This window comes from Macaca nemestrina, chromosome 12, assembly GCF_043159975.1.
Source record: "Macaca nemestrina isolate mMacNem1 chromosome 12, mMacNem.hap1, whole genome shotgun sequence".
Classification (NCBI taxonomy): Eukaryota; Metazoa; Chordata; class Mammalia; order Primates; family Cercopithecidae; genus Macaca; species Macaca nemestrina.
This window is the reverse complement of record NC_092136.1, coordinates 6,708,187-6,774,097: the sequence shown is the minus strand read 5'-3', so window position 1 is coordinate 6,774,097 and position 65,911 is coordinate 6,708,187. Positions and strand designations below refer to the sequence as shown.

At 54.2% G+C, this 65,911-nt stretch overlaps 6 protein-coding genes, 2 long non-coding RNA genes and 1 pseudogene across 12 annotated transcripts; 3 read left to right on the top strand and 6 right to left on the bottom strand.

The window, feature by feature from the left end:
- Positions 1-5,064: 5,064 nt before the first annotated feature.
- On the bottom strand, positions 5,065-5,827 carry LOC105469691 (uncharacterized protein NDUFV1-DT-like; annotated as a pseudogene).
- Positions 5,828-8,682: 2,855 nt separating this feature from the next.
- LOC105469694 (NADH:ubiquinone oxidoreductase core subunit V1) lies at positions 8,683-14,595 on the top strand. Its single transcript, XM_011721085.2, has 10 exons — positions 8,683-8,851; positions 10,155-10,237; positions 10,311-10,481; positions 11,207-11,390; positions 12,447-12,636; positions 13,062-13,274; positions 13,457-13,623; positions 13,951-14,032; positions 14,174-14,319; positions 14,426-14,595. Exons 1-10 carry the CDS (start codon positions 8,780-8,782, stop codon positions 14,510-14,512), a joined length of 1,395 nt encoding a protein of 464 aa, XP_011719387.1. The 5' UTR covers positions 8,683-8,779; the 3' UTR covers positions 14,513-14,595.
- Positions 14,596-14,703: 108 nt separating this feature from the next.
- On the bottom strand, positions 14,704-21,955 carry LOC105469693 (double C2-like domain-containing protein gamma). 2 transcript variants are annotated; one of them, XM_011721083.2, is made up of 10 exons: positions 18,080-21,955; positions 17,833-17,912; positions 17,685-17,756; positions 17,358-17,467; positions 17,140-17,275; positions 16,960-17,010; positions 15,513-15,670; positions 15,335-15,416; positions 15,103-15,199; positions 14,704-15,027 (listed from the first exon to the last, which is right to left on the bottom strand). In XM_011721083.2, the coding sequence occupies exons 1-10, from the start codon at positions 18,324-18,326 to the stop codon at positions 14,897-14,899; spliced, it is 1,164 nt and encodes a 387-aa protein (XP_011719385.1). In that variant the 5' UTR covers positions 18,327-21,955; the 3' UTR covers positions 14,704-14,896. The 2 variants fall into 2 exon arrangements, with proteins under 2 accessions (XP_011719385.1, XP_070930259.1); XM_071074158.1 differs by having other exon boundaries at positions 14,704-15,199; positions 18,080-18,795; positions 19,090-21,955.
- A 94-nt stretch (positions 21,956-22,049) lies between these two features.
- Positions 22,050-24,162, bottom strand: LOC105469692 (nudix hydrolase 8). 2 transcript variants are annotated; one of them, XM_011721082.2, is made up of 4 exons: positions 23,824-24,162; positions 23,032-23,164; positions 22,434-22,511; positions 22,050-22,363 (listed from the first exon to the last, which is right to left on the bottom strand). In XM_011721082.2, exons 1-4 carry the CDS (start codon positions 24,015-24,017, stop codon positions 22,058-22,060), a joined length of 711 nt encoding a protein of 236 aa, XP_011719384.1. In that variant the 5' UTR covers positions 24,018-24,162; the 3' UTR covers positions 22,050-22,057. The 2 variants fall into 2 exon arrangements, with proteins under 2 accessions (XP_011719384.1, XP_024644842.1); XM_024789074.2 differs by lacking the exon at positions 22,434-22,511.
- On the top strand, positions 24,103-30,466 carry LOC112424567 (uncharacterized). Of its 3 annotated transcripts, none has more exons than XR_011610453.1 (5): positions 24,103-24,206; positions 27,450-27,514; positions 28,190-28,257; positions 29,070-29,434; positions 30,301-30,466. It is a non-coding gene; the product is annotated as an uncharacterized lncRNA (long non-coding RNA). The 3 variants fall into 3 exon arrangements; XR_003015355.2 differs by having other exon boundaries at positions 24,120-24,216; XR_011610452.1 differs by lacking the exon at positions 24,103-24,206 and adding an exon at positions 24,457-24,671.
- LOC105469823 (T-box transcription factor 10) lies at positions 25,205-37,056 on the bottom strand. Its single transcript, XM_024789075.2, has 9 exons — positions 36,858-37,056; positions 34,011-34,337; positions 29,014-29,281; positions 28,834-28,935; positions 28,172-28,343; positions 26,959-27,114; positions 26,636-26,703; positions 26,347-26,441; positions 25,205-25,922 (listed from the first exon to the last, which is right to left on the bottom strand). The coding sequence occupies exons 2-9, from the start codon at positions 34,015-34,017 to the stop codon at positions 25,633-25,635; spliced, it is 1,158 nt and encodes a 385-aa protein (XP_024644843.2). The 5' UTR covers positions 34,018-34,337; positions 36,858-37,056; the 3' UTR covers positions 25,205-25,632.
- A 109-nt stretch (positions 37,057-37,165) lies between these two features.
- On the bottom strand, positions 37,166-42,215 carry LOC105469695 (aminoacylase 3). Its single transcript, XM_071074160.1, has 7 exons — positions 42,080-42,215; positions 41,373-41,628; positions 40,281-40,476; positions 39,884-39,977; positions 39,642-39,749; positions 39,360-39,466; positions 37,166-37,552 (listed from the first exon to the last, which is right to left on the bottom strand). The coding sequence occupies exons 2-7, from the start codon at positions 41,606-41,608 to the stop codon at positions 37,334-37,336; spliced, it is 960 nt and encodes a 319-aa protein (XP_070930261.1). The 5' UTR covers positions 41,609-41,628; positions 42,080-42,215; the 3' UTR covers positions 37,166-37,333.
- Positions 42,216-46,728: 4,513 nt separating this feature from the next.
- LOC139357415 (uncharacterized) lies at positions 46,729-59,915 on the top strand. Its single transcript, XR_011610451.1, has 4 exons — positions 46,729-47,214; positions 56,313-56,433; positions 56,776-56,887; positions 59,448-59,915. It is a non-coding gene; the product is annotated as an uncharacterized lncRNA (long non-coding RNA).
- Positions 56,963-61,146, bottom strand: LOC105469696 (aldehyde dehydrogenase 3 family member B2). The gene is made up of 9 exons (XM_024789076.2): positions 61,057-61,146; positions 60,500-60,610; positions 60,168-60,288; positions 59,909-59,994; positions 59,703-59,784; positions 58,867-59,253; positions 58,151-58,317; positions 57,411-57,510; positions 56,963-57,147 (listed from the first exon to the last, which is right to left on the bottom strand). Exons 2-9 carry the CDS (start codon positions 60,527-60,529, stop codon positions 56,963-56,965), a joined length of 1,158 nt encoding a protein of 385 aa, XP_024644844.2. The 5' UTR covers positions 60,530-60,610; positions 61,057-61,146.
- Positions 61,147-65,911: the final 4,765 nt, after the last annotated feature.

Below are 65,911 nucleotides of genomic sequence, written 5' to 3'. Positions count from 1 at the left end.
CTGGGATTACAGGCATGAGCCACCACACCCAGCCTACACACCCAGTTTTTAAGCAAGCCATTTGGAAGCTAAAGGTACTTTCTTAAGAATGCAGTGGGTGGCCGGGCGCGGTGGCTCACGCCTGTAATCCCAGCACTTTGGGAGGCCGAGACGGGCGGATCACGAGGTCAGGAGATCGAGACCATCCTGGCTAACACGGTGAAACCCCGTCTCTACTAAAAAATACAAAAAACTAGCCGGGCGAGGTGGCGGGCGGTTATAGTCCCAGCTACTCGGGAGGCTGAGGCAGGAGAATGGCGTAAACCCGGGAGGTGGAGTTTGCAGTGAGCTGAGATCCGGCCACTGCACTCCAGCCTGGGCGACAGAGCAACACTCTGTCTCAAAAAAAAAAAAAAAAAAAGAATGCAGTGGGTGCCATGAAAGAAACCTCTGGGTGACTGGGGGAGAAAACATATAGCAGAAGAGGACAATAAAAGATGTCAGAGGCCAGGTATGGTGGCTCATGCCTGTAATTCCAACACTTTGGGAGGCCAAGGCAGGTGGATCACCTGAGGTCAGGAATTCGAGACCAGCCTGACCAATATGGTGAAACCCTGTCTCTACTAAAAATACAAAATTAGTTGGATGTGGTGGCATGCACCTGTAATCCCAGCTACTTGGGAGGGTGAAAAAAAAAAAAAAAAAAAGATGTCAGAGAAGAGAATAAACCAGAGACTGGTGAATGTTTCCAGCTGCCAGCTTTATCTAAGAAGGTTTAAGGTGTTATTGTTGAGAATGTCTTCTCCCTTTGCACCTGGATTGACAGTTCTTTTCTGCAGTCACTCTGTCTTTATTTTATTTTTCACAAATGGCTACTACTAATTAGCAGGAATATAATCAGAAACCCACTCACAGGAATTCTGTTTATGAGCATCCAGTGAAAAACTTCTGGCCTAAGGCATTTGATATGAAAAGATAAAAAAAAATTTAAAAATAGAACTGAGGACCTTAATATTGTCAACAAAAAGAGTCAAACTCTGTACAATATTTGAAGAGATGTATTTTTTTTTTTTTTTTTTGGAGACAGAGTTTTGCTCTGTTGCCCAGGCTGGAGTGCAATGGCACGATCTCGGCTCACTGCAACCTCCGCCTCCAAGTTCAAACAATTGTCCTGCCTCAGCCTCCCCAGTAGCTGAGATTACAGGCATGTACCACCACGCCTGGCTAATTTTTTGTATTTTTAGTAGAGACAAGGTTTCACCATGTTGGCCAGCCTGGTCTTGAACTCCTGACCTCAAGAGATCTGCCTGCCTCAGCTTCCCAAAGTGCTGGGATTACAGGCGTGAGCCGCTGTGCCCAGCCGATATTTATTCTAAGTTGAATGTGAGTGACTGGTGGTCTGTGACACAGCCCTCAGGAGATCCTGAGAACATGTGCCCAAGGTGGTTAGGCCACAACTTAATTTTATACATTTTAGGGAGACATAAGACATCAATCAATACATGTAAGATTCCAAACATAGGAAGCAGGTTGGGGGCTGCTTCCAGGTACTAGGTGGATTCGAAGGTTTTTCTGATTGGCAATCAGTTGAAAGAGTGATCAACAGAAAGGAATGTCTAGGTTACAAAGGGGTTGTGGAGACCAAGGTTTTGTCATGCAGATAAAGCCCCTAGGTAGCAGGCTTCGGAGAGAATAGATCATCAATGTTCCTTGTCAGACATAAGAGTCTGTTCTATCAGTAATTCCCAAAGACAGGAGGGTATAATGAGGCATGTCCAGCTCCCCTTTTCATCATGGCCTGAACTAGCTTTTCAGGTTAACTTTGGAAAGTGCTTGCTGAGAGGAGAGGTCCACTCGGATGGGTGAGGGGCTTAGAATTTTCCTTTTGGTTTATAATGTCAAACCTTTACACATTCCCATTAAAGTCACACCCCAGATAAGGAAGCTTGCTACCACCACTATTCAGCCTTATTCTGAAGTTTTTAGTTGTTGTAATAATGAAAGGAAACGAGATACCTGATATTAGAAAGGAAGAGACACCATCCTTACTATTTCTCAACAGTGGCTTACGCCTGTAATTCCAGCACTTTGGGAGGCCAACGCAGGTGGATCACCTGAGGTCAGGAATTCAAGACCAGCCTGATGAGACTCTGATCACCAGCAGAGAAAACAGAAAAGCAGGCCGGGCGCAGTGGCTCACACCTGTAATCCCAGCACTTTGGGAGGCCAAGGCGGGCGGATCACGAGGTCAGGAGATGGAGACCACCCTGGCTAACACGGTGAAACTCTGTCTCTACTAAAAATACAAAAAAAAAATTAGCCAGGCGTGGTGGCGGGCGCCTGTAGTCCCAGCTACTCGGGCAAGCCGAGATCGCGCCACTGCACTCCAGCCTGGGCGACACAGCGAGACTCCGTCCCCACCTCCCCCAAAAAATAAAGATAAAAAATAAATAAATAAAATAAAATCCTTTATTTAGTTTTTTTGTTTTGTTTTGTTTTGGTTTTGAGACAGGGTCTTGCTGTCTCATCGAAGCTGGAGCACAGTGGTGCTGTCATGGCTTACTGCAGTCTCACCTTCCCAGCCTCAAACCATCTTCCTGCCTTAGCATCCCAAGGAGCTGGGATTATAGGTGTGCACCACCACAGCCAGAGAAGTTTTCACTTCTTTTTTTTTTTTTTTTTTTTTTTGTAGAGATGGGATCTCACTCTGTTGCCAGGGCTGGTCTTGTACTCCTGGGTTCAAGCAATCCTCCTGCCTCAGCCTCCCAAAGTGCTAGGGTTACAGGCGTGAGCTGCCACACCTGGCCTGGATAAACTTTTGTAATAGCAGAGTCCATGAAGTCATCTAGATACAATATCAAAAAGGTAAATCGATAGTATTCCATTCACAAGCAACAACCAATTAGAAATGTAATCAGAAAAGGGATTACAAAAACATAAAACCACAAAAATATCACAGAAAATTCCTGCACTAAAAAAGTACAGAATTTAAAAATAATTCTAAATCTTTAGTGAAGGAGCTAAAAGATCTGAATCAATGGGAGTGACCATTCCCTGGGTGGGAAGATGCGTGATTGTAAAGACATGGTTCTTCTCTGAATTCATTTAGAATTCTGTGCACGGAGTTAAACACTCTTGGGACATTTGCTGTGTGTCAGGCATGGCTCTGAGCACTTTACAAGCACCTCGTTCACTTTCTCAGTAACTCTAACCATCACTCCTTTAGGGTATATGTTATCTTCATTTTCCACTTGAGGAAACTGAGGCAGGGGTCATAAAATCTCACTGGTAGGAAGTGACAGAAGGAGGATTTTGAATCCAAGCCCTTAACCTTGAAGCTTTGATGTCACTTGCAGATAATCATGTTTCTAAATCTATTTGTGCCAGCGTGGACTAATCTCAAAAACATTGTGTTGAATGAAAAAAGCAAGGTGTAGACTCATTACGTCGAAATACTAGGCTGGTGCAGCTGCTCATGCCTGTATTCCCAGTACTTTGGGAAGCAAAGACCTGAGGATCACTTAAACCCAGGAGTTCGAGACCAGCCTGGGCAACATAGAGAGTCCGTGTATATACAAATTTTAAAAAATAGCCCGGTATGGTGACGCACATCTTTGGCTCCAGCTACTCAGGAAGGTGAGGCAGGAGGATCACTTGAGGCTGGGGGGTCAAGGCTGCAGTGAGCCATGATCTTGCCACTGCACTCCAGCCTGGGTGACAGAGTGAGACCCGTCTCAAATCAAACGTACAAAATGCCATTACTGCAAATAAAAATCACCAAACACTCATATTTTTCTGTGGGTAAATATAAGTAAAGTAAAAGCACAAGTAAAGTAATTTTTTTAAAGGATTGGAAGATGATATCAGATTCAACAGCATTTGGCTCCAAGATGGCAGGAGGGGACTTTATAGTTTTTTGGTAAAGGTCTAAACTTTTAAGAACCAGTATATTAATATGCTACTGTGAAGTGTTTTAAAATCACCTAGAAAACCAGCCGGGCACAGTGGCTCATGCCTATAATCCCAGCACTTTGGGAGGCTGTGGTGGGTGGATCACCTGAGGTCAGGAGTTCAAGACCAGCCTGGTCAACATGGTGAAACCCTGTCTCTACTAAAAATACAAAAATTAGCCTGTGTGGTGGTGTGCACCTGTAATCCCAGCTACTTGGGAGGCTGAGGCAGGAGAATCGCTTGAACCCAGGAGGCAGAGGTTGCAGCAAGCTGATTGTACCACTGCACTCTGGCCTGGGTGGCAAGAGCGAGACTCCATCTCAATAAATAAATATTTTTTTTAAGAAATCACGTAGAAACAGTAACCAGTATTGTTAGGATGGTCATAATATGTTATTACTTTTTTCTTGCTTTTTTGGTATTCAATTTCAAATGCAGGAAAAAAATTGATGTTTTTCATTTTCCAAATATAATATTTGATTACAATATTGAGTAAGTCCTTCCCTTGAGAAGCTCTGTGCTGGAGGTTGGGGAAGATCTGATCATGACTTCCTCACACTGGGCCTGACAATAGATGCTCAAAATAGTTGCATGGGGTTGTTGTAGGACTAGCAGGTTTGTATGCCCATATGTATGCAGTAACAGACCAATTACACTGAGATAGCAGGGTTTGCAGCAGAGAAAGAGTTTAATGATTGCAGGGCATCAAGTTTGGAGATGGGAAGAGACCTTCAAATCCATCTCCCCAAGGAGTTTTGGGCTGGGTTTTTTAAGGAGATTGTGGAGGGCAAAGGGCTGGATATTTGGGATTGCTGATTATCCGAGCAAGGGGCATGAAATAATTGGGATTGGAAATCGCATCCTTAGGTGAGCCAGCTCCTCATGGGGACCAGCTGAGTCAGTAGTTTTATCAACATGCAGGACCTGGAGGAATATTTCAAAAGGAAAATTTAACATTTCATATTCAAGTTGTTATTTATACAGCAGTTAAGGACAGCTATAATCTAGGGTCTTTGTGACTCCGGGACAACAGGCACCAAACAGCCACGAGGAAGTAGGTTAGAGAGCAGCTGACCTCATGATGAATGCCGAGTGTGCTGAAGGCTTGGTTTATTTTCATCTTTCCCCCCTACTTCTTCCCTAATTGGTTTTATGAAGTTTATAGGGATGGTTGTAGGGTGGTTGCAGAAAACTTCCTGGGCGAGGTGATGTCCAAAGGGCTCCTAGGAGGAGTAGGGCCAAGTCGGGAGGAAGACAGAGCCTCTGGTGCAGATCCAGCTTGCATAGGCGAAACCAAAGGAGCTGGAACTGGGGAGGTCGACAGGTGGCAGCCACAAAGGACCTGGAATGGCAGGCCAAAGGGTCTTCAGCTTTGTTCTGAGGGCAGTGGGGAACCACAAAAACTCTCAGGCAGGAAAGGGGCAAAACGGGTCTGAGATTTATAATAATCCCACTGTTCCATGTTTGCAGAGAAGGGGCTGGAGAAGCCAAAATGTGAGGGTGGGAGACCCCAAGGACACATTGTTAATTTCAGGTGAGAGATGACAGGGCCACAGCCATCTCTCACTGTGCTGGGAATGTTTGGAAGGTAAAGTTGACCAGCTAGACACAGTGGATGTGGGATCAGTGGAACAGGAACAAGCCCTTGATAGCCCGTGGCTTGTGGTCTGGAGGCTGGTGGGGGAGGCTGATACACAGAGTGACACAGGATGGGATGGGTGCTGAGGAGGTGAGAGCCAGGACCTGAGATGCTGCAGAGGAGGCTCCTGGGAGACGACATCAGAGTGGATCTCCTTCTTCACTTGAGAAGCCTGGCAAGCAGGTGCTCCAGTGGGTGGGGACCAGTGGGGGATTTGTCATTAGGAGACCTCAGGCCGAGTTCTGGCAGTTGTGTCATCCTAGGCAGGCCACTCAGCCATGCTGACACTCTGCTTCTGAAAACAGGGCTCATCATTCCTGAGAATGGAGTTTTGGAGGATTAAGGAGGTAACACATGGCAAGTGCTTGGCACAGAGCCTGCCACTGAATGAACAGAGGCTCCTGCCCCTCACTCTCCATTTCCCAACCCTCCATGCCCAGCATCTCCTGTCCCCAGCATCCCCAACCTGCCTCTCCTTCAGCCTGTATTCCTTTGACCCAGTTAGAGAGAGATGAGGAAGGAATCCACCCATGGCTCCAACCCGCCCCCCTTCTTCTGCCCCAAAGGGAGGGATCCGAGGACTCAGGTCTGAGCCCGGATTAGCTGTGTAATCCCCAGCTTTGCCTAGGCAACCTCTTTCCTTGCCCAAGAGAGGGGGCCTGGGGCTGGCAGCCAGGACTCCTGGGCTCTGGGCCTGATACTACCCTACCTGTCTGGGCAACCTCAGACAGGGGAGAGATGCTCTTGGTGCCTCTCTTGGGAATGTCACTGACGTCCACAGTGACTGTCACATGCGCGTCAGTTGTTCTGTAGGTTTTTCTGTGCGGGGCACTGTGGGAGGGAAGAAAGGCCTAGATTCCAGTCCAGCTCTACCACTCAGCAGCTTCATGCCCACAGACAAAGGACAAAATCCCCCTGAGCCTCAGTTTTTTCATGGACAAAATGGAGTGAACACCGTGTGGGGCTGCTGTGGGGTATGTGAGAAAAATAGCTGCAAAGGAGTTTTGTGAATAGCACATTTTAGAGAGATCAGAAAGGATGATTATAGCACAAAAGAACAGAGATGGTTCCTTCCCAGGAGGACTGGAAAACAGCTGGGGAGAGCAGGCCAGAAAGGTCACTCTCATCACGAGGACCAGAGCAGAGGGTTCCAGGAAACTGAAAAAGATGAGTTCATCAGGCTTCCAAGTCCTCCTGGGAAGGCAAAGGACAGAGGGACCTCCCCAGGTCAGGGGAAAACCGAGGGAAGGGGACAGCGACACAAACGCCCTAAAGTCTAATGATGGCAGGGGTCTTGGGGGACGGGGGTGGGGTTCACAGCAGTGGCCTGGGCGTGATGACCCTGGTGAAGGACGGGGTTGCAAAGCCCTTAAATCCTGGACCAGTGGCTGATTCCAAAGGCAGCAGGGACCATGCCAGGATTTTGGGCAGAAGCACAAAGTGCTGGACTCTCCTGAAAAGGGCTGAGAGAACTCAGCGGTGTAGGGACCAGCCCCACAGGGTTGGTGGGTTTTTCTCTCCATGTGTGGAGACGAGATGTTGTAGAAATGAAGACACAAGATAAAGAGATGAAAGAAAAGACAGCTGGGCCCAAGGGACAACTACCACCAAGATGCGGAGACTGGTAGTGGCCCTGAATGCCAGGCTGTGCTGATATTTATTGGATACAAGACAAAGGGGCAGGGTAAGGAGTGGAGTGTGAGCCATCTCCAATGATAGGTGAGGTCACGTGGGTCACGTGTCCACTGTACAGGGGGCCCCTCCCTGCCTGGCAGGCAAGGCAGAGAGAGAGAGAGAGAGAGAGAAACAGCTTATGTCATTATTTCTGCATATTAGAGACTTTTAGTACTTTCGTTAATTTTGCTACTGCTATCTAAAAGGCCTCTGGAACATGAAGGCGGACCATGAGTGTGACCACTGAAGCACAGCATCACAGGGAGACGGTTAGGCCTCCGGATAACTGCGGGCGGGAGCAGGCCCTCCACAAGAGGTGGAGGAGTAGTTTTCTGTAAACTCCCCTGGGGGAAAGGGAGACTCCCTTTCCTGGTCGGTCTCCCTTTCCCGTTCTGCTAACCAGCGGGTGTTTTTCCTTGGCACTGATGCTACTTCTAGACCACGGTCCACTTGGCAATGGGCGTCTTCCCAGACGCTGGCATTACTGCTAGACCAAAGAGAGCTCTAGTGGCCCTGTCTGGGCGTGACAGAGGGCTCACACTCGTCTTCTGGTCACTTTTATGTTCCTTCAGCTCCTATCTCTGTATGGCCTGGTTTTTTCTAGGTTATGATTGTAGAGCGAGGATTATTATAATATTGGAATAAAGAGTAATTATAACAAACTAATGATTAATGATATTCATACATAATAATATCTATGATCTATATCTAGTCTAACGATTCTTATTTTATATATTTCATTATGCTGGAACAGTTCGTGCGTGCCCTGGGTCTCTTGCCTCGGCACCTGGGTGGCTTGCTGCCCACACAGCTGCGCCAGCAAAAGGATGTGCCATGCACTGACCATCTGCATCCTCTCTGCCTCACTCCAGCCTAGGACTCCGTGAGAGGCCCTCCGGGGAGACCTCTGCGAACAACCCCCTGCCTTGGAGTCTGCAGTCCTTCCTCAAGCACACGGACGCCCAGGGTGGGGAAATCCACAGTCTGGCAGGGCTCAGACTGGGCAGAATAACTGCAACGTAGTCGTGAGGATCGGGCTGTGGCCTGCCTGACTTCTCCCTCCTCCCATGATACACCGATGCATACAGCAGGTGCACACTAAACGCCAAATCCATAGAAAGTGGAACACATCAGGACCCAGCAGAAGGCGACATGCGAGTTTTGTTTACTCGTGGCATGAAAGGCTGGGAGCCAGCAGGCGTAGTCCACGAAGTGAAGCGGGCTAAGGAGGGCGCGAAAGAGCAGTGGGGACAGCCGCCACTAAATGCCAGCCGGGCAGAGGGAGTAAGGCGGGCCCTAGGCCGGCGGGACCACATCTCCCAGAAGTCCCAGCGCCAAGGCATTGGCCTCTCCGCCCTCCCCCAAGGAGGCGGGGCCGCAGGCGAAGCGGAAGGGGTGCAGCGATGCCAGTGCGCGGCGCCGGCGTCGGGAGCGTGACGTCTTTCCTGTGCGCCACCTAGCGTTTCTATCGCGCCAGTTCCTCAGCCTGAGTGCTGTGAAGGTGACAGCCTGAGGTGACCCAGCTGGCCCCCCGCGATGCTGGCAGCACGGCGGCTGCTTGGCGGGTCGCTCCCCTCTCGGGTATCTGTGCGTTTCAGCGGCGACACGGTGAGGCCCGGCCTGGCTGGGGCCAGGGGTTTTCGGGGCCCGGTGTCGCGGCCGCGCCTGTGCACGAGCAGTCCCTGGGGTCTGTAGTGGCCTCTGGAGAGCCCTTCTCCCCAGGCCAGGCGGGAAGACTCCCGCTCCGGCCTGGTTGAAGTAGGGGAACGGGTCCCATCGCGGGGCCGACTCCCTTGGCCCGCCGGCTTGCTAGCTTCCCTTGTTTCACAGTCCTCGGCCTGGCGGAAGTTTTGCAGGTTATGAAGCGCCCTTGTTTTCGTTCCTTCTTTGTTAACAGCCTTGTAGGGCGTGAAGGGGTCATTGCCCCATTTAGGGATGCGCACCTCCTGATTTCCTGTCCACTGCTCTGCACCCTGAAGTGGCTGAAAAGTGCTCTTACACGGATGGGAATCCCATCGCCCTTAGCTGGGGCGCTCTCCACTGGGTCGTGGGGCTCCTCATTTTCATCCTAAGTGAGCCGCTCCATCATGTGTGTGTTAGGGAGGCATTTCTTTCCCATCAGTAAACACATTTCGCCTCTTCGGCCGAGTTAGGAATATAAAAGGCCCCTGGCCTACCCAAAGCCAGGCCAGGAAAGGGCCATGCCCACACTCGGCTTGTGGGGCGGTGTGGTGCTGTGATGCAGGTGTGGGCTTTGGCCACCGACAGACCTGGGCTCAAATTCGACCTGCTGCTTTTGACTGTGAGACGTTCCATAAGTTCCTTTTGCTCCGAGCCTCAGTTTTCTCCTCTGTGAAATAGAGAAAATCGTTCCTATCAGAGTTGTTATGAGGATGAAATGGGATTTTGAATGTAAAATGCTTCCATCCAGTATCTGCTAAACAAAATGCTTACTAATGGCCGGGCGCGGTGGCTCATGCCTGTAATCCCAGCACTTTGGGAGGCTGAGGCGGGTGGATCGCTTGAGGTCAGGAGTTCGAGACCAGCCTGGCCAATATGGTGAAACCCCGTCTCTACTAAAAATGCAAAAATTACCCTGGCGTGGTGGTGAAAGCCTGTGATCCCAGCTATCCGGAGGCTGAGGCACAAGAATCACTTGAACTTGGGAGGTGGAGGTTGCAGTGAGCTGAGATTATGCCACTGCACTCCAGCCTGGGCAACAGAGCAAGAGTCTGTTTCAAAAAAAAAAAAAAAGGTTACTAAGTGGCAGTGGTAGCTGTGATGCTATAGATGCTCCCCTAGCCCTAGCCCAGCCCCTCCTAAATAGGGAGACCCAAGATTCTGTAGCTTCTGGCCCAATCCCTCATGGCCCCAGAGCGCTGCTGGGCCTCCTGACCCTCTGTCTCCCCAGACAGCACCCAGGAAAACCTCATTTGGCTCGCTGAAGGATGAAGACCGGATCTTCACCAACCTGTACGGCCGCCATGACTGGAGGTGAGACAGTGCCCTTCGTGTGTTGGGTCCCGGAGCAAGGCGTCCCCTTCACTGCCTTCCCTACTCTGTCCAGGCTGAAAGGTGCCCTGAGTCGAGGTGACTGGTACAAGACAAAAGAGATCCTGCTGAAGGGGCCCGATTGGATCCTGGGTGAGATCAAGACATCGGGTTTGCGGGGCCGTGGAGGCGCTGGCTTCCCCACTGGCCTCAAGTGGAGCTTCATGAATAAGCCCTCAGATGGCAGGTGTGTGCTGGGGAGTGGGGCAGATGTGACTGTGGGAGAGACCTTAGGGGTGGCTGGGGCTTCCCTGGACCTTTGGGCTCTTTAATTAAAAACAGCATGAATGAGGTGGGCACATGTTCCCAGGCCTTAAATGGATGGGACTTACTCTGTGGACTTCCACAGGGGAGACTTACGTAGCAGAATCAACACATGATTTTGACTCAGGCAGACTTTGTTCAAATCCTAGTTCTGCCTCCTAATCATAGAGCTTTGGGCAATTTCCCGGCCTTTGTGAACCTTAGCTTTTTTGTAAATAGGTACAGTGATACCATGCAAGGATTAAAGAGATAATGTTCATACAGCTTTTGGCCTGTATGCTGGTTGGCACATAAAGCAAATGATAAATGTCACCTGCTTTACCTCCTTTTGGTGGTAGAGCTTGAGGAATGCTCTTTGTCACCAAGAGCAGAATCTGGCTCTCAGGGGCAGACACAAGGAGAGATGTTTGGATGAGCCGAATGAAGACCTTTCTTGTGGTTATAGCTGCCCAAAGATAGAATAGGCAGTAAGCTCCCTGTCATTTGGTGGTGAGCAAGCAGAGCCCCTGGGACATGTTGGGAGGGCAGTGAAGGATTGGCTGTCTGAGGAGACATCTTTGAGGCCTCCCTGGGTGGAGTGGGGTAGCATGGAGTTGAAGACCCAGCCCTGGTGGCCCTGTAGCCTGTCTGACCTGTGGGCCCCTGCAGGCCCAAGTATCTGGTGGTGAACGCAGACGAGGGGGAGCCAGGCACCTGCAAGGACCGGGAGATCATACGCCATGATCCTCACAAGCTGGTGGAAGGCTGCCTGGTTGGGGGCCGGGCCATGGGCGCCCGCGCCGCCTATATCTACATCCGAGGGGAATTCTACAATGAGGCCTCCAATCTGCAGGTGGGCAGGGAGAGACGTGGGCAGATGAGAAGGTGCTCAGTGTGCACTTACACACCCCTCACCCAGCACAGTTGTTCTGAGGTGTTAGCACCTGGTCTCTCAATGGTTGAACTGGGGGAGTGGTGGCCAGTCTTGCATGCATCCCTAATGGGACTTGGCTCCCAAAGCCACCTTCCAGGGCTCCTAATGCTGCTGGTATGATTTTTTTTTTTTTGCTTCAAAAATAATAGTATTTATTATAACAACAAGTAGCAAGAAGAACATAAGTGGAACTATGTGTTTAGCAAGAGAGCTGAATAATTATGAATATAAATAATTCCTATTTGGGGAAAATACATTATGTTCATTGCTTGGAACTATGAATAATACTTATATCTGTAGGAAATACAGAAAAATAAAATAGGTTAAGGCAATAAGGATATAGGCAATTACATTTTTATTTTAATTTTTTTTTTTTTTTTTTTTTTTTGAGACGGAGTCTCGCGCTGTCACCCAGGCTGGAGTGCAGTGGCCGGATCTCAGCTCACTGCAAGCTCCGCCTCCCGGGTTCACGCCATTCTCCTGCCTCAGCCTCCCGAGTAGCTGGGACTACAGGCGTCCGCCACCTCGCCCGGCTAGTTTTTTGTATTTTTTTTTTTTTAGTAGAGACGGGGTTTCACCATGTTAACCAGGATGGTCTCGATCTCCTGACCTCGTGATCCGCCCGTCTCGGCCTCCCAAAGTGCTGGGATTACAGGCTTGAGCCACCGCGCCCGGCCTTTATTTTAATTTTATAAAGACTTTTATTTTTCCTTACAAACTGGGGTAGTTAGGAGACCTGATAATAGCTACTTCACTTTTATTTTCCTGGCAGCAAAGCAGCTTACTTACGTGTTTCTTCTTGCATATCTGTTGCAGATTATAGTCAAGTTTTCCAATTTGTCTAGCAAAATTTTTTATACCAGGAGCATTAGGATCCTCACTGTAGGAGGCCTTCAAGGGCTTCATGACTCCTGAAGTTATAGGCTGACCCCTGGGCTGGGGGTCAGCTGGGAAAGTCACACCTTTGTCCTGCAGGTGGCCATCCGAGAGGCCTATGAGGCAGGTCTGATTGGCAAGAATGCCTGTGGATCTGGCTATGATTTTGACGTGTTTGTGGTGCGCGGGGCTGGGGCCTACATCTGTGGAGAGGAGACAGCGCTCATCGAGTCCATCGAGGGCAAGCAGGGCAAGCCCCGCCTGAAGCCCCCCTTCCCTGCAGACGTGGGTAAGGCCTGGCGTAACCCTGGGTCAGACTGTGTCCTGTGACACCCGGGATCTGGCTAGGTTCCCTTCGAATTGTTCTTATGGATTTCTGAGTGCCTTCCCGGCTGGGGTCAGATAAAGAGTAGGCTGGCAACAATACACAGGCTCCCCCAGGGCTGCCTGCAGTCCCTCCTCCTGCCTCGGTCCCCCCACACCCATGCTGCTCTGTGGCTCCACCTTCACAGTGCCTGTTCTGAGGCTAAGGGCATGGTGGTGAACAAGGCAATGAGGCATCTCTGGAGTTTGGGGTCCAGCAGGGATAAGAATGATAAGGGGATATTAGAGCAGGGGTTCTGCCATGGGAGCAGGACCCTGGGACACACCTCCCTGCCAGGAAACTTGCCCCACCCACTAGCAGCCACCAGTTGTCTTCCCATTTTCCTGAAGGAGTGTTTGGCTGCCCCACAACTGTGGCCAACGTGGAGACAGTGGCAGTGTCCCCCACCATCTGCCGCCGTGGGGGCACCTGGTTTGCTGGCTTTGGCAGAGAGCGCAACTCAGGCACCAAACTATTCAACATCTCTGGCCATGTCAACCACCCTTGCACTGTGGAGGAGGAGATGTCTGTGCCCTTGAAAGAACTGATTGAGAAGCATGCTGGTAAGGCCTGGGACCAGCCAGGATGTGGGTGGACAGGTGTCCATGAAGAGAGCCTGAGCGGGAGGGCTCAGGAGACGGGGCTGGGTCTAGGGGCTGACTAAGGGCCTGGGGTCAGGACTAGGCAGGTGTGCCGGCCCCAGCCCTGACCATGCATCCCTTTGGGGACTGACTTGGGGCCCCAGGGGGTGTCACGGGCGGCTGGGACAACCTCCTTGCTGTGATTCCTGGCGGCTCGTCTACTCCACTGATCCCCAAGTCTGTGTGTGAGACGGTGCTGATGGACTTCGACGCGCTGGTGCAGGCACAGACAGGCTTGGGCACAGCTGCGGTGATCGTCATGGACCGCTCGGTAAGGGTTCACACACCAGCCCCAGTCCCTGCCCTCCTGGTTGCTGTCTTCCTCCCTGGGCCTCCCAGAAAACCCTCTTGCCAGCACTCAGGTCTTAGTTCCTGCAGCCTGAGGTAAAGCAAGGTGGAAGAGGAGGGAGGAAGGCCGCTCTGAGGAGAATACCCCGGAGTCTGGGCAGCACAGGGGGCCCAGGGAGGCTGGAGGAGGCCAGTATGCTGGGTGGGCTGGGAAGAGCTTCTGGAACTGGGGGAGGGGCTGTCACTAGGGGGTTGAGGCCCAGGCTTCTGTCTGGCCATGGGTGCCTGCTGATTGCCCCTTGTCACCCAGACGGACATCGTGAAAGCCATCGCCCGCCTCATTGAGTTCTATAAGCACGAGAGCTGTGGCCAGTGCACCCCATGCCGCGAGGGTGAGCAGCGGGCAGGCTGGGGGTTTGCTTGCCGTGGCTTCACTTAACCTCCACCCCACCATGTGGCCTGCACCCCTCAAGCACCATCCCACATCCTGGCTGGGGAGATCATCAGGCCCTCTCTTGTGGCTGTGGCTGCAGGTGTGGACTGGATGAACAAGGTGATGGCTCGTTTCGTGAGGGGGGACGCCCAGCCGGCCGAGATTGACTCCCTGTGGGAGATCAGCAAGCAGATAGAAGGCCACACCATTTGTGCTCTGGGTGACGGGGCTGCCTGGCCTGTGCAGGTATTCACCGCCCTTCTGCATAGCGCGGAGGGTGGGTGGCATCAAGGGCCCAGGGTGTTGGGGGATTTTTGGACTCTGTTTCACACAGTCCCCCCACCAACCCCAGGGTCTGATCCGCCACTTTCGGCCGGAGCTTGAGGAACGGATGCAGCGGTTTGCCCAGCAGCATCAGGCCCGGCAGGCTGCCTCTTAGCCCACCACCCTGGCCTGCTGTCCTGTGTCTGTCCGTCTGGAATGCTGGACAATAAAGCGAGTGCTGCCCACCCTCCCGCTGCAGCTGCTGTGACTGTGCTCTTTACCCTTTACCCAGCACCGGATCCTCAAGGGTGGGAGGGGAGAACAGGGCCCAGTCTGCCTCGTGGCCAGAGGAAGGACAGGGTCTCATCTGGCTTGAAAGAGATGTTTATTTCGGCTCCATGATTTGGGGGGGGGGGTGAATGTGAAAGCGGGGAGAGAGGAAACACCTCTGTGACTTGGGACTGGGGGGCGTGATGGGTGAGGCAGCCCCAACCTCCATCATTTTTGTGGGGACACTTTAGGCAGCTGTAGTGGAGGGGCGGCAGGCAGGGCCCCTGGGCTAGTTGCTGAGCTGGACAGGCTTGCTGTCCAGTGGGTGCCACAGCTCCAGGCGGTGGTCACTGTGGCCCAGGCACTCAAGCCAGTGCCGCAGGCGCTCCCCACTGGCATGGCTGCCCAGCTGCACCCCGCCTGCCATGGGGGATGGGTCAGGAACTGCCAGTAGCCTACTGGGCCCCCACCCCAGCTCCTCATGTTCCCACTCACCAATGAAGTCATCAGCCGTGCCCAGGTCATAGTCCCACACAGACACTAGCAGCGTCTTCTGGGCCAGCTCCTCCCGTGGGCCTGAGTAGAAGAATTCCTGCAGGGAGAAGGGCAGAGAGGCGGGAAGGAGGCAGCCTTGGCTCTCCCAAAGTTTAAGAAGCAGGCCTCAGCAGGGGAGTGGCTCAGCATGTCAAGGCCAGGGTTGGCTGGGACCTGCCTGGTCCTGGCTCACCTCATTGAACTCGGGGTTCAGGGTCTTCCTGCGAACACTGGTCTTGAATTTAGATTTCTTCCCTGCATTTGGATGCAGGAAACTGATCGGGGAGGATTGGCAGGTTAGGTGTGGCCCTGGAGAGGTGAGGAGCCACCGTCTTGTCCTCACCTCCCACCTGCCCACCCCATTCACTCACAGGCGCACAAAGGGGTCCGAGTAACCATTGGCATCCATGGGGGCCAGGTGGACGCAGCGCAGCACACCCACCAGCAAGCCACCCCGCTGAGAGCTGTAGCACAGTGACAGCAGGACGCGCCCATGTTCCTCCCAGGCCACCTCTGTCTCCACCTCCTCCTGCAGGTGTAGGCTGAGGTCAGCCCCCATCCAGCCCAAAGCCCAGCCCCTTTAGCCTCCGTGCTCTGGGCAGGAAAGCTCAACCTGGCCCCAAAGAAATCAGGGGCAATGGCTTCATTTCCCAATACAGCCACTCGCACAGTGCCGTGGAAGCGGTCCTATGGGTCAGCTGTACCCTCCAGGGCCTGATCAAAGGTGAGGCTTGCTGACCACATGACCAGTCAGATACGTCTGTCATGGAGGGGAAGGGAACTGGCTGACATGCCAGGAGCTCCCTAAGTGGTCTCTCATCCGGTGCCCGTAGCCATCCCTGTAGGCAAGTGGCTCTGAGAGGATGTTCACTTCCCAAGGAGAAGCAGATCTCTTCAAAACCCCACCCTCTTCACCCCTTACTTCTCTGGGGACCAGATTCTGAGTGTTCTTTGCCACACTCTGGGCCCTGGTGCTTCTGAACAGGCTCAGGGAGGAAGCCCCAGGAGGATGTGCTGCTCTCACCCGCAGGGTAGGTTTCCCTTTGCAGAAAGCCCCACCACCTTGTTCACAGGCGGCTCTCAGGAATGCGGGAGTGCTCTGTGAGCACCCACCATGCTCTGGGCGCTGTTGTGCTTGGGATCTGGGGCAGAGGGTACACAGGGCTGGGGCTGGGAGAAGTGGCCTGTTCGTGCCACCTTGGTGGGCCTCAGCCACTTGGGCTTAGCTAATCAACAGCTGCAGCAACTTGTGGTTCCACCAGAGGGCAGGGCATCCGGCACTTTGGGGAGGAGCTGGTAGGGGGCCCTGCTGTCAGCATCCCAGCTGCCTCCCCCACTGACCACAGGGGTTCTAGCTAGGTCTTTGGTCTCCAGTGGCGTCAAAGAAACCTCTGCAGTCACCCTCACTGCCTCCTGACAAGGGCCTGTCTAGGACGGCCTGCACCAGGAGTGGTCCCCACACTCCCCTCAGGGCCAGACCCCACCCAGTGAGCCCCGCCCGTCTGTCTTCTCTTCCACCTTGCCCAGCCTCCCATCTCAGGCCACGGATAAATGCCGCCAGTTGCAGCCTCTGCCTCAAGGCAGGTGTCGGCCCGGCTGTGCCCCCAAGGGCTCTGCTTGTCCCAGTGCCCCACATCTCCTCTGGGCTGCCCTGGCAAGGGAGTCACCCTCACTTTGCCATTGGGGACCTGGCTGTCCCCTGGGACAATGAGGGCTCACAGGGCCTGTGAGAGCTGGCCTCAGGTTCCTCCAAGCCCCCTACGCCCCTGCCACCAGGCTTGCCCCCTCATCCCTGTTCAGCCCAGCCGTCCTACCCACCTCATAGAGGGACATGCCGCGGGCTGTGTCCAGGCTCTTGGGCCTCTTGGCCTGAAAGGGAAGAGAGCCTGGTCATCCTGGCCAGATGCTGCCCAGGTCCCCCTCCCTATTCCTCCCCTCTAGCTCCCATCACAAGATTCCTGGCCCCTGTGCCCCACCCTGTGCTCCAGCCCCACTTACCAGCCTCCGCTTCTCCAGATAGATGTTGAAGCTCCTGGCTCGGTTTGGCACCAGCTTCCTCAGGGGCACCTGCAGCTCCCCTAGGGGCGGTGCCCGCCGCCGTCGCCGCAGCCATGGGTCCTCGCACACACACAGCCTGGTGGCCGCCCAGGTCAGACCTGGCCAGGCCAGCCCCATCCCTCTGCTCCACCCCCAGGTGGCCCAGGCTGGATCCTCACCTAAGGGTCTTGCACGCAGCATCCTGGCGGGTGAAGCCGTGATAGGTGAGTGTCTCCTCCCAGACAGGTACCCTCGTACCTCGAATGGTGCGTGTCCGAAGCTGGCTGGCCTAGGGCCCAAGCAGGGTGGGTCAGGGCCTCCTAGGGTTAAGACCATCCTCCAACCCCCTACCCTGCCTCCCTGGTAGGACCTCCCACTATTTGCACATCCCAGCAACTGGGACCCAGGCCTTGGGGGGTGGGGAGGAGCCAAGCAGAGCCAGGTGGGTGCCGCAGGCTGGATGTTCCACCAGAGGGCAGCAGTGGGGGCCTGGGGCTTGCCCTCACCTTGCTGTTCCCTGGCAGCAGATTCGCTTTGACATAGGTGTCCACGGAACCTGAGGCCAACGGCTTGAGGCCCTGGGAACAGACAGTGGGTATGAGATAGGCCTGTGGCCCAGCCCTCTGTCCCAGGGACGCCCACCCCCATCCTCACCTTGGCACGATGAGCTGTGCAGTGCAAGGCACTGTTGTCCGCATCAAAAAGAAGTGTGAACTCCAGGGTGGCCAGGGCAGCTAAAGGCAGGTGGCAGGCAGGGTCACCTCCTACCTCAGCTCAATCTGCCCCCACCCATGGCACATACCTCCTGCCTTGCCCCTCCACGGCCAGATGGCAGGGACACCCCAATGCCTCTCCTGGCTGGACTGAGCTCAGGGTGTCCCCTCCTCCCGCCCCTACTCACTGCTGTCGTCTGAGTCTCTCTCTGGCTCTGGGTCGGGCTGCGGCTGGGGTGCAGAGCGGATGGTAGACGCCGCCGCGGGGCGCTGGTCCGGAGGGTGCAGGGTAGGCTCCGTCAAAGGGTAAAAGTGCGGGAAGTAGTGGGAGATGAGGCGGATGGGCCGGATGGGGCCCGGGCTCACATCGATGGCCATGTGCTCCTGCATGCTCACCCGGGGAGGCCGCCCACCTGCTGCCGCCGTGCCCGCCATGGGGACCCCGACGGGGGGCGGGGACTCAGAGAAATGCCTGAGGACTGGGGCGGGGGGGAAGCATCGCTGATACCATGCAGGGGACCTGAGGACAGAGCGCAGGGTTGGGGGAGGGGCCGGGGGAGTCCCCAGCCTGGAGGGTCGTGGCAGGCTTTGGAGGGGACTGGGTGTGTCGGGAGTCAGTCCAGCTCCCAGTCCTTACCGCTTTGGGAGCTACTTCACCCAGTGTGAGTCACTGCTGCTGGCAATGGGTGTGCACTCTCGGGGGTAGAGCCCGTGACTGCTGTGTCCCCAGTGAGTGAGGGTGACCCAGAGCTCAGAACCCTCCCAGAGCTCTTTCCTAGCGCTGGGGCTCAGCTTCCCTCCTTCCTCTGCCCCCTTCACACTTTGTCAAAGGGAGTTATTTTTACCACCATCATGTGGCTCTGCTCCCAGGTGAGAAGGCTGGAGGCCCGGAGGTGACAGAGGGCTGTGGAGGTGATAAGTGGTTAGTGGGAAGGAGGGAGCGCATAGGAGGAGGGGAGGGGGTGCATGGGAAAGTGGGAGGGGAGCCACAGGAAGGGGCCCCTGTGATTGAGCCCTGCGGGGGTGGCCAGTTTATACTCTGAAACATGAACCAGATCATCCCACCTCCACCCCTGCTTGGAATAAAATCCGAACCCTTTGATGAGGCGCAACCCCTTTTCACCTCACCAAGGAGTGTCCCCTTGGCATCTCACAGTGAGGGCCCACTCCCCTCCCAAACTGGGCCACTCCTACTCACCTTTGGTTTCTGTGTCACCCCCTGCAGGGGATCTTGGCTGGTTTTAATCATCCAGCATTCCCTCTCCTCTCTTCTCCCCAGTTATTCTTTTAATTTTTAATCAACATAACCATAGATATTTATGGGGTACAATATGATGTTCTGATGTGATATATGTAGAAATGTGATTTCTACAATATGCATTGTAGAAAGATTCAGTCAAGCTAATGAAAAAAGAACACTTAAAATGTACTCTTTAAACAACTGTGAAACACACAAGGTGCTATTGTTAGGGATGTTTGCCATGCTGTGCAATAGGGCCTTCAGCTTACTCTTCCTGACTGGAACTTTGTACCCTAAGAGCAATGTCTCCCCTCTCCCCATCCCTAGTCCCCTACTTTCCAGCTCCTGGTGACCACCATTCTCTCTGCTTCTAGGAGTTCAACTTTTTCAGATTCCACATAAAAATCAGACCGTATAGTATTCGTCGTTCTGTGCCTAGCTTACTTCACTTAGCATATCGTCCTCTGGGTTCATCCATGTTGTCACAAATGATAGAATGGCCATCTCTGTTAAGGCTGAACAGTGTAGACACGCCATCCTATCCATCCGTCTGATGCTGGGCAGTCGGGTTGCTGCCGTGTCTTCGCTGTTGTGAATGGCACTGCACTGAACATGAAGGCAGACACCTCTTCAGCATGCTGACTTCAATTCCCGTGGATACCATCCACAAGTGGGGTTGCTGGATCACATGGTACCTCTATTTTTGGTGTTCTAAGGGACTGCCATATGATTTTCCAAAATGGTTGTGCTCATTTCCCTTCCCACCGACAGCACGTAAGGCTTCCCTTTCCTCCACATCCTCACGAGCATCTGTTATCTCCTATGGTTTGGTAGTAGCCTTTCTAACAGGTGTGAGGTGGTATCTCATTGAGATTTTCACTTGTATTTCCTGCACGATTAGCGATGTTAAACATTTTTTCATGTGTCTGTTGAGAAATGTATGTTCAGGTGCTTTGCCCATGTTTAAATTCGGATATTTGTTTCTTGTTATTGAGTTCCTTGTTTCTTTTGGATATTAGCCCCCTTATCAGGTGTATGGTTTACAAAGATTTTCTCCCATCCTGTAGCCTCGCTCCTCACTTTGTTGTTTCTTTTGCTGTGCAGAAGCTTTTTAGTTGGGTGCCATCCCATTTGTCTATTTTTACTTTTTTTTTTTTTTTTTTTTTTTTTTGAGACGGAGTCTCGCTCTGTCGCCCAGGCTGGAGTGCAGTGGCCAGATCTCAGCTCACTGCAAGCTCCGCCTCCCAGGTTTACGCCATTCTCCTGCCTCAGCCTCCCAAGTAGCTGGGACTACAGGCGCCTGCCACCTCGCCCGGCTAGTTTTTTGTATTTCTTAGTAGAGACGGGGTTTCACCGTGTTAGCCAGGATGGTCTCGATCTCCTGACCTCGTGATCCGCCCGTCTCGGCCTCCCAAAGTGCTGGGATTATAGGCTTGAGCCACCGCGCCCGGCCTATTTTTACTTTTGATGCCTTTGCTTTTGGGGTCCTATCCAAGAAATCATTGCCCAGACCAATGTCTAGAACTTTCCCCATATGTTTCCTTCAAGTAGTGTTACCATTGCAGGTTTTTGGGTTTTTTTTCCCCTTTAAGATAGGATCTCACTCTGTTGCCCAGGCTGGAGTGCAGTGGCACAATCTCAGTTCACTGCAGCCTCTGCTTCCTGGGCTCAAGCGATCCTCCCATCTCAGCTTCTTGAGTAGCTGGGACTACAAGCATGCACCACCATGCCTGGCTAATTTTTTTGTATTTCTGTACAGACAGGGTTTCACTACATATGACCAGGCCAGTCTTGAACTCCTGAAGTCACGGTGGCCCGCCTTGGCCAACCAAAGTGCTGGGATTACAGGCATGAGCCACAGAGTCCAGTTCGCTTCAGGTTTTATAGCCCATTTTGAGTTGATTTTTGTATAAGGTGTGAACCTCAGTTGTTCTTTGGGAACCACTGCTTCTCAGTCCAGGGAGTTCACCCTCCTACCCAGGCAAGCATCCCAGACTCTATCTATCAATGTATTGTAAATCCAACTGGCCATGTGACAGGCTCAGGGAAGGACATGTGACTCAAGACAGGCCAGTGAGGTGCACTTCTGGGTTAGACTGGCCGGGCGGAGTGGCCATGTTTTCTGTTGGTGGATGCTGCTGCCCTCTCCTCAACCTCTCACACTCTGCACTAGAGACAACCTCCCCAGGGCTGAGGCCAGCACAGTGCAAAGCACAGCAAGAAGAGAGCCCCTGAGCCCCTGGATCCAGCCATCCTGCCATGGCAAGTTCAGACCACCCACTCCCTCAACTCTTTCACAGAACCCTGGTCTACCTAGTTGACATCTTATGTAATTCCACTATTATCTGTGATTAATTAATGTGGAATCACATGATTATCTGTGTGACCTGGTCTGAGGTCTCCCTTAGACTGAGCACCCCCTCTGGAGGGCAGGTCAGCATCTGACTGGTCCACAGCTATGGCCCCCACACAGCAGCTGGCACACACGGGGGCTCTGTATGTTAGACCCCTGCAGTAACACCCAGGGGCATGCGTGCACTTTACTCCTCTCTGGGATCCCGGAGCCCAGCACAGGGTCAGCCAGGCACAGCAGAGAGAACAGGAGGTGCAGGCTGAGACACGGGCAGTGCATGCCTAAGAGTCTGGGCTGTGGAGTCTGACAGCCCTGGTTCCAATGCCAGCCTGGGGTCCTTAGGCAAGGTGTCTATCCCTCCTGAAAGCAGTCTCACCAGCCAGAGACAGTGCTGGCCCCGCCTTATGGGCTGTTGTGAGGGTGAGATGAATTGACTTCGAGTACTTGGCACCCAGGAAGTGTCCACTGCTGTGGGGAATGGCGTGACTGGAAGGAGGAGCCCCAGCCAGCAGCCTGGAGTGGTCTGCCCAATGTCAAGGCCCCAGCACAGGACAAGCAGGAGCTCTAGAGCTGTCAAAGGCCTTTATTCAGTCCTGAAGTGGAGCTGGCCTGGCAGGGTGAAACCAGGGGCTGCTGAGGGTGGGCCAGGCCCTCAGCCCCTGGCCAGCTCAGGCCGGCCAGGCGGGGCTGGTAGGTACCAGGTGCCAGCAGCTGCAGGGCAAACTCGGTGATGACAGCTGTGAGGCCCCAGACCCGGTGTGGTCCATGCAGGAAGACAGGTAGTGTGTAGCGGAAGTGGCCACGCTGGCAGAAGTGGGTATAGCCCTGATTCTGCGTCTGCAGCAGGTGGGCTAGCGGGAGTGCAAACACCTCATCCACCTGCAGGCAGGAGGCAGAGAGGGTAGACAGAGGACTGGAACAGTCCAACCCCTCACATCCCCCAGCTCACCTCCTCCGAGTTGGGCCTGAGGCTCTGGGGATCCAGTGGGCCCACACCAGCAAGCACTGGCACCACGGTGGCCTTTTGCTGGGGAAGAGGGCAGGCGGTCAGGGAAGCATGGCTTCAGTTGGGTTTGAAGGCTGGGGAGGGGCGTGTGAGAGGAAGACCCCCTTTGCCATGCACAGGCCTTAGGTAGTGATGTTCAGGTCCACCTGCCTGTGTCCTCCAGCCATGCCGACTGACTCAGGTCTCCTCAAATGCACTAGACCTGTTCCCTCTGCTTAGGACAATCTCCCACTTGGCATTCAAGCCCAGGTTCAATCCCTGCCTACCCCATGAAGCCTCCCTGACCCTAATCCACCAAGCTGAGCAGAGGTGGCCCACCCCATCGCCCTGGGCCACCTCTACTCAGGACACCAGAGCTTCCCCAATCTCTTCCCAAGGGGTTGTGTGGGGTGGCGCATGTGACCAGGCAGGTTAGGGGCACCCCTCCACACTTTGTGCCTGTGGGGGTCCATGACCACTCTCCTGGTCCGTGGGGGCCTAGCTCCAGGGCAGGCACAGAGTGAGTGAATGAGGGGGCGGTGGCCTCAGCCAGGTGGCTTACCGGATCATACACAGGCCGCAGCAGGCCCCACACGTGCTCCTCGGGCACTGCCAGGCCCAGTTCCTCCTGGGTTTCCCGCAGGGCCGTGTGCACCACGTCTTGGTCAGCCGGGTCGCACTTGCCGCCTGGGAAACTAAACAGAAACAGGGAGTCTGATCCTTGGACTCTTAGGGCCATGGAGAGGTCGGGGTGTCAGCAGTGCGGGGGGCCAGTGGCCCACCAAAGCATCGCCTGCCTCTGCTCCTAGTTTGCTGGGAAGCCCCAGGCAAGCCACACGACCTCTGGAGGCCAGTTTATCTCCCTGAGCAATGGCGATAAGGAAGAGAAGCCAGGGGCAGCGCAGGACAAGAGGGTCTGCAGCAGGAGCAAGAAGATCCTAGGGCTCAGATACCCAAATTCGGCCTATGGTGGCCCCAGTAGCACTGACATTGTCCTCGGGGACTATGTCCTCAAATCCCGCCGGGCGGGGCCCGAACCTCTCCGTAGTCGCCGGCAGGGGGCGGCGTCCGCGTTCTTAGCGGGAAACAGCTCAGAGGGGTGTCCCCGGCTGAGGCGTGCGCGCAGGGACTAGCACGAGGGGTCTAAGCGGTGAGGGCGTGGCGCCCAGGCAGGTGCACTGGAGCCGAGGCACACGGATCGCTGATCCCTCGCCGCAGCCCGTGGGCGTAGGGGCTCTCCCCAGACCCATTTTACGGAGGCGGAAACCGAGGCTCGAAGGGGCTAAGTGCCCTGCCCGAGGTCCCTGCCAGCCGCGGCCTCCGGCAAAGGGCAAGGAATTCCTGGCCGCTGTACCTGACGTCGCCCTTGTGCCTCCCGGTCAGGCGGCTGGACCGCAGCGTATACAGCAGAGCCGGGACCCCGCGCACTGAGCAGAGCGGCACGAGCACCGCGGCCGACGCGGGCCGTGCGCGGAGTCGGGCCGTGGCCCCCGCCAGCAGCCGGCGGCAGCGCAGCTCGCCCTCGGCCGACAGGCAGTCGGGCAGCATGCCGAGTCCTGCGCGGCCGCGACGCGGAGGGCGCGGGGTCGAGCGAGGGAAGAGGCGGGGCGGGGCGGGGCGGGGCGGGGCGGGGCGATCAGCCCGGGTCCCTCCGGAAGCTGAGAGGGAGAAGGGGCCACCCGCCCGACGCGTCCAGCCCGGGGGGCTGCGGAGCGGCGGCAGTGTCGGGGGGCCTCGGTGGGACTGGGTCTGTTCCGGCGCGGGGCCTGTCCGGAGACAGGGTCTCGGTGGGACTGGGTCTGTTCGAGGGCGGGGCCTGTTTGAAGGCGGGGCCTCGGTGGGACGGGGTCTGTTAGGGGGCGGGGCCTTGTAGGCAATCGACGCTGGGGCGGCCTGGGGGCGGGGCCTGGACTGGAGTTTTTGCTAAGAAGGACTAGGGAGCGAGGCGGCGGCTCGAGGTGGAGGGCGTGGCCGGAAAGGCGTGTCCCGGCGGACTGTGCTTCCGGCAGGGCCGGGCCGGGGCCGGGGGCGGGGCCGGGGGCGTGGCCGCGGGGAGGGAGGTGGGCGCGGAGCTGGAGGACTTGCCGGGTGTGTCCTTCGAGATCCTGGAACCGCGCGAACCGTGAAGCGCCCGGCGACCGTCCTCGGTCCCGTTGGGTCCTGGCGTTGGGGTGTCTGATGAGGCCTCGCCGGCCCCCGCTGGTCCGTCCCTCCCCTAGGGGCTCCAGGATGTGCGGAGCTGGGATTCCACGGGAACGCCCCTCTAGGACCCCGAGGTCGATCGGTGCACGAGAGGAGCGTCCGGCCTAGCCCTCCCTCTGGTGCTCCCTCCCGGTGCCGCTGAGTGGCGTGCGCCGCTCCCAGTCTTGTCTTCCCCTCAGGCTCCTTCGGACTCCAGCCCAGGCCTTTGATCTCCTTGTCCCAGCGTCCAGAGCTCTTCTCCCTGCCTTGAGTCTTGACCGGATTCCCAAATCCCTCCCCCGTCCCTTCCTCGGCTCCTGTCATCACTGACCACCGTGGTTCCGCACCCTTCCACCAGACCCTGGGCTTGGGGACCAGATGACCCCAGCCTTGCACACAGTATTTAAACGTGGGGTGGCGGGTGTCTGCCATGCCCTGCTGTGTGACTTTGAGCAGATCCCGTGCCTCTCTGAGCGCCAGTTTCGATCCTCATCTGGGCAAGTGCAGCCCTGCCACTGGGCTGGAGTCACCACTTTTAATATCACTGTGTGCTCCCAGGGATGCGGACGGCACTGAGCAGAGCTTCGGGATGCCTACACAGGGCTGATGTGGGGACTGTGATGGGTCTGGGAGTTCCTGAGGGCCCCGCCCTGACCACGAGGACGGAAGTGCTCTGACCACTCGTGCCAAATAGTTTAATGTTGGGGGAAGAGAGAGGTAAGGCAGGGTTTTTGGGAGTTACCCCCAAAGCAAGAGGGCACAGTATTCAGGCTGCTGGGGTTGGGAGGTAGAAGGCCTGGTTCCAAGCTTGCCATGGTCTCAGCCTTGCTGTGACCCTGGGCAGGTAGTCTCTTTCTGTAGACTTTCACCTACTCTGCTGTCCTTGAGACAGAGGTGGGGCTGGACGGGGTGGGGCAGAGGCTGATTCCCACGCCGGGTGTAAGGTCCAGGGTAGCAGGGCTTCCCCACAGGGCTTCTGCCATCACTGGGAGTCCTGGCCAGGCCCCAGGCACACCACAGTGGGGGACAGGAGCCCCAGCCCAGCTGGGAGAGGCAGGCCTCCTTGATCACTATCAGCCCGGATGTTGGGGAGGGGATATGGTGCCGGTCGGGTCCTTGGGATCTCTAGGTGGTTTGAGGCTCCAGAGTACAGGCTCTGATAGGTGACAGGCCTGTAGGTGGCTGGGGCCAGCAGGGCCTCAGGTGGGGGCAGCAGCTGATGATGGAGCCGAGCAGGGGTCCTGGAGGTGGAAGCTGAAGCTTTGTTGGGGTCTGAGGGAGGAAATGGTCTGAGTGGACTCTGGGCCTCCCATCGTATCCTCAGCCCTCATCCCAGGCCTGCCCTGGTCCCTTCCTGCTCCTCCTTCCCAAGTTACCTACCTCTCAGCCTTTGCCCTTGCTTTTCCCTCTATCTGGAATTTCTTCTTCACCTTCTCCCTCTGTCCAAACGCTTCCCAGTCTTCCAAAGCCCAGTTTGGGAGCCACCTCCTGCAGGAAGCCCGCCTGGCACCCCCTGCCTGTGCTGTCTGTTCTGAGCCCCATATTGTCTTAGGCATGTTTGCTTCCCCCTCTGTGTCCACACAGGGGCCCTGTGGGTTTGCTGAGCTGCTCAAGCCCCTTCCTGGAGGTCCTGTCCCTTTGCTTCCCGCCCACCGTGTACGCCTTAGTCCCCCTGTCTGCAGGCCTGGAGCCTTACCTTTCTTCCTCTCTGTGGCGCCCTTCAGCAAACAGGGACTGAGGCTGCTGTGACTCCGGGCTGGGACACTGAGCAGGGGCTGTGGGGCCACAGGCCTGAAGATGGAGCGAGCAGGAATTGGGGGAGGGGATCAAGGGGAAGAACCCAGGCCAGGGATCATGGCCAGATTCAGATGGTGGGGCCCCAGGATGGGTCAGAGGGTGTGACCCTGAAACAAGGGTCAGGAACTGAGGCCTTAGGATATGCCTGGGGTTGGGAGTGAGGGGCTAGGGTCGGGGTCAGACAGTACCAGGAGTCCGGGTCACTCTCTCTAAAGCCCTTGGCAAAAGGGTTGCTGGCGATTTTCAGCTGGGTGATCTGCAGGAGACAAAGTGCAGTTGTGGGGCTGGCCCTGAGCCAGGCTCAGCCACCTTGTCTTCCCTGGCACCCGGTCCCCTTGGCCCAGGAACTCTGAGCTGATAGGAGTGCGGGCAGGGCCTTGACTGACAGCAGATGCTCAGGATAAGTGGGGAGGGCAGTAGTCTGTGCCAGTGAGGGCTGCAAGCCTCCGGGCTCAGTCTCCACCCCTGTGAAATGGGCCTGCATCGGGTGCTCCCGAGCTGGTTCACCCACCCTGTGGTTCTGATAGGCCGTCACGGCTGTGAACTGGGTCTCCGTGAAGATGAAGGATTTGAAATTCTCCTGGGCGTAGCGCTCACTGTCCTTGCGTGGGTCCACGAAGACCACGTGGAAACGGGGCTGGTAGCGGTGCATGGAGTTGAGAATGATCTGTGGAAGGGACAGAGCAGGGGTACGGGGGTGAGGCAGGCCGCAGCGGACTCCCTGAGGCTGGAGTCCTTCCCTCCAAGCTGGAGGCCTGCCCCGGGCCTACTGCCCTGTTCCTTTCATGGTGGCGCAGGGTCTGAGCTGGAAAGGCTGTGGTTCTGTGTTAAAGGCCCCTTGTGTTTGAGGATCCTTGCCTCCATGTCCTCTCACACCCCACATCGCAGCTGCCACCCGCTGCCTGCGTGCCGGCCCGCCATTGTCACGTTCACTGGTTTCCTCGGTTGCCTCCTGGCCTGTCCTCTGTCCCCGCCTTACCCCTCTGTTTCTTCTCCACACAGCTGCCTAGGAAGCCACATCACATAGCCCCCTGCTCCTAACCTTCCAGCGACTTCCACCCCACACGGTAAAAGCCAGAGCCCCCAGCAGTCAGCCCCGGCCCCTCAGGCACTCGCCTCTTTGGCTTCCCCTCCTGGCTCCACTCCGGCCCCATGGGTGCCTCTTGCAGTTCTGCGGGCCCAGGATTCTCCGGACTCAGGGCCTTTGCACCTGCTGTCCCCTCTGACAGGCATGGGCCCCTCCGTCCCCACCTCCTTCAGGTCTTCAGCTCGCTGCACCCCCTGAGAGCAGCAGCACCCTTTCTCCGCCCCTTCCATAGCTCCGCTTTCTCTTTGGCATTTGTCCCTATCTGAGATGCTGGACACAGTGTCTTCTGGACCCTGCCCCTGCCCCAGGAAGTGACCTCTGTGAGGGCAGGGATTGTTGGCTCTTTGACCAAGTGTCAATGATGCTGTGTCCACACATATAGCGGCCTGGCCTAGGCTGGGCGTTCCATACATTGTCCTCCCTCTCCTTGTGGGGGACAATGTATGCTGGAACATTCCCCCGGCCCCACCCCCTTTTCCACCTGCCTGGACAGCCCTCCCTGCTGTGCCACCCCCACTCCCCGCCCAGCCTTGGCCAGCAGCAGGCCTAGGTGATGGTCACCAAGGCCATTGGGCACCAAGGGCCCCACCAGCCCTGACCCCAGGCCCTTCCGTCTCCGCCGTGGCCCGGGCCTCACGTGGCCATTGTCATCCAGCAGGTTGTTGGTCAGCTTGAGCTTGTCGAAGGACACGATCTGGCGCATCCACTGGGCGCCCTTGGCCGGTGAGTCAGGGTGGAAGTGCACGCGGCCGGGTGTGGCTGGGTCTGCCTTGCCCGCCACCAGCCAGGCCGAGCTGTGGAAGGCATACCTGGGGAGCACAGCGAGGTGGTGAGGGCTGCCCTAACCAGAGTCATACCTGAACAATACGGGCGGGGTGAAGGGCCTGCTGCTGACTCCAACACTGCCCAGCCCACCTTGTGGACACCTGGCTAAGGAACCCAAGGCTCAGAGAAGCCTGCTGAGACCTGAGATCCCTGTGGCTGCACCCGGCTGGTGGATGACAGGATAACCCCTGCTGCCCTGGGCTAGACCTCTCTGCCTGCCCAAGGCTAGCCCACTGCCCAAGGAATGCTGCCTGCCCGAGGCTAGCCTACTGCCCATGGAAGTCTGCCGGGTACCCTGAGCTGGGCTCCCTCCTGCCCTCAGGCTGTTGTTGCCTGTCTGTCGTCCTGCCCTTATGCTGGGCCTTCCTGACATTGCTTGGACAGGCCCCTGCCTCACCTGGGAGTGCAGGAAGGGTCTAATTCCTGGTCTCAGCACCTGAGACCCGAGCCTGCGCCCCAGGCCGGTCCCCGCACCTGTATCTCTTGTCATCCAGGGGGATGAAGTCCATGAGCAGGGCGTAGTCAGCCAGGGAGTCCATGCCCAGGATCTTCACCTGGAAGGGGGGAAACATCCTTCTGCAGGAGGGAGGTGCTCAGCAGCCGGATACAGCTCCAGCCCTGGCCCCTGCCCCGCCCCGCCCCTGCTGCTCACACCTGCCTGCCTTGGTAACGATCATCTCAGTTCCCAGCTGGTTGAATTCCTCCCACAGAGGCTTCATCTCCAACTGAACCGTCACACTGGACACACGTGGGTTCTTGGGGCCCTGCCCATTGGACTCGGCCACAGCTTGGGCCCCAGTAGAGCTGGTGCAAGGGCCTGATGGGAATGGCGACCCCAGCCGGGGCTCCCAGCCAGAGCTGGTTGTGGGTAGTGGGTAGGTCTCTGAGGGTGCAAGTATGCCGAAGCCAGCGGACAGGAAGGCTGCAGAGAGAGGATGGAAGCGTGGGCCTCATGCATCACCCGGCAAGCTCTCATCCTTCAGGCTGCACCTATATGCCTCTTCCTCCAGGAAGCCCTCCCTGACTGCCAGGGCTGTGTTCTCACAGGATCCCCCACTCAGCATCACTCTGTGAAGTAAATGCTCACTTAAAGTCTTTTTTGCCAGCGTGCTCCTTGAGGGTAGTGTCAGGGCCTGTCTTGCTCCCCAGAGAATGTTTGGGCCATCTTGTGTCTATGTGGCCTCAGTTTCACCCCTGGAGCCTCAGTTTCCACATCTGTTGGAAGGGTTTCTTTATACCTGCCTCACAAGGCTGATGTGAGGATTAGTGACCACACGAAGGGGCTGGTGCACAAGGGGCCCTTCACGAACAGCATCTGTTCTAGATGATATGTGTGTGTGTGGTGGAGGGAGGGGGCCGGGGTCTTCCCCAGCTCTGTGGGACCCTGCTTCCCGGTGCTGCTGAAGGAGAGCTGAGCCAAGAAGAGTCCCTCATTCAGCACCAATTACCCATCCCTGACCCTGACAACCCGCCCAGAGCCTGCCTCCAGAAGCCCATCCTACTGTCTTTTTCTCTGGCCTCTGCACCCTTTTCTAAACATCTTGTCTTTTGATCTGCAATCCTGGCACAAGTCTTGGTCAAATGCTTTGCCACCCTTCACCCCTCCAATTAAAAAAAAAAAAAAAACTTAGCTAAATAAGATACCATTTTACACCCATTAAGGTGGCTATTAGAAAAGAAACCAGAAAATAAAAAGTGTTGGTAAGGAGATGGAAAAATTATAACTTCTTTTTATTTATTTATGTATTTATTTAAGGCAGGGTCTCACTCTGTTGCCCAGGCTGGAGTGCAGCAATGGCTCAGTCATAGCTCACTGCAGCCTCGACCTCCTGGCCTCAAGTAATCCTCCCATATCAGACTTACAGGTAGCTGGGACTATAGCCACACACCACTATACACGGCTATTTTTAAATTTTTATTTATTTATTTATTTATTTTTAGAAATAGGATCTCCCTACGTTGACCAGGCTGGTCTCGAACTCCTGAGCTCAAGTGATCCTCCCACCTTGGCCTCCTAAAGTGTTGGGATTACAGGCATGAGCCACTACGCCTGGCCTCAAGAAACTGGAACTCTTGTGCACTGCTGGTGAGAATGTAAAATGGTGCAGCTGCTGGGGAGAACAGCATGGTAGCTCCTCAAAAAATTAAAACTGGAATTACTAAACATATATATATTTGTTTTTTTCTTTTTGAGATGGAGTCTTGCTCTGTCACCCAGGCTGGAGTGCAGTGGCATGATCTCGGCTCACTGCAACCTCTGCCTCCCTGGTTCAAAAGATTCTCCTGCCTCAGCCTCCTGAGTAGCTGGGATTACAGGTGTGTACCATCATGCCTGGCTAGTTTTTGTATTTTCATTAGAGATGGGCTTTCACCATGTTGTCCAGGCTGGTCTCGATCTCCTGACCTCAGGTGATTTGCCCACCTCAGCCTCCCAAAGTGCTGGGGTTACAGGCGTGAGCCACCATGCGCAGCCTAGAATTACCATATGATCCAGCAATTCCACTTCTGGGTCTATACCAGAAAGAATTGAAAGAAGGAACTCAAACAGATATTTACACACCCATGTTCGTATCAGCATGATTCACAATAGCCAAGAAATGGAAGCAACCCAGTGTCCATCGGAGAATGGATGGATGAACAAAGTGGGGCCATCTGTGCAAGGGAATAGCATCCAGCCTGAACAGGGAAGAACATTCTGACACATGCTACAACATGGATGAGCCCTGAAGACACTGTTGTGTGAAATAAGCCAGACACCAAAGGACAAATACCATATGATTCTACTCATAGGTGGTACCTGGTGAGGCCAAATTCATAGAAACAGAAAGTAAAACGGTGGTTGCCAGGGGCTGGGAAGGAGGAAATGGAGAGTTGTTGTTTCATAAGGACAGAATATCAGTTCTGCAAGATGCAAAAAGTTCTAGAGATGGATGTAAATGATGGTTGCACAACAACGTTGTTAGAAATGCTTGTTTTCCGGTGCCGTAAAGAAATAGCACTTGGCCGGGCGCGGTGGCTCAAGCCTGTAATCCCAGCACTTTGGGAGGCCGAGACGGGCGGATCACAAGGTCAGGAGATCGAGACCATCCTGGCTAACACGGTGAAACCCCGTCTCTACTAAAAAATACAAAAAACTAGCCGGGCGAGGTGGCGGGCACCTGTGGTCCCAGCTACTCCGGAGGCTGAGGCAGGAGAATGGCGTAAACCCGGGAGGCGGAGCTTTCAGTGAGCTGAGATCCGGCCACTGCACTCCAGCCTGGGCAACAGAGCCAGACTTAGTCTGAAAAAAAAAAAAAAAAAAAAGAAATAGCACTTGAACGGCCAGGTGCGGTGGCTCACGCCTGTAATCCCAGCACTCTGGGAGGTCGAGGCAGGTGGATCACAAGGTCACGAGATCAAGACCATCCTGGCTAACACGCTTGAAACCCCGTCTCTACTAAAAATACAAAAAATTAGCCGGGTGTGGTGGCGGGCGCCTGTAGTCCCAGCTACTTGGGAGGCTGAGGCAGGAGAATGGCGTGAACCCGGGAGGCAGAGCTTGCAGTGAGCTGAGATCACGCCATTGCACTCCAGCCTGGGCGGTAGAGCGAGACTCCATCTCAAAAAAAAAGAAAAAGAAAAAGAAAAAAAAAAAAAGAAATAGCACTTGAACATAAATTTAATTTCCTCAGCAAGGTCATTTTTTTACTTTTTGCAGAAAGGGTACACTCGCCAGCAGTTTTGCCACGAGAGTGCACCGAACAAAGGAGACAGGGTCATTTACAACCTGACATGTGTCCGGTTCTCATTGGCTGGAATGGGACCTCACATTCTGTATTTGTCCTGATTGCCTAGTAACTTAGAACTTTTAAAAGAGGCAAAGTCAGAGGAGAACAAAGAAGGAGGGAAAACTTGTAGCATGCCAGGGCAAATATTTAGGCTAAATTGTGGGAGCTAAGAACATAAAGTATATTGATTTTTTTTTTTATTATGGCTAGCAGATATTTAAGAATGTTAGCATAGGTCTTTGAATACATTTTGTTTCGAAGAGAAGTTATTATTTATTCCTAATTATATGGGAGGAAAGTCTTTGAAGAGGAACCTCTACTTGTACAGTGTGAATGTAATTAATGTCACAAAACCGTGCATTTAAAAATGGTTAAGGTGGGCCGGGCGCGGTGGCTCATGCCTGTAATCCCAGCACTTTGGGAGGCCGAGGCGGGCGGGTCATTTGAGGTCAGGAGTTTGAGACCAGCCTGGCCAACATGGCAAACCCCATCTCTACTTAAAATATAAAAATTAGCCAGGAGTGCTGGCGGGCGCCTGTAATCCCAGCTACTCAGGGGGCTGAGACACAAGAGTCACTTGAACCCAAGGGGGTGGAGGTTGCAGTGAGCCAAGACTGCACCACTGCACTCCAGCCTGGGTGACAGAGCGAGACTGTGTCTTAAAAAAAAAAAAAAAAAAAGGTTAAGATGGTAAATTTTGTTATGTATATTTTATAATTAAAATATTTTAAATGGAAAAAAATCCTGAAAAACGAACTATTATTTTATTGCAGCCCCATAAGGGACTGAGGAGCTGGACGGGCCATGGAAGCCACAGTGGCTGGGAGTCCGGGGACATGGTTTTATTCTCAGCTGTGTCCCCACCCGAGTGGCTTTGGGGCATTTACACGACTGTAAAACCGTGGGATGCCTGGAGCAGAGGGGGGATGCTAGGTGTTGCAGAGATGGATGAACTGGCAGACAGGCGGGTGGTGGAGGCTCCCAGGGTGGCATAGCATCTGCCGAGGTACCAGGTGGACGGCACCTGGCGAGGGTGAGCTCTTAGTATGTGCCTGGGGAGAGTGTGGAGCCCAGGGCCGTGGCTGCGTCCTCAGCAGCCCTGAGAGCTGCATGCGAAGCTCCTGGAATTTCTGCAGCCTCACAGAGGAGGGGGCGTCCTTGTGACAGCAATGGGTCACATCAGGTTTGAGGACCCTGGGCAGGATGGATAGATGGGCTGATGTCCCCCTGCCCCTGCGGCCAGTCCCTCAGAAGGGTAACTGCTTGTCACCCGGCTGCCCTGCTGGGGCAGGTACGTCATCCAGGCGATGCCAGTACCCCCTGCGTCCATGGCGATGGGTCCCAAGGGGCGGGGCTCATGACTTCGCTGGGCCTGGAGGCTTTGCCGGTCGTCACTGGCTCCCAAGTCCTCTACGGGCTCACCCGCTGCCCATCGCAGCCAATGTGCTGCCCCTCGACACTTTCAGGGACTCTGGGGGGGAGCCTGTCCTCTGCTCAGTCCCTCTAGAAGCCAGCACTCCTTAGGGCCCAGAGATGACAGCTTGCCGGAAGCATCGAGTGTCAAGTCTGGAAGGGAAGCTAAGCCTTCTTGTCCAGCCCCCAACTTGCTGAAGGAGCTGGGGCTCAGGGAGAGGCCTGAGGTCACACGTGCGCAGTGAGGCGCTCATCTCCCGGAACAGCATGGTCCCCGGCCTCTCCCATCATTGCACTTGGGCAGCCGTGAGCCCTGTCCCATGGGGATCTCAGACCTTAGCTTGGGGTGCCCCTGCCCCACCCTCTTGCACAGGGCCTGGGTTCAGCGGGGCCGCCTTGGTTCCCACCCTGCCCACCCACCCTGGAACCTGAGCCCGACCCATGAGGCCACCTCTGCTTCACGTAGCCTACCTGCCATGGAGACAGAGCGGCTGTCCGGCTCCTGGAGAAACACTGCTTGGCTGGGGCTGGGCTGTGGCTGCCACCCAAGGGGACCCTGCCTGCCGGGAGGGGCGGTCACCACTCGTCCACTCGGCACCTCAGCCCAGCCCTCAGGTGCTCACACAGGCTGTGGTCTCTCGGCAGGACTGTCCTTGCGTCTTCGATCGCCCTTCGTCCACGTCCCGAGGTCGTGGTCTTCCCACTTGAGCTGGACTCCTGGTCTCCGAAGGTGAGATGCAGACTCTGGGGCGTGCAGGGGCCCTTCTCCAAGCCACTCTCAGGCTGTGCTGTCCAAGGCTGTGCGGAAGGAGGGCAGGTGGGCAGGTTCTGACGTTGCAGAGCCCCCCCTTCCTCCCTCCTTGTCCTCCCTCTTCAGGCCCCTCCCTTCCCTAACTAAGAACCCCCCAGCTATTCCTGATCGATGGGCTCAGGCGTGGCAGGGGTGAGTGGGTGGGAGGGTGGTTCTTGAGGACGGCTGGGCATCTGCAGGGGTCCAGGCCTGGCTGACTGGAGGGGCTGGGCCCCAGGGGTTGGGAGGCACAGTGGGAGCAGCAGATTGAGGGCTGAATGGCGGAGGGGGTGCCCTCCCACCAAGACCCAGACCCCTGACCCGAGGCTGGCCCCAGCCGGCCGGCAGATGCGCAATTGTCAGGAGGAGTGTGAGCAGGAAACACAAGGGGGCAGCAGCAATGAGTGTGGTCAGCATAGAGCCCCAGACTGGGGTGGCGGGAAGCCCAGGTCCTGTGGCATGCGAATCCACACACACAAACACGTGGATGAACTCAGGGAGCTGCGCAACGCTGGCAGGTCCTACAGTCTCCGGAGTGCCTCAGTCTCCCCAGTTAACCTAAGCACATAATCTCTTCTGCCTGTGATGGTCCAGCCCAGCCTGGAGAGCAGTAAGCCCATCCCGCCTGGCACTGGGGGCAGTGCCCTGGCTGAACGGTGCCCACGTAGCCTCCGTCTGGGCATGAGTGGAAATGGTGAGGCTGGCCCAGGTGAGAAGTGGGCGTCCGCTCTGCCTGTGGGTCTGTCTGTTCTCTCTGGCCTGACTGGGCCCCTTCTCCAAGCTGCCTGCAGCCTGTGCTGGGCATTCAGGGGACACACGGATCACTCTGCAGGGAGGCAGAACCTGGAGGTCCCCCTGAGCTGATGCCGGTCCCTTGGTTGAGGGTGCTCTTTGGCCTTTTGACTCTTGCCCAATGGCACAGAGTGGGTCGTCTGGCGGGAGCACCCCACACCTCCTCCAGAATCCTGTCTTGGGGATGTTGGGTTGACAGTGATCTTGATTCCTAAGAGGGGGCACGGAGGGGCTGGGGGGTGGCAGGGCTGCTTCTCCCTGAGCGCTATGTTCTGGGCGCTCCTCCCTGCAGCTCAGAGATGCCTGTGGCTCAATCCCTTGTGTCTCAGATCTCAGCCTGCAGAGCTGGATGGGACCCCACACGAAGAGGGTGGGCTGGCTCTGGGGGCATGTAACGGGAGGAGGGCCGGCCCCTGGCTCAACCCCATGCCCAGCTGTGTCAGAGAAGGCTGCCAGCGCTCTGGAGTTGCTGCTAGGCAAGATGGGGGTGATCTGTGTGAGATGGAGGGTCTGAGCAGCCCCTTGGGGCTATACCACAAGGTGTAGTCATCTGCCCTGGCCGTGGCATGGTGGGTGGGAAGTGGGGAGATGATGGAGGGAGTTGGGGGATCCATTCCGGTCCTGGTGGCTCCCCTTCACCGAGATAACCAAGGGAGGGCCAGGCTGGGATTGTAGTGGCCCCTGATATGTGTGTGTGTGCGATTCTGATCTGTGTGATGGGAAACAGCCGCCCCCCGACACACACATGAGCACACTGACATGCTAACCCACACACACGCAGACACACGGATGAACTCAGAGCCTGCTGACTCGCCACACAGTGCACACATGTGCAGCTTCTGTGCACATGGACTTACCACACGGCACGTGCACAGACGCAGGCATGCACACGCACACACGCAGGCAGGCCTCCCTGCACACCCCTCCCCGGCTGGCCTGCCCTGCCTGCCCGAGGCGCCTGCTGGCCCCCTGCCCCCTCATCCATCTTGCCTGCCAGCCTGTCCCTGGTGCCCTCGTATCCTTCACACCTTCTCATCTCACTGCTCAATACCAGGAGCTGGTGTGGCAGCCGTGGCCGCAGGGAAATGGATGGGGCGGGCGGGGGTGTAGAGGGCTGCGGGAGTGGCACTGCAAGGGGACTCTGGGCTCCAGCAGCCCCAGCTGTCCAACAGGAGTCCATTAGGCTCAGGCAGGTGCGGGCAGTGAGGCTGCAGCCAGGTCGCATGTAGCCCTGCCTATTTGTCCTGCCATGACACCCTGAAGGGTGCCAGCATCAGGACAGAGGGGCCCTCAGCAGCGGGCCTCATGCCGGCTCGCCGGACATCAGTGCGCGGTGTCCTGGGGATGGTGGAAATGATGGCTTCCCAATTAGAGCTGGGAAGTCCCTCTGCCCCAACCCAAGCCACCTCCTCCCTGCGTCTCTGCAGTTGGACAGGCTGTCCCACATGGGGACAGCATTGTCTTGCTGTGGCTCTTCCCCCAGCCCTGACTCCCTGCTTGAGCCACTATGGGCACCGGGCTCATTACACACTTGGAAATGCACATCTGGCCACATAGAGATCCCCTTAGAACGCCCAAGCAACTGAGGCTCTTGGAAACACGTGTGTGTGGGAAACGCACAGACACGCACGCCAAAGAGCACACGGGGCAGGCACACACACACACGTGTGGACAGACACGGGCAAACACACACGTGTGCACAGACATGGGCCCGGCTCTGCACTCCCCACACTCACCCTCTGGCCCCAGGACTGTAGGAGGGTTGGGGGGTCCCCCTCTGGGTTGTGGCTTCCTCTGAAAGCCCCTCTGCTGGATCCAGAGCAAAATTCTTCTCCAGGTTCTCCTCCTACACTCTGGGATCCTCCTCTGGGCATGGATGGACAGTTGTGGGCACAGAGGCAGCCACCACTGGCCCCAAGACACTTGTGCATCCAAGGCTGCACTGGCCAGACCTCCCCCAGATCCTGTGGTCAACCTCCCTTCCTCCATCCACTGTGCCAGCCAGACAGGAGCTGTGCAGGACAGAGGACACAAACCATGGACCTCTGGACATCTTCCATTTTATAGAATGGGAAACTGAGGCCAGGGGCTGGGGGGCCTGGCAAGGAACATGGTACATGGTAGGTGGCAAAAGGGACCTCTGTGCTCAGAGCTATGCCTCAGGACCCATTGTTCAGATGGGAAGACTGAAGTTGGGGAGGTGTGGCTTGGGTTAGGAAGCTGGGCTCGGGGCAGGGTTCAGCACAGGCATGGCAGGCACGGTGAATGTGAACTTCTCAGTCTGGACAAAGGCAATGCCCTTCTCATAGTAGGCAGCCTCATTAATGAACACGGGGTACACCGTGGACTCCCCGTCATAGAGCAGGTCCTCCCCACTGAACATTTGGAAGATGGGAGCACCGGGCTGCAGCGGCTGGAAGTCTCGGTCCTGGGAGGAGAGCCAAGTCCAAGATTGCTGGAGCCACCTCTGCCCTGGCCCCAGAGGGAGGTGACCCCAGCTTGGCACCCAAAAGATGCCCCTCATTTGTGGCCTTTGCCACCCACGCTTCACTTCCTCAATCCGTGAGACAGCAGGTCTGGTGAGATGCCAGTCTGCTCTGTGTCTAGAAATGAAGGCACAAGTCACCGTGGGGAGGCATGTGCCCATGTGGAAGTGGACCCTCATGGACATGGGCACAGGTATTGAAGCTGGAGTTCAAATCCTTGCTAACTGTGTGACTGTGAGCAAGTCACTTAACCTCTGTTCCTCAGCTTTCTTGTCTGTAAAATAAGGATTACAGTATCTCCTCCTATCATTCTGAAGTTTAAACTAAACAGGTTAATAGTGCTTACAGCATGTCTGGCACACAGTAAGTACAATATGATTCTTTATTAAATAAAATTTGGCTGGGCACAGTGGCTCACGCTTGTAATCCCAGCACTTTGGGAGGCCAAGGCTGGTGGATCATAAGGTCAGGAGTTCAAGACCAGCCTGGCCAACATGGTGAAACTTCATCTCTACTGAAAATACAAAAATTAGCTAGGTGTGGTGGTGGGCGCCTGTAATCCTAGCTACTCGGGAGGCTGAGGCAGGAGAATCGCTTGAACTTGGGAGGCGGAGGTTATGGTGAGCCAATATTATGCAACTGCACTCCAGCCTGGGCAACAGAGCAAGGCTCTGTCTCAAATAAATAAATAAATAAATTTTAAGGCCGGGCACAGTGGCTCATGCCTGTAATCTCAGCACTTTGGGAGGCCGAGACGGGCAGATCACTTGAGGTCAGGAGTTCGAGACCAGCCTGGCCAACATGGTGAAACCCTGTCTGTACTAAAAATACAAAAATTAGCTGAGTGTCGTGGCGAGTGCCTGTAATCCCAGCTACTCAGGAGGCTGAGGCAGGAGAACTGCTTGAACTCGGGAGGCAGAGGTCACAGTGAGTTAAGATTGCACCACTGCACTCCAGCCTGGGCGATGAAGCAAGATTCTGTCTCAAAAAATAATATTAATAAATAATAAATAAAATAAATTTTAGAATTGTAGGAGGGGCCACCCAAATTGACCGTTACTACTTAACATCTGCAAGGTAGCTGGGCACGGCTGGACTAAGACTGCCTAGCCCTAAACACGGACAGGACGGTGCTGCCTCCATTTGTAAGAAAGTAACTCCTCAAAATGAAACTTCAGGGCACAAAAGGCCACAAAACTGCACCAGACCCTATTCAAAAATGACCCGTGTGGCAGCAAGCAGAGCAGCAGCCAGTGGGTTCTCCCCAGGCACCCAAGAGAAAGGTGTGGAAGCAGGATTGCCCAATCCTGGAACATTCCAGAAGGGAAGGCCTGCAGAGAGAGAGACTTGGACGACCTGCCAACAGGCATGGGGATGCTCTCAACTGAAAATCAGAAGACAGTTTTGTATTTGTACCTCCAAGCAGGTGAATTGAGTCATGCCTGCTCCATGTCCCCTCCCTCTGCCTTTTATGGCCAGGGTAAGGTTGTCTCCATCATGCCCTCCACAGGAGCTATGGGGATCACTGTGGCCTCTTGTGTTAGGCCTGAGTGTGGGGTTCCAGGGAAGGCAGCGGGGCCAGGGGAAGTGGGACGGTGGAGCCCAGCCTCCCATCCTGCTCCTCAACCTGAGATGCTGGTGAGCTCATGGGAGGCTTGGCTGCACCCTCTGGGGCTCAGTTTTCCTTGACAACCCTCCTCCCCAAGGCTGTGGCCCCAGCAATCACCCCCCCACCACACACACACCCATCTGCAGCTGAGGATGCACAGTGCCTGCCAGGTTCCCGGCATCAGTGCGAGGGAAGTCCACGATGCCCACGGGTCTATAGGCTTCCATCTCAAAGGCGGGAAAGGCCGTACCTGTGTGGGAGGCTGGGCTTGTGAGCTCATCCCTCCCTCCAGGCTAGGGGACGGAGTGGGCTGTGGGGGAACCTCAGAGCTAGATGCCAGCCTGCCTGTGAGCCTGGCTCCCCAACCCCTGAGCCAGGCCTGCTCTTCCCCAGACCTGTTTCCCGAAAGTCCCCTGGCATCTCACCCTGGTTGAAGAGTTCGATGAAGTCCAGAACTGTGGCCACCAGGGTCCTCATCCTTGAGAAAATGTCAGCCCGCAGCACACCCTGTGGCTGGGGGCCCAGCTCCAGAGCTGGGGACCAAGAAGCAAGGGGTTAGGCAAGCGCAGGACCCATATACTCCTTGAAGAGGCCCCTCCCCTTGGTGCCTGGCCCCGCCCCTCCAACCCTCCTGGCCCCGCCCACTTCTCAGAAGGTTGCTGCCCACCCAATCCATTTTTGGCCACGGAGTCCAGGTTGTAGCTTTCCTCCCCAGACCGCTGGCACAGGAAGACCTGGCAGGACAGCTCGGGGTACTGCAGCTGGAGGCAAGAGAGGCAGGTTAGGGGCCCAGGCCTATGTGGGAGGGGAAACTGAGGTGGGAGGGTGTTGCATGGAGGAAACACAGGGCACCACCCTCCTTGGCCAGGTCTCTCTCTGCCCTCTGGCAGGGTGGGGGAGGGGGTACCAGGGGCCTGGAGTGCTGGCGGGTGGCAGACCCCAGGGGCTGAAGCCCAGGGAAACTTGGCCCGGGGAAGAGGGGCTAAGCAAAGGAAGCTCCAGCATTGTCCCGTCCTGCCCTCCCTCTCCCCTCTGGGAGGCTGTGTGCTGGGGGCTAGGGCCACCTGCAGGTGGCGACACAGGTGCATGGCAAAGACTTCGTGGGAGGACTTCGCGATTAAGCAGGTGCCCATGTTGGCCGTGGTGTTGTGCAGGTCAAGGACAAAGTCAAAGGCCCGGCCTGAGGCCTTGGGCCCCAGCAGCTGGTTCAGCTCTCGGGCTCTTGTCACCTCATATGGGTCGTCCGGGGTGGGCCTGGAACTGTGGAGATGGGAATGGGTGACAGCGACCCCCACAGTCTCAGTCAGTCTTCAGTGGTTTAAGGGGGAAGGGGCAACGGCCCTGAGCAGCGCGAGGGCTTTCTCTTCCGCCATTGTGGCTGTGTCCGCTCCTGCCCATGGCCCTCTCGGCTCTGCACTTCCCGGTAAAATCCAAGCCCTCAGCCTGGCCCGCCCTCCTGCCTGCCTGCCCACTTGCCTGCCTCTCATGCCCTCACTGCAACCACACAGCCTGAGAACCATGCTGGTCTCACCCCTGGGCCTGTGCTGTGCTTGGCCCTCCACTGGAAATTCCCTCTCACCTCTCTTCCCCTGGCTAGCTTTTACTCAGCCTTTGGGGCTTGGCTGATAGACCATTGCCTCCAGGAAGCCTTTCCTGACTGCTCTCAGCCAGGTTAGCTGCTTTGTGTAGCCCCTGGCCCTGCCTTTAGCCTCCTGGGTTATGGTTGCCCGGTTCTTGGTCTCCCCATTAAGCTTGAAGCCAACACCTTGGTCCTATTCCCCATTCTCTCACCTGAGCTGGCCAGAGTCTGGCCTGGAGATAGGACTCAGTGACTATTCATTGGAAGAAGGCATGAACAGTGGTCAGGGCACACAAGTAAACGTGGCCTGTGGGGCTAATCTGAGGGAAGCACCGAGTCTGGGATCCCCAGAAGAGGTCCTGACCCAACCTGCAGTCAGAAAGGGCTTCCTGGAGGAGGTGACATCAATCTGGGTTTCTCTAAATGTTCAGTTTGTCCCCGTGGTGGAATGGGTCACACAGGCAGAGGAGAAGCAGGAATGAAGACAGGGAGGGCCCTGCTGGTGGCTGGAGGGAAGGTTTGTGGTGGGGACTTGGTGCCTGACTGCCTGGGCCAACCTGGAGGCAAGAGCACTCACTTGAGGAAGCTGCTGGTGAAGGCGCGGTTGAGGTCATGGTCCACGTAGCGGCGGCAGGCGGCTGTGGCTGCCGGGTTGGCCAGCACCGGCACAGCGGAGAAGCTGAGTCTCTGCAGCTCCGCGGGGGCCTGCAGCCAGTGCTGGGCCAGGTAGACACCTGACATCTCGTTGCCATGTGTGCCCCCGGTGACAGCCACGCGACGCAGGGGCTCCCGGGGCACAGGCAGTGAGCACATGCTGGTGTGGGGTGCAGCACCTGGGGGTGGGCATACTTAGGAGACCCTGGCCCCGATGCAGGGCCTTGAGCACAGAGCGGGGATGGCGGTGGGAGGCCCCTCAGGGCAACCGCCTGTCAAGAGGTGTGGCTGGCTGGGAGTGTCTCAGCTGTGTCCCCCCTGCACCCCCAGGGGCTCTTTCTCTGAGGAGACAATTTTCCTGCTCCTTTGGAGAAAAGAAGGTTATTTTTCCTAAATTGAGAAGAAGGGCCCAACTGTTCGGGAAGATGGGTTCACCAAGGCACACTCCCTATAGGAAGAGGACTGTGCTCCTTTTTATAGACAGGGAAACTGAGGCACAGCATGGGGAGTGGAAAGCGTCACCGGAGTTAGCTGTGGAGTGTCTGGGTTCTAGGCAACAACTTCGCCTTCCTGCCCCTCCTGTTTGCTCCTCCAAGCTGGTGCAGGGGTCTTAGGGCAGGGGGTACTTGCCTGCTGATGCGAATCTGGGCTTCCCAGGCCACCAGGACTGGCGTCTAACTCGCAGAGAGGCTGGTATTTATGGGCCTGGAGATCCACAGATGGGAAGTTTTGTGGCAAGTTAGCAGAGAGCAGCTGGCGGGTGGGACGGGCTGAGGTTCACGCAGCCAAAGGTCGGAGTGCTGGGGCTGCTCCACTGCCCCTGCCCCGCCCTCCCCACTCTGTTACTTGTGTTGCCACGGTCCATCGAGTCCAGGTCCTGCGGGCAAGTTCCTGCCCCTGCCCTTTGTCCTTCTGCTGGTCCCCAGAGGGGCCACCTTCCTTAACACCACTAAGAGGTACACCCGCAGTGGGGTGGTGACTCGGGTTTGGTCACCACCAGAGCAGGCTATTGAAAGTTACTATAGAGGTGTCACCTTGATGGCCACCAAGATGACAAGCTGCTCCTCCTTCGCCACCTCGCAGCATGCCTCTGTCCTTGCAGCCCCCAGAGGGCTGTGGTCACTCCTGAGTCGCCCTTACCCAAAGGTGCCACGGGGAGCCCTAGTTTTACAGCTCTTTGTTGCTTTAAGCAAAATTTCAAAATGTTTGGTCCGGGATTTCAGTCATTTTCAAGGACAGTATAACTCAGATGACTCAGTTTGCTCTGTTTTGGAAACGAACCTCAGGCTCATTTTATAGATGTGAAAACTGAGGTTCAGACAGATGTCCGCAGGCACACGAGCCCTAGAGGTGGTAGAGGTGGACTGCCCATGGGCACACACAGCCCTAGAGGCGGGCTGCAGGTGGCACTCAGGGCGTCCAATCTGGCTCCATCCCCTCCTGATGCCTCTCAAGAGCAAAGTGGGGAAGGATGAAGGTGAGGTCCCCCGCACTCAGCCCTGGGGCCTCTCCCTCCCACCAGGCTCAGCTGTCTGCTGGGAGGAGCTGAGGCCAGTTCAGAAGTCACTGGGGAGTGAGGCAAGCTGCTTTGCCAGGGCCTGCTGGATGCCAGGTGCTGGGACCCCGAGCTGGAGCCTCCCCCAGGCATCCGATCCCAGGCCTTCTTTACCACCACACTGGGTCTCCCTGGGCCAGTCCAGCCCTGCTCCAGATGCCAGGCCCACCAGCCTGGGGGGCTGTGGGTGGCCAGGACCCTCTTAAGTTACACCCTCTCGGAAGCTGCCCCAGATCACACTCAACTCCGTGTGGCCTGGGCTCTCCTGCCCTCCACACCCAGGGCTCCGTGAGCTCAGAGCATACGGATTGTGGGGACAGGGGATTTGCCATCCTGGCTCCCATCAGGGCAGCTGGGACCTTGACAGGGTGTTAAGAGGGGTGGATGGAGTGTGAGGCTGAGCCCCCAGCAGGCCGGGGCTCCCTAGGAGCCCCCTCCAGGGACCACTCCTCCTGGCACCTGGAGCCTCAGCAAAGGGAGGGCAGAGACTGCCATTAGGGGGCCATGCCATGCCATCTACTCCTGTATCTGATCCAGCCCTGGGGGCAGCTGTCACTGGCTCCATTTTGCAGGTGTGAACTGAAGCTCTAGGGGTTGGGTGACTCGACTGAGTCCTTGGCAGGTGGTGGGAGAGGGAGTCAGCAGAGGAGCCTGTCGGCCTGGGTCTGGTCCCTCCTTGCTTGGGGTAGGGGTCTCAGGGACCCCCATGCCGCTTTACCAGTCCCAGGCCATGGTCTTTGTTGGAAGGCCCCGCCAACCCCCACAGAGGCTGGGATCCTGCTGACTCGGTGTGGTGCCTCTCAGGAAGGAAGGGCCTGCTTGGCAGACCTAGCTACTTTGGGGGCTGCTGGGGGCCGGGGTGCTTCCTGCCACGAGGCGCTGGGCCCCCAGCTTCGGGGAGGACAGCAGTAGGGGTGCTGGAAAGTTTTACTTCCCTTGGCTGGGGTCCGGCTTCTGCATTTCAGTGAGTGTTTATGGAACAGAAAGGGGGCCAGGAGCCCATGCAGGAGCCCTCAGAAACAGCAGCCCCCAGTCCCAGCAATGTGTGTGCATGTGTGCATGTGTGTGCATGCATGTGTGCATCAGTAAATATGTGCATGTGCATGAGAGCATATGTGCGTGCGTGAGCGTGAGAGCATGCATGTGTGCATGAGTGTGTACCTGTGTGCATGTGCAAGAGTATTGTGTTTGTGCATGTGTGTGCGCGTGCATGCGTGTACATGGGTGCATGTGTGTGCATGAGAACGTATGTGCATGTGTGTGTGCATGTGTGCATGTGCTTGAGAGCGTGTGTGTGCATGTATGTGAGCATGTGTGCATGTGTGTGTGTGTGCACACGTGTAACCTGGATTAGACCCCACCTCCCTGACAGGCTGTGTGACCTGGAGAGGTTCAGTGCCCTCTCTGGGCCTTGGCTCCACGCTGTGAAAGTCCTGGCCAAGGACACCTGTGGGGAGTGAGGAACAAAGAGCGGGCACAAGCTTGAAAATGGGCACATGGAGACTCCAGCGTGAGTGAGGGCAGAGGATGGTGGTGTCATGGGCATCATCACTGGGGCCAATTTCTTCACTGCAGTTGGGGAAACTGAGACCCAGAGAGAGGTCAGAGCTGTGGTGTCCCCCTGTGGCAGCATCCAATTAGATCATGCCTCCTAGCATCACCTCATTGCAAGATGCAATCAGATCACGCCTCATTCCCCTATGCTTAGAAAACCTGCGGCAGCTTGGGGAGACACCACTCTGGGAGATGTCTCGGTGTTCTCCTTACTTGTTGCAAGAAATAAAATCCCCTGTTAAGTCCTCTTTAGTTGACACCTGCCAAGCAACCGAGCCCACCGGTTGTGTGGATAACAAAACTCTGGCGACCCAGACGGGGCCAGCTGGGATTCTGATCCTAACTCCTTGACACTCACTAAGGTGAAGCAGTGGGCAGCGGCACCTCCCCCGGGAGAACTCACCCACGTGGCCCCAGAGGGTTGAGGATGACTCCCGGGGATCTTCCGCTTGCTGCACGGCCCATGGGGCTGTCACTTGGCCCTACCCCCGAAACAGCGGAAGCAGCTGCCTGGAGCTTTTGTTCGGTGCTGCTCCTTCAGGGAAGAAAGTGGACGTTGCCCCTTGGGTTGACTGAAAGGGTAAATTCTTTGGATTTAGCAGTGGGATCTCTAGACTTCAGCGCAGTGCAGCTCTGCTTCCAGTTTCTGTCTCTGCTGTGCGTGCCCTGGGGGATTGAGGGGCATCTCCAGCCAGGTCAAAGGCAACCCGGATCTGGGTAGACAACAGTGGGACTGGTTTTGGGAAATCGGTTTTTTTTTTTTTGGAGACGGAGTCTCACTCTGTCACCCAGGCTGGAGTACGGTGGCGTGATCTTGACTCACTGCAAGCCCCACCTCCTGGATTCATCCCATTCTCCTGCCACAGTCTCCCGAGTAGCTGGGACCACAGGCGCCCGCTACCACGCTCGGCTAAATTTTTGTATTTTTAGTAGAGATGGGGTTTCACCGTGTCAGCCAGGATGGTCTCGATCTCCTGACCTCGTGATCCGCCCGCCTCAGCCTCCCAAAGTGCTGGGATTACAGGTGTGAGCCACCGTGCCCGGCACGGGAATTTGTTCTTTTTTAGAGAAACAGATTTTTTCACAGGAGGCTGAGCTGCTCCATCTCCCAGAGCCCCCGCTTGCCATACCCTGGGTTACCAGAAACAGGAGCTCTGCTATTTGATGAAAAAAAATGCTTTTTTCAGATAAGTGTTTTTATTGTATTATCACACAAAGCGGGTAAAGTTGTATATATACACATACAACTTTTTACAAATACATGACCATATGTACAAAGGCTAGAAGGAAATATACAGAAAAATATGTATTAAAATGCTGGTTTTTTTCATTATTTTATAAGATACTCTACAAAACATTACAATGAGGTAGGACTATTTTAATGCTAATTTCATTAAATGGATTTGTTCAAGAGCTTCTTTGTCAGCCAGGTGCAGTGGCTCACACCTGTAATCTCAACACTTTGGGAGGCCAAGGGGAGCAGTTCGCTTGAGCCTAGGAGTTCAAGACTAGCCTGGGCAACATAGGGAGACTCTGTCTCTACCGAAAAAAAAATTAGAGTGGGCGCGGTGGGTCACACCTGTAATCCCAGCACTTTGGGAGGCTGAGGGGGGCGGATCACCTGATGTCAGGAGTTTGAGACCAGCCTGGCCAACATGGCGAAACCCCGTCTCTACTAAAAATACAAAAATTAGCTGGGCGTGGTGGTGGGTGCCTGTGATCCCAGCTACTCGGGACGCTGAGGCATGAGGCAGAGGCTGCAGTGAGCCGAGATCACACCATTGCACTGCAGCCTGGGCGACAAGAGCGGCACTCTGTCTCAAAAAAAAAAAAAAAAAAAATTAGCCAGGTGGTGGCACACACAGCCGTGGCCCCAGCTACTCAGGAGGCTGAGGCAGGAGGATCACTTGAGCATGGGGAGTTGAAAGTTACAGTGAGCCGTTATCGTACCGCTGCATTCCAGGCTAGATAGCAGAGTAAGACCTTGTCTCAGAAGAAAAAATAAATAAACAAACAAACAAATACATAAATAAATAAAGAGCTTCTTTGTCAATATCCTTTTGTGGGTATACGTCATAGTCCCATAGTACTTCTTCAGCCCAAGGAGATAAATGTGTATTAGTCTGAAGACCCAGGAGAGAATCTTCAAGACTTGGCACTGTCACTAATAATGATCTGATTCCTTATGTTATGACGAATATATTCCTAGCTCTGGCCTGTTCTGCCTCATTAAGAGAATATTTGAAGACATTATTCGTGATAACAGCATGAGCATTTTGCAGAAGAAACCCTGGGGACAGATGTCTGCATGAAGCACCTTTATTCTGTGAGTAAACTGGTATTTTTTAGTGACCATTTCCTGCAACTGGCAAAAGTCTCCATTCAGTTCTACTCCACAGAGTTGCACCTGCTAAACTATGAGATCACCCCATAAAGACTGTGCTGAGCCTGGAGCTGACGTCAGCCACAACCTTTCCTGATTGATCAGGGAGCGCACGAAGATAAATGAACTTCAATTCCATGAGGGAGAAGGAACAAACAATCAGTCTAAAGGTTCTGTTTGGTGTGAACCACACAGTAGTTGCTGCTTATTTTCCCTTTGTCACATAATGAATCAATGAAGTCTTCATCACAAAGGAATGCATCAGCGTGAATGGTGGGTCCTGGCTGCTGCTGTAGTTTTTGAAGGGTGAGATGTTCTAAGGACAGCATGGTTTCTAGAGGCAAGCAATTCTGAAGGTCTTCTGCAATGGGTTTTTTTTTTTTAATTTGGGGACAAGGTCTGGCTCTGTCACCCAGGCTGCAGTGCAGTGGCCCAATCTTGGCTCACTGCAACCTCCAACTTCCAGGTTCAAACAGTCCTCCCGTCTCAGCCTCCCAAGTAACTGAAACTACAGGCACGTGCCCAGCTAATTTTTTTTCTCAGATGGGGTCTTGCTATGCTGTCCAGTCTGGTCTCAGACTCCTGAGCTCAAGTGATCCACCCCCTTCAGCCTCCTAAAGTGCTGAGATTACAGGTGTGAGTCACCACACCCAGCTTTTCTGCTGTGTTTTTCAACACAATGTCTTTATTGCCTTCAGTCAATTCATCTAAATCTCGGGCAGTTTGCATCCTCTGGAGCAGCGCCGGGTGGTCAGCAGAGCCAGTGTAGAGCAGTTACGAGTTTCCTGCCTTGCTGAGTGAAATCTATGCCTTCCAATTTTTAAAATTAATTTTTTAAAAATTAGATTGGTGCAAAAGTAATAGAAGTTTTTGCCGTTACTCTCAATGGCAAAAACAGCGGTTACTTTTGAACCAACCTAATATTATAGAGACGAGGTTCCACCATCTTACCTAGGTTGGTCTCGAACTCTTAAGCTCAAGTGATCTGCCCACCTTTGCCTCCCAAAGTGTGGTGATTATAGGCATGAGCCACCATACCCGCCCCTCCTGCCAATTTTTTTTTTTTTTTAAACTAGTTGAGTGTGGGCCAAGAGTTGTGGGATCTGTGTCACCACCAATCCCTCCTCTAAGCTGCTGGGTGGATAATATGGGAAAACAGTAATTATAGCAGGACTCCAGTGGCACAAGCCATGCGGGTAAACTACAAAAAGCAGAAGGGACGTTGGGGATGCTGACATCTCAATTGGTTGAGATTGCCCTTAAGGTATTAAGCAACTGTGGCCAAATCCAGGAAGGGGCAAAAAAAAAAAAACCCAACAAGGCAACACAAGATAAGAAGCTACCGAGTCTCTTGGCTACAACCAGCCAGTAAGTACACAAGAAACAGTTCACTGCGGCCAGGTGTGGTGGCTCATGCCTGTAATCCCAGCACTTTGGGAGGCTGAGGTGGGCAGATCACCTGAGGTCAGGAGTTCAAGACCAGCGTGGCCAATGTGGCTAAACCCTGTCTCTACTAAAAATACAAAAAATTAGGCAGTCATGGTGGTGGGCACTTGCAATCCCAGCTACTTGGGAGGCTGAGGCAGGAGAATCGCTTGAACCCAGGAAGCAGAGGTTGTGAGCCAATACCGCGCCATTGCACTCTAGCCTGGGCGACAAGAGCAAAACTCTTTCTTGAAAAAAACAAACAAAACAAAACCCAGTTCACTGGAGATGATCAGCCATAAGTAAGATCCCTAGGGCCCCCACTGCCTGGCCAAAGGGCCTCCCGCTCTTGAGACCACAACAATGTGCATATTGTAAACAAGAGGGCCATTGGGTACTAGAGTGTCCTAACTGTCCCCAGTGGGTAGGGGAAGAAACTTCCTCGTCAATCAGCCCACCTGATGCTACAGTTTGCTAATAGTGACCAGAAGTGATGGGACTCAGGGGCGCCTCTATGATCTAGGAACTGCTAGATTGGGTAACAATTGCTGTGGGAGAGACTCATGGGTTTTCTAGCTGACACTAGAGCCAGATTTTTGCCTGTCTCCTTTCTACTGTGTTCTTCCTAAAATTTAGTAAAGGGCTTCTGCTGTATGGGACAGATACATTTTAGCTAAAATTGTTAGTTGGACAGAGACAGAGTTGGAATCTGTCTTTTAAGTAGTGAATTTTACTTGACCCGTGGCTAAACTTTTAAAAGTTAAAGCTACAAGATCATTGTTTATATCTGATAGTATGTACAGGTCTGGTTGTATTTGTCTATGGTACCGAATTGGCTTATAAAGAAATGAGTACTCATAAACCAAGCAAATAAGACTAAGTGCTTTTCAAGTTCACATGACGGTAATCTTTTGGTGAATGGAACTAGTCTAAAATTGTTGGTTTCATGGGAATGCTGTGTCTTCTGAAACGCAACTTAAAGGCTCTTACTTTTTTTTTTTTTGAGACAGAGTCTCGCTCTGTCGCCCAGGCTGGAGACAGTGGCGCGATCTCGGCTCACTGCAAGCTCCGCCTCCCGGGTTCACGTCATTCTCTGGCCTCAGCCTCCGGAGTAGCTGGGACTACAGGCGCCCGCCACCACGCCCGGCTATTTTGCTGTATTTTTTTTTTTTAGTAGAGACGGGGTTTCACCATGTTAGCCAGGATGGTCTTGATCTCCTGACCTCGTGATCCACCCGCCTTGGCCTCCCAAAGTGCTGGGATTACATGCGTGAGTCACTGCACCCGGCCTTAAAGGTTCTTACTTTTATGATAGTTGCCTGACGTACAGCTATATAAAAAGGTAATTAACAGATAAATAATTTGGAATGATGACTAGCTTTGTCTAATACATCAGTTCTCATAAGTAATCCTGGTGAACCGCTAAAAATAAATAAAGTATGTAAAGGTAAATGGGATAAGTATCTATCAACTTTTTAATGTAATTTGAAATCCTCTATTAAGTAATGGATACTCATTAACTATGTGAGTTATTTCCAAATAAGACGAAAACTGGAACAAATTGCTGACCATAAATATGTTTGCTGTTGGTCTCTTAAATTTAATTTAAAGACTAAATATGTTTGGGCCTATAAATATGTATAAAAATTATGCTATAGGAAAACATGTTTTTCTAACAATTACAAAATGGCATACAATGGCATAAAATACCAATATGTGATAGTCAGTTCAAGATTTTGTGCTTCCTATGTTTTTAACAAAATTTAAGGGAACTGGATGGGTGCTTGTGCCTGTAATTCCAGCAATTTGGGAAGCTGAAGTGGGAGGATCATTTGAGATCAGGAGGTCCAGACCAGCCTGGGCAAAATAGTGAGACCCTGTTTCTACCAAAAAAAAAAAAAATTAGCCGGGGTGGTGGCACATGCCTATTGTAGTCCCAGCTACTCAGGAGGCTGAGGTGGGAGGATCACTTGAGCCAGGGAGGTCGAGGCTGCAGTAAGCCAAATCAATGCCACTACACTCCAGCCTGGGTGATGGAGCAAGACCCTGTTTCAAAAAATGGAAAAATATAATTAAAAACAAAAATTTGAGAGTACTAAGGGTTTTTAAAAATCCTAATATACAATTCTATATAGGAAGTGTGCCAAAAGTAAGGTGTACTTAATAAGAAAACAATAAGAAAGGTATAAAATATATTCTTTATTGAGAAAAAAAGTAATTTGTCTAATTTAGCAGTTATTTAAAGGGAGTTTTAAAATATGGATTTAGGAAAGAAATAGAAAAAAGATTAAAAGGAACCAGTAAGTAGATGAGACATAGATGTAAAGAAAGTTACAGATGTGAAGCAATGAGAGTAATTTTGTATAGGAAAGAACCTTGTGTGGTCAATCTCTGTCTTAGACTAAAATGACTAGACATTTAAGAAAGAGGAAGTACAGGGCAAGTCCAAGCATGCCACAGGTGTCTGAGTAAGTCATGATTAGGCCTGTGAATGGGAACTTGTGATGGAAGTGTTGGGTGTGATTAAATTGGCTGTAATTAAATTAAATGATTTGTAATAGTTGTTTTTTGTTTGTTTGTTTGTTTGTTTTTTGAGATGGAGTCTTGCTCTCTCACTCGCTTGCCGAGGCTGGAGTGCGGTGGTTTGATCTTGCTTCACTGCAACTTCCATCTCCTGGGTTCAACTTCTGCCTCCCGGGTTCATGCCATTCTCCTGCCTCAGCCTCCTGAGTAGCTGGGATTACAGGCATGCAACACCATGCCTGGCTAATCTTTGTATATTTAGTAGAGACAGGGTTTCACCATGTTGGTCAGGCTGTTCTTGAACTCCTGACCTCAGGTGATCCTGGCCTCCCAATGTGCTGGGATTTACAGGTATAAGCCACCATGCCTGGCCTATAACAGTTTTTCTAAAGAATGAATTTGGATATTAAAACATATGACACATAACTTAAAATTTTGGCCCCCTATGTTAAAATAACAGTGGTTTCAGCCAGGCCCAGTGGCTCACACCTGTAATCTCAGCACTTTGGGAGGCCGAGGTAGGTGGATCACAAGGTCAGGAGATCGAGACCATCCTGGCTAACATGGTGAAACCCTGTCTCTACTAAAAATACACAAAATTAGCCAGGCGTGGTGGTGGGCACCCATATTCCAGCTACTTGGGAGGCTGAGGCAGGAGAATGGCAGGAGGAGGCAGAGCTTGCAGTGAGCCAAAATTGTACCACTGCACTCCAGCCTGGGTGACAGAGCAAGACTCCGTCTTTTCAAATTAGTTTTTGCTTTGTTTTGTTTTTGTTTTTAATGTGAATTATGTACCTGTGTGGTCCAATTTTATATTTTACTTTTCAAGACTCCGTCTTAAACAAACAAACAAACAAACAAACAGCAGTTTCTTAAGACATTAATTTACTCTTAGTAAAGTTCCAAGAGGCTTTGACATGTATTTCTAAAACCTGCTTCATTAATAGCCATTCTCTAAATTACAAATTAGTTTCTGTTTCTGTTATATTCCTTCTTAATATCAAATTTCTCTGGTTTCAAGTTTATCTCAAAGGTTGACAAAATGGCCGGGTGCGGTGGCTCAAGCCTGTAATCCCAGCACTTTGGGAGGCCGAGATGGGCGGATCACGAGGTCAGGAGATCGAGACCATCCTGGCTAACACGGTGAAACCCTGTCTCTACTAAGAAATACAAAAAACTAGCCGGGCGAGGTGGCGGGCGCCTGTAGTCCCAGCTACTCGGGAGGCTGAGGCCGGAGAATGGCGTGAACCCGGGAGGCGGAGCTTGCGGTGAGCTGAGATCCAGCCACTGCACTCCAGCCTGGGCTACAGAGCGAGACTCCGTCTCAAAAAAAAAAAAAAAAAAAAGAAAAAAAAAGGTCGACAAAAGCAGTTTTATACCAGTATAAATTGATTCTGTGTTCTTGGTTTTTCTTAATGTGTCTGAATTGTTTCATGTAACCAGGACTTCCCACGGTATTACTAATGTATTCCCCTGCTCACTGGCTTAGGAAAACAGATTGCTTAGGGAGACTGAGCTTTAAAGTGCTAAGGTTTTTCCATGCATGTAACTTTCCATGTTGCTTTTGAAGTCTTTTGATCATCACTGTGGTTAAACGAGTAACTATCATTTGGCAGTGATCTCTGATTCTGTTGAAGGAAGCCATTTGAACTTTTTGACACTTTTGGCAGGCTTCCCTGGATCCAAATCCTAAATGAAGCCATCTGGCCTAAAATCAACTTTGAGATTCTTCCAGAAGGGCCTCCTGGAGCAAGCCTCAAAGGTTGTGTCTCTCATCTTTTGGAGACATTAAATGATCAGGCTTATTTGGTAAATAATATGGGAAGCATTGTCAAATAGAAATGGTGTTAACTTCCTTTAAGTAATGTTTGTGTAAGTGTGTCACTAAACTATGGGAAATGGTTTGAGATTCCTAAAACTCTGATATGCCAAAATATGTGTCATGACTGTGATGATTGTGTCGCATGGTTGTATGCCACAGAAATGCTTAAATTTCTGGCAGGGCGCGGTGGCTCACGTCTGTACTCCCAGCACTTTGGGAGGTGGAGGCAGGCGGATTAAGAGGTCAGGAGATGGAGACCATCCTGGCTAACATGGTGAAACCCCGTTTCTACTAAAAATACAAAAAATTAGCCAGGCGTGTTGGCAGGTGCCTGTAGTCCCAGCTACTTGGTAGACAGGAGTGTGACCGCTGAAGCACAGCATCACCGGGAGACTGTTAAGCCTCCAGATGGCTGTGGGCGGGCCTCACTGATGTCAGGCTTTCCACAAGAGGTGGTGGAGCAGAGTCTTCTCTAATCACTGCCCCCCTGGGGAAAGAGAGACTCCCTTTCCCGGTCTGCTAAGTAACAGGTGCCTTCCCCAGGCACTGATGCTACCCCTAGACCAAGGTCTGCTAGGTAATGGGTGCCTTCCCAGGCGCTGGCGTTACTGCTACACCAGGGAGCCCTCTAGTGGCCCTGTCCAGGTGTAACAGAGGGCTCACACCCTTGTCTTTTGGTCACTTCTCACTGTGCCCGTTCAGCTCCTATCTCTGTATGGCCTGGTTTTCCCTACGTTATAATTGTAGAACAAAGATTATTATCATATTGGAATAAAGAGTAATGCTAAAAACTAATGATTAATGATATTCATATACAATCATATCTATAATCTATTTCTAGTATAACTATTCTTATTCTATATATTTTCATTATTATACTGGAACAGCTTGTGCCCTAAGTCTCTTGCCTTGGCACCTAGGTGGCTTGCCGCCCACACCTGTAATCTCAGCACTTGGGGAGACCGAGGTGGACGGATCACTTGAGGCCAGGAGTTTGAGACCAGCCTGGCCAACATGGTGAAACCCTGTCTCTCCTAAAAATACAAAAAAATTAGTCGGGTGTGGTGGTGGGCACCTGTAATCCCAGCTACTCAGGAGGCTGTGCAGGTGAATCGCTTGAACCTGGGAGGTGGAGGTTTCAGTGACCCAAGATTGTGCCACTGCACTCCAGCCTGGGTGATGGAGCAAGACTCTGTGGTAATAAAATAAAATAAAAAGATTGAACAAAACAAAAATAATTACATGAAATTAAGTAATTGATACAAATACTTAAATGTGAGACTTAATATGACTTAAATATGAGACTGTCACCTCACTTTGTTTTCCAGATTCAAGGAAATTTTCTGTCATAAAGTGCCTATAGTTTGTGAGGACTAAACTCTGATTTTTTTTCTTCTTTTGCCCAAATTCCCCCCTAAGGGGCCTGGGGAGTCACGCCCTACAAACCACAGAGTCTCATCAGAGAGGCTTTAATTTTAACCCTGTAGCGTGGTCTGCTTTCTGACCTGACTCTGGCATAACCTCACATAACAAAAAAGAGAAGAAATCAAAATACTTTAACCCCAAATGTATTTCCTTGCCATATCTTGCAACTGCCCTGCAAAGTTGTCTCCTGTGGGAAAAACCTACATTCTGTAGAGAATCCCCTTTTCTCTTTTTTTTTTTTTTAACTTCTTTCCAGATCCAGGAGATAATCAGCTAAGAGCCAGGCACCCTTTTATGTTAGATAAGAAACATTTTAGGCCAGTGTGGTGGCTCACGCCTGTAATCCCTGCTCTTTGGGAGGCCGAGGCATGTGGATCACTTGAGGTCAGGAGTTCAAGACCAGACTGGCCAACGTGATGAAACCCTGTCTCTACAAAACTACAAAAATTAACCAGGCGTGGTGGTGTGCACCTGTAATCCCAGCTGCTCGGGAGGCTGAGGCAGGAGAATCACTTGAATGCAGGTGGCAGAGGTTGCAGTGAGCCGAGATCGCTCCACTGTACTCCAGCCTGGGCAACAGAGCAAGACCCCATCTCAAAAAAAAAAAAAAGAAAAAAAAAGAAAAAGAAAGATTTTACCACCTGCTATCTGAGAGCTTCCTCTGCACAATAAAACTTGGTCTCCACAATCCTTTATCTTAACCTGAACATTTCCTTTCTATTGATCACAGGTCTTCAGATAAGCTCAACCAATTGTCAAGCAGAAAATTTTTTAATTTACCTATAGCCTGAAAGCCCCTGCTTTGAGTTCTCCCATCTTTCTGGACCAAACCAACATATATCTTGCACATATTGATTGATGCCTCACATCTCCCTAAAATGTATAAATCCAAGCTGTGACCTGACAATCTTGGGTACACGTTCTCAGGATCTCCTAAGGGCTGTGTCACAGGCCATGGTCATTCATATTTGGATCAGAATAAATCTCTTCAAATATTGTACAGAGTTTGGCTCTTTGGGTCGACATTTGCAATAATTTGACTAAGTGTCCTCTGTGAACAAAGGCAGAAGTATTCACTTTTTCTCCCTACTTGATTCCTGCAAAATTCAGAAACTATTCATGAATATTCTTATTTATATATACAAAAACAAACAAACAAAAACAAACAAACACACAAAAACCCTGCTCTCTGGGCTGGGTGCAGTGGCTCACGCCTGTAATCCCAGCACTTTCAGAGGCCAAGGCGGGCGGATCACCTGAGGTCAGGAGTTCAAGACCAGCCTGACCAACATGGTGAAACCCCGTCTCTACTAAAAATACAACAAATTAGTCGGGCATGGTGGTGGGCGCCTGTAATCCCAGCTACTAGGGAGGCTGAGGCAGGAGAATTGCTTCAACCTGGGAGGCAGAGGTTGCAGTGAGCAGAGATCGTGCCTCTGCACTGTGGCCTGGGATACAGGGTGAGATGCCACCTCAAAAAACGAAAAACAAATCCTGCTCCCTGTAAGCAGGACACAATTAGAAACATCGATTGTATTACCAAGGTTTGGACTGAATCACCATATTTAAGAAATGTGGGCTGGGCATGGTGGTTCACACCTGTAATCCCAGCATTCTGGGAGGCCGAGGTAGACTGCTTGAGCCCAGGAGTTCAAGAGCAGCCTGGGTAACGTAGTTCTAAATCTGAGATTTCCTTTATGATCAAAGATGAGTGGGAACCCCATTCTACAAGATAAGTGTCAACCTCAGAGAGACAGACTCTCCAGAACAGGTGAATTTATTTGGGAAGAGCAGAGGATGACTATCTGGGCTATGAGTGCTAGGAAGGATCCCAGGCATACACAGAGGGCCACAGCCAAGGGGAAGCTTTTAAAGGACAGAAGTCCATGTAAGCTGCTTTTAAACAAGGTTTGTTTAAAAGGTTTGTAGGTCACAAGCTGATCGCAGAGTTGGCGATGGTTTTCTGGTGGAGACGGCCATGGTGGGTAAGCGTCTGCAGCTCATTTGGAATACTACAGTCTTGAGGATGTGCTTTCGAGATGCCCCGTGTCTGGTCTACACGCAGGAGTGTCTTGTGATAAATCCCGTTCGGGCATGTGTGTGTGAGGGCTTCTTTGTGGCCCCCCTGACTCCATTGTATTAGAGTTTGACTTAAGTGACTCCATTTTGGTTCCAGCAACTTTCACATAAGGAAACTGAGGCTCAGAGAAGTGAAGGGACTTGCCCACACGTCCCAGTAACACTCTGCAGTGGAAGGATGCAAACCCCGGCTTTCTCTGTGGATGGAGCTGCTGTGGGTGAGTGCAGGGTGCTGTGTGAACCAGAGGGGTGGTGCAGAGACCAGTGTGGGATGTGAGAGGATCCCTGGGGGAGGCAGTGCTGGTACAATTGGGACAGGGCAGAGGCGGAAGTGCGTGTGTGCCTAGAGGAGAGAGCAAAGGCCTGGAGAGATCCACGCTCTCGACCGTTCAGTGCTGCTGCCCCTAAGAAGGCAGGGCACCGTATTTTCCAGGGTCACGCTGCCCCTGGGACTGGGCCTGGCCAACCTTGACCGAGAGAGCAAAGGGCTAGAATTGGGGAGGGTGGGATGAGTGAGGTTACTTGGCATGTTCTGTAGTCTCTTGGCCTCTCTCGAACAGCATCCCTCAGATAGAAGCAAGACCTTGCTTTGCAACCCTGGCAGCCAGGATGCAGTCACATGATAGCTCCAGCAACCTGAGGCTGGGGGAGCCTGCGGTCTGGAGGAACAATGTGAGTTGGGAGCACAAGCCCGTCATGGCTAGACTCAGGTTTCTCTGCGTGACCCGTTGGAGGCAGGTGGGACGCTCATAGGAGGGTGCAGCTGTTGGAGCCCATGCCCCAGCGTAACAGCTGCTGGTTCCAGTCAGTGTAGGGCGGGTAGCGGATCTCCTTTAACTTCTCCAGGCCGGAGGGGGCGAGCAGGCAGGTGCGGTGGTGGGAGAAGGTGTCGAAGGTGAACTTGCCGTGGTACCGGCCCATCCCGCTGTGGCCTAGGTGAGCACAGAGAGCAAGGACCTGAGGCCAGGCTGCCCATGCAGCCCTAGCAGCAGGCCACTGCCCTGGCCAGGGGCACACAGCTGGCAGAGAGCTCAGAGAGAGCCAGGCCACTCACAGAGCCATTGTACAGATAGGGAAACTGAGGCCTTGAGAGGCCCAGGGCCCGGATCAAGGTGGAACAGTGAGCGAAGGGACTTCCTCGGTCTGGGGTACCAAAGCCAAGCTTTCCTGGGGGTGGAAATGGGCAGGTACCTACCAACTCCCCCCAGCGGCACAGACAGCAGAGACACATAGAGGAAGCCGTCGTTGCCTGCAAAGCTGCCACTACTGGTCCGCTCCAGCATCTGGTTCACAACCTGCCGGGGAGTGGGAAGGTGGGTGGTGGGCTCCAGTCATGGGAAGAGGGCTTGAACCCCACACATTCCACAGTGGAGGTGAGCCTCATCCTCACATGCCCCTCCACCTGCCCCTCCACCCTCTAACAGGCAATAATCTCCCCTCTAAGCGTCTTCTGGGGACAGCACCTGTCAGTGATGGTTGGGGTGCCGTGGGGTGAATACCAACATGGCGCAAAGACCAGGAAGCCCTGCAGGACCGCGGGGCCGGCAGCCTTGAGTCTAACAGTGAGGTTAGGATACTGCAGTGTGGGCTGCAGGCCCCACCATGACCCGCTGGGCTCTATGAGGGCCCCGCTCTGCTCTGTCCCTGACCTCCATCCGAGGCCTCTGCTTGCCCATGCAGAACCTTTGCACAGTCCAGGTGCAGGCTGCTCCGGCCAGGACAGAGGACGGGCCCGCTACATGCCTGGTGGGTTTGGGCCCTGTCCTCTCTGCCAGGCATCCTTGCGCCGGATGCGGTGGTACCAGCTGGCCTAGATATAGTCACCCTTGAGGCATCTGCTGCTCCAAAGCCCTCCTAGGAAGGGCTGTGAAAGGAAAGGGGCCACTCTGTGCCCCTTTCAGCCCCTCATTGCCCCCAGCCCGGCCGCACCCCCACCTGGCTGCTGTTGGAGAAGGCGTACAGGGCCAGGGGCTTCTCCCGCCTGTTGATGAACTCGATGGCCTCGTCCACGCTCCGCACATTTACGATGGGCAGGATGGGCCCGAAGATCTCCTCCTGCATCACCGGCTCCGTCTCCTGCACGTCCACCAGCACTGTGGGGGCTGCCGGGCACCAGAGACCGCTCAGCCCCAGAGCCACAGTCAGGACAGCACCCAGGGGTGGGGGTAGAGATGGGGACAGGGCCACGGGCCAGGGCTCCAGGCCAGGATCCTAAGGTCTGACTTCCCACGGCTTCAGGCTTCGGAGTGTTTGTCCCGTGAGCTGCTGAGCCGTACGGCCCAGGAGACTGGGGGGCTCAGGATGGGCCCATCAGAGTTTAGAACCTGGGAATCGTGGGCTCGGAGAATCTGAGGTTGTGGCCTTTCAGGACAGCCGGTGGTGGGATGGGAGTTCATCTTAGCACGCTGGGCCCTGGAGCCCTGGGATCCAAACTCAGCGAATCCAGGGCTGAGGGACCAGTTTGGCCTTGTGGGGCCACAGGCTCGGAAGCACAGAGACGGAGTCACGGCACTGGAGCCGTGGCTCAAGGCCGGGCTCTGACAGTGGGGCCGGCTTTCAGGTGCGGATCCAGACTCGTGGCCCAGCCGTGGGCCCTCCCGTGAGGAGGGGTCTTGGCCCAGGTGGGCTGTGGTAGGGGCAGCAGGACTCACCGATGTAGCGATCGCTCTCGTCACTCTGGCCCCCAATGGCCACGTGGCCGCAGCCAAGCAGTGCCCGCAGCCGCTGGAACTGTTTCTGGTTGATGATGCGGCCCAGGTTTGGGGAGCTCTGGGGGTCGTCGCCATAGAAATGGGTGATGGTGCTCTGCAGGGCGGGCAGCAGCCTCTCCTGCATCTCGGGGCTGCACAGGACGTAGTCGGGGGCCACGCAGGTCTGGCCGGCGTTGAAGTAGCGGAACCAGGCCACGCGGTTGGCCACGGTCTGGGGGTCGCAGTTGTCGTCCACGTAGCAGGGGTTCTTGCCCCCCAGCTCCAGGGTGACAGGTGTCAGGTGCTTGGCGGCAGCAGTCATGACAATCTTGCCCACACGAGGGCTCCCTGGGTGTGGAAGGAAACCAGAGTGGCCGTTCAGTGACCTGGGCCAGGCGGGATGGCCCAGCCCCGGGCCCCGCTCCTCCCCGGAGAGGTGTTGGAGTCAGCGGGCTCCCTAGGCACGCGGTGAGGAGACCCCATCCTCAACTGGCCTTGACCACACGCTCCAGGCACCTGACTCTTGCCCGCTTTCTTCATAGAAAGTCCTGACCCGCCTCACCGCTCTCCTGGCTGCTGTGGCTCACACACTGGGACCTGCCTCCAGCCCGGCCACCCCAGGGTCCAATTGCTCCAATGTGCCCAGGGCCTGGCCTGTGCAAGCAGACGGCCTCTGTGCCAGCTCCAGCTCCCATGTGTCGCCACTGCTGGCCCCAGCCTCCTCCCTCCACAGCCCTCCCACCCTCTGCCCTGCTGATCCCCTCCGCCTACTCTGGGAACCTGGCCTGGCCCCTCACCCGTGAAGAAGATGTAGTCGAACCTGTGCTCCAGCAGCTGCCCCGTCTCCTGGGGCCCGCCCAGCACCACGGCAAAGCAGCTCTGCAAGGCAGGATGGGCGGCTCAGGGTAGCTCGGGGGTGGGCTTAGGGGCCAGCTGGGCCTCCTCAGCCTGCAGGGGTGAGGTATAGGGATGCCGGGCACTGCCGGGGCAGGGCCACCCTCACCTGGTCCAGGTACTGGGGCAGCACCTCCGCCAGGACCTTCTCTGTGCCCTGGCTGATTTCTGACGGCTTCAGCACCACGCAATTCCCTGCAGGGGCAGATGGGGACGTCACTGGGGGAGCCCAGGGTCCCCATGCCCAACCAGGGGCTGGGTTCAGAGGGCATGTGAGGCTGAGGGTGCCTCATAGGCAGGATTCCAGGGGCCTTTTTGGGAGGGGCTACTGGGCGGGAAGAGCATGGGGTTCGGAACTCCCTCCTCACCTGCAGCGAGGGCGCCCACCAGGGGCACCAGGGTCAGGTTCACGGGGTAGTTCCAGGGTGCGATGATGAGGACCAGGCCAAAGGGTTCCTTCCGGATGAAGACCGAGTCCAACTTCGTGAACTGAGGCACAGGGCAGACGGTGAGGCCCTGCCAAGGGCTACCCCAAAGCCCACCCACTGTGCACTTGGGGCCTCAGCTCCCTGTGCGATGGAATCCCAGGAAAGACGAGAAAATCAGTGACTTGCCCGGGGCCTCGGTGGCAGAAGGGGGCCTGGACCAGAGCTGCCCGGTGCCCTGCCCTTTCCTCCTGTCACCTGCCAGCAGGACTCACCAGGTTCGTGGAGCCCGGTTCGTCCTTCATCCAGGCCTGCAGGTTCTTGAGGGCATAGTCGACCTCATTCTGGCTGGTGATGATCTCAGATACGTCTGCCTCGAAGGCTAACTGTGGTGGAGGTGAGAGAGGTCAGGCCCAGACCCGGGCCAGGAGGGGTCTAGAATTTGAGGAGGGCGCACGCAGGCACCACCAGCACCGGACACATAAAGACAGCTCCTATGGGAGGCACTGTGGTCCCCTGGGAACTGCGCATGGCTGTGATTCAGATCTGTGACTTCCTGGCTGTGTGGTCTTGGGCAAGCGATGTTAACCCCCGAGTGCCTCAGTTTCCTCATTTGCAACATGGGGACAGCCATCAAGCCTGCATCACAGGGTGGCTGTGAGTGTTCAGGAGTGAAGGTCAGGTGCCTGCCACACTCCACATGCCAGGGAAGGGGTCTGTTAAACAGGGATAAAACTAGGGACACAGCCAGTCACTAGGGGGCATGGACCCTTCTGAAAGAGGACAGGGATGCCGTTCCAGCCCCTGCCTGGGCGCACCCTCCACGGCCCACCTTATGCAGGTCCTGGGCCAGTGCGTCTTGCAGAAGCTGCTTGTTTTCTTGAAGAAAGCGGCCCAGGCCTTGGAGCTGCGCAGCCCGGAACTCGGCCGGCCGCGTGCGCCCCGACTTGAAGGCCTCCCGCAGCCGCCACAGCGTGTCCTGGAAGGGGTCCATCCTGTCAGACAGGGCAGAGTGAACTGGATGGCTGGGCTGCCCCTCCTTCACAGGCACCCTCCAGCCACCCCAGAGTCTGCACACCCTTGCCCCACCTGCACCCATGGAGGCTCACAGACACCCCACCTCAGACACACACAGACCCACTCGAATGACCCCACGGGGCTGGGGCTGCCTGCGCCACCACCCCCCAACTCACCTGCCTCCCAGGCGTGTCCATGAGGGAGGGCCCTGGGCTTGACCTCCCCCACTCCTGGGAGAGAATCCCCCTCCTGGGCGCTCTGGAAGCCCAGCACACCCCACACCTCGGGTGACCACCATCCCAGCTCTTCACTGCACTTCCCCTCCTTGCACAGACACACACCCACCCACGTTGGCACCTGGCCACCGCTCCGCCCAGACCACTCAGGCGGAACGGAGCTCTCCCCTGGGCCTCCCTCCCTTCTGGGTCTAAACGAGGGACTCGGAGGGTTCTTTGCTCCAGAGCTCACAGAGGTCGCAGATGAGGAAACTGAAGCCATAGACGTGCCCTAGTGCTGACGAGGGTTTGGCACCCGCTCTGGGCGGGGGTGGCACTCGGCGGGTCGTAGAAGGAAGTAGAAGCGGAGGAGAGAGCTCCGGGGTTGGTATCCGTGGGCACAGGTGGCAGGTGGAGGTAGGTTGGCAGAGCTGAGACTGCCCCAGGGCATGAACCCCTCTGGGCTTTAGCCTGAGGGCCCAAGGGAACCCCAGTGGGTTCTGGAGAGGAGGAAGGATCAGGACCATGGGGGTGGGGGAAGGGGTCTAGGGGGACACTCAGGAGGATTGCCAGGTCCTAGCAAGGGGATTCTGAGCATTCCAGCCCAGGGGCTGAAGAATGGCGCGCAAATCCTGTGTCTTTGTGTATCCGTGGGTCTGTCTGTGTCTTTGTGTCTCTGTGTCTTTGTGTGGGTCTCTCTGTGTATGGCTGTCTTTGTGCCCTTTTGTGGGTATGGGTGTCCGCGTGTGTCTGTGTGTGTATGGGTGCTGTGTGTCTGTGTGTGTGGGAGTCTGTGTGCATGGGTGTGTGTATGGGTATCTGTGTCTCTGTGTGTATGGGTGCTGTGTGTCTGTATGTCTGTGTGTCTGTGTGTATGGGTGTCTGTGTGCTGTATGTATCTGTGCGTGTGTGGGTGTCTGTCAGTGTGTGTCTGGGTGTCTGCGTGTGTATGGGTGTCTGTGGGTCTGTGTGCGTCTGTGTGTATGTGTATGGGTGTCTGTGTGTCTGTGTGTGTGTGGGGGTCTGTGTGTGTATGGATGTCTGTGTTTGTGAGTCTGTGTGTCTGTATGTGTATGGGTGTCTGTGTCTTTGTGTTTGTGTTTGTGTGTGTCCGTGTGTGTGAGTCTGTGTGTGTATGGGTGTCTGTGTGTGTATGGATGTCTGTGTGAGTCTGTGTGTCTGTGTGTGTATGGGTGTCTGTGTCTTTGTGTTTGTGTGTGTGTGTCCGTGTGTCTGTGTATGGGTGTCTGTGTGTCTGTGTGTGTACGGGTGTCTGTGTGTGTATGAGTGTGTATGTATTGGTGTTTGTGTGTGTGTGTATGGGTGTCTGTGAGTCTGTGCGTTTACAAGTGTCTGTGTCTGTGTGTATGGGTGTGTATGTGTGTATGGGTGTCTGAGTGTGTCTTTGTGTGTATGGGGATGGTGCATATGTGTGTGAGTTTCTGTGTGTCTAGTGTGTATGGGTGTCTGTGTGTCTTTGTGTGTATAGATGTCTGTGTCTGTGTGTGTACAGGTATCTGTGTGTGTGTATGGGTGTCTGTATGTCTATGTCTTTGTGTGTAAGGGTGTCGTGTGTATGAGTGTCTGTGTGGGTATGGGGGTGTGTGTGTATGTGTGTGTCTGTGTGTATATGGGTGTCTGTGTGTCTGTGTGTGTACGGGTGTGTGGGTATGGGTGTGTGTATGGGTGTGTGGGTATGGGTGTGTGTATGGGTGTGTGTATGGGTGTGTGTGTGTGGGTATCTATGTGTCTGTGTGTCTGTGTTTCCGTGTGTGTATGGGTGGCTGGGTGTCTGTGAGTATCTGGGTGTGTATGGGTGTGTCTCTCTGTGTGTATGGGTGTCTGTGTGTTTCTGTGTATCTGTGTGTATGGGTGTCTGCGTGTGTATGTATGCGTGTCTGTGTGTATGGGTGTCTATGTGTGTGTATAGATGTCTCTGGGTGTGTTTCTTTGTGTGTATCGGTGTTGTGTGTGTGTGTATGAGTGTCTGTGTTTCTGTGTGTGTATGGGTGTCTGTGTGTCTTTCTGTGTATGGGTGCCTGTGTTTCTGCGTGTATGGATGTCTGTGTGTGTATGGATGTCTGTGTCTGTGTGTCTTTTTGTGTGTATGAGTGTCTGTGCCTGTGTGTGTACAGATGTCTGTGTGCATGTGTGTCTGTGTGTGTATGCGTGTCTGTCTGTGTGTGTCTTTGTGTGTATGGGTTTCTGTTTGTCTGTGTGTGTCTAAGGGTGTCTGTGTGTCTGTGTGTTGTGTGTGTATGGGTGTCTGTGTGTTGTGTGTGTTTGGGTGTCTGTGTGTGTGTGTCTGTGTGTGTATGGGTAACTGCGTGTGTCTGTGTGTCTCTGTGTGTCTGTGCGTGTATAGGTGTCTGTGTGTGTCTCTGTGTCTGTGTGTGTCTGGGTGTCTGGGTGTCTGTGTTTCTATGTGTGTATGGGTATCTGTATGTCTGTGTGTGTCTGGGTGTCTGTATGTCTGTGTGTGTCTGGGTGTCTGGGTGTCTGTGTTTCTGTGTATGGGTGTCTGTGTGTCTGTGTGTGTCTGTGTGTGTATGGGTAACTGCGTGTGTCTGTGTGTCTCTGTGTGTCTGTGCGTGTATAGGTGTCTGTGTGTGTCTCTGTGTCTGTGTGTGTCTGGGTGTCTGGGTGTCTGTGTTTCTATGTGTGTATGGGTATCTGTATGTCTGTGTGTGTCTGGGTGTCTGGGTGTCTGTGTTTCTGTGTATGGGTGTCTGTGTGTCTGTGTGTGTCTGTGTGTGTATGGTTGTGTGTGTATGGGTGTGTGTGTCTGTGTGTGTCTGTGTGTGTATGGTTGTGTGTGTATGGGTGTCTGTGTGTCTGTGTGTGTATGGTTGTGTGTGTATGGGTGTCTGTGTGTCTGTGTGTGTCTGTGTGTGTATGGTTGTGTGTGTATGGGTGTGTGTGTCTGTGTGTGTCTGTGTGTGTATGGTTGTGTGTGTATGGGTGTCTGTGTGTCTGTGTGTGTCTGTGTGTGTATGGTTGTGTGTGTATGGGTGTCTGTGTGTCTGTGTGTGTCTGTGTGTGTATGGTTGTGTGTGTATGGGTGTCTGTGTGTCTGTGTGTGTCTGTGTGTGTATGGTTGTGTGTGTATGGGTGTCTGTGTGTCTGTGTGTGTCTGTGTGTGTATGGTTGTGTGTGTATGGGTGTCTGTGTGTCTGTGTGTGTCTGTGTGTGTATGGTTGTGTGTGTATGGGTGTCTGTGTGTCTGTGTGTGTCTGTGTGTGTATGGGTGTGTGTGTGTCTGTGTGTGTATGGTTGTGTGTGTATGGGTGTGTGTGTGTCTTTGTGTGTATGGATGTTGTGTGTATGTTTATGAGTGCCTGTGTTTCTGTGTGTTTATGGGTGTCTGTATGTCTTTCTGTGTATGGGTGTCTGTGTCTGTGTATGGGTGTCTGTGTGTGTGTGTATGGACGTCTGTGCATCTGTGTGTGTCTGTGTGTGTATGAGTATCTGTGTTTGTGTGTGTACAGGTGCCTTTGTGTGTGTTTGAGTGTCTGTATGTCTGTGTCTTTGTGTGTCTGTGTGTATGGGTGTCTGTGTCTATGTGTGTCATGTGTGTGTATGGTTGTCTGTATGTCTGCGTGTGTCTGTGTATGGCTGTGTGTCTGTGTGTATCTGTGTGTGTATGGGTGTCTGTGTGTCTGTGTGTCTATGGGTGTGTGTCTGTGTGTGTTTGTGTGTCTGTGTCCATATGTGTCTGTGTGTGTATGGGTGAGTGTGTGTGTCTGTGTGTGTATGGGTGTCTGTGTTTCTGTGTGTGTCTGTGTGTGTATGGGTGTCTGTGTGTATGGGTGTCTCTCTCCATGTGTTTCATGTGTGTGTCTGTGTGTCTGTGTGTCCTTGGGTGTATGAGTGTCTGTGTGTGCATGGGTGCTGTGTCCATGTATGTCTGTGTGGGTGTCTGTGTGTGTATGGGTGTCTGTGTGCATGTGTGTCTGTGTGTGTATGGGTGTGTGTGTGTATCTGTGTGTGTATGGGTGTCGGTAGGTCTGTGTGTGTGTATGGGTGTCTGTGTGTGTATTGATGTCTGTGTGTGTCTGTGTGTATGGGTGTCTGTATGGGTGTCTCTCCATGTGTGTCGTGTGTGTCTGTGTGTCTGTGTGTGTATGGGTGTCTGTGTTTCTGTGTGTCTGTGTGTACGGGGGTCTGTATGGGTGTCTCTCTCCATGTGTGTCGTGTGTGTAAGTGTATCTGTGTGTCTGTGTATGGGCGTCTGTGTGTGCATGGTTGCTGTGTCCATGTGTTTCTGTGTGTGTATGGGTGTCTGTGTGTGTCTGTGTGTGTATGGGTGTCTGTGTCCATGTGTGTTGTGTGTGTCTATGGGTGTATACGTGTGTATGGGTGTCTGTGTGCATCTGTGTCTGTTTATGGGTGTCTGTGTCCATGTGTGTCTGTGCGTGTATGTGTGTCTGTGTGTGTATGGGTGTCTGTGTGTGT

Coding starts and splice junctions, on each gene's coding strand:
- LOC105469696 (XM_024789076.2), bottom strand. CDS start 60,529: ATGAAGGACGAACCGGGCTCCACGAACCTG. Junction 58,318..58,866: donor CGAGAGCGATCGCTACATCG/GTGAGTCCTGCT, acceptor GGTGCCCGGCAG/CCCCCACAGTGCTGGTGGAC. Junction 57,511..58,150: donor CCTTCTCCAACAGCAGCCAG/GTGGGGGTGCGG, acceptor ACTCCCCGGCAG/GTTGTGAACCAGATGCTGGA.
- LOC105469692 (XM_011721082.2), bottom strand. CDS start 24,017: ATGCTGCCCGACTGCCTGTCGGCCGAGGGCGAGCTGCGCTGCCGCCGG. Junction 22,512..23,031: donor TGCGGCCTGTGTATGATCCG/GTAAGCCACCTG, acceptor CCTCTTCCCCAG/CAAAAGGCCACCGTGGTGCC. Junction 22,364..22,433: donor TCAGGCCCAACTCGGAGGAG/GTGAGCTGGGGG, acceptor TCCTGCCTGCAG/GTGGATGAGGTGTTTGCACT.
- LOC105469694 (XM_011721085.2), top strand. CDS start 8,780: ATGCTGGCAGCACGGCGGCTGCTTGGCGGGTCGCTCCCCTCTCGGGTA. Junction 11,391..12,446: donor ATGAGGCCTCCAATCTGCAG/GTGGGCAGGGAG, acceptor TTTGTCCTGCAG/GTGGCCATCCGAGAGGCCTA. Junction 14,320..14,425: donor GGGCTGCCTGGCCTGTGCAG/GTATTCACCGCC, acceptor CACCAACCCCAG/GGTCTGATCCGCCACTTTCG.
- LOC105469823 (XM_024789075.2), bottom strand. Junction 28,344..28,833: donor CTGGATGACAAGAGATACAG/GTGCGGGGACCG, acceptor TGTGCTCCCCAG/GTATGCCTTCCACAGCTCGG. Junction 27,115..28,171: donor TGCTGGATGACAATGGCCAC/GTGAGGCCCGGG, acceptor TCCCTTCCACAG/ATCATTCTCAACTCCATGCA.
- LOC105469695 (XM_071074160.1), bottom strand. CDS start 41,608: ATGTGCTCACTGCCTGTGCCCCGGGAGCCCCTGCGTCGCGTGGCTGTC. Junction 40,477..41,372: donor TTCACCAGCAGCTTCCTCAA/GTGAGTGCTCTT, acceptor CCATCTCCACAG/TTCCAGGCCCACCCCGGACG. Junction 37,553..39,359: donor GCACTGTGCATCCTCAGCTG/CAGATGGGTGTG, acceptor TGGCTCTCCTCC/CAGGACCGAGACTTCCAGCC.
- LOC105469693 (XM_071074158.1), bottom strand. CDS start 18,326: ATGGCGGGCACGGCGGCAGCAGGTGGGCGGCCTCCCCGGGTGAGCATG. Junction 17,757..17,832: donor GCACAGCTCATCGTGCCAAG/GTGAGGATGGGG, acceptor GTCTGTTCCCAG/GGCCTCAAGCCGTTGGCCTC. Junction 17,276..17,357: donor GCTGCGTGCAAGACCCTTAG/GTGAGGATCCAG, acceptor GGCGGCCACCAG/GCTGTGTGTGTGCGAGGACC.